Genomic DNA, 64,077 nt, shown 5'->3' on the forward strand with positions numbered 1-64,077 from the left:
TTCACAACACACACATTCACATACACACATTCACACACATTCACACACTCACACACTCACACACACATTCAAACATATTCACACACACGAGCACACATGAACACAAACATACACACACATTCACACACTCACACACATTCACACACACACATTCACACACACACATTCACATTCACACACATTTGCACACTCACACACACTCACACACATTCACACACACACACATTCACATACACACACATTCACACACAAAAGATTCAGAGACAAAACAAACAACCCAAACCAAATAAACCCTTAGACTTTTCCTGTGCCAGAGAGTCTGGAGTAAGAATGTGAGCCCACACGCACATTTATTAGCCAAGTAATATCTGTGAAGCTGTCAAGAGAGCCACTTGCTAAGTTTAGCTGAGAGGTGAAATTCAAGAGTTTTGGAATTGTTTTTGATACATAACACCAGAAGTCACTTTTTTTTTTTTTGAGACAGGATTTCTCTGTATTGTTTTGGAGGTTGTCCTGGCACTCGCTCTGGAGACCAGGCTGGCCTGGAACTCACAGAGATCTTCCTGCGTCTGCCTCCCGAGTGCTGGAATTAAAGGCGAGCACCACCAACGCCGGCCAGAAGTCACCATTTTTTAAAATCTGTATTTGATTCACTATTAGTGCACATGGGAGGTGTGCTGGGCTGGCTGGTGCCCTTGTGCGCGGCACCATGTGGCACTCAGAGAATAACTTGCAGCAGCTGCTTCTCTCCTTTCACCAAGCAGATCCTGGGGATTGAACTCAGGTTATCAGACTTAGCTACGAGTGCCTTTAGTGGCTGAGCCAACTTGCTGGCCAAAATATCAGCATTCTTATGCTCAAAACATCTAATTCTGCCAGGCTGTGGGTTACACCTTTAATCCCAGCACTCAGGAGGCAGATACAGGCAAATCTCAGAGTTCCAGGTCAGCCTTGTCTACAGAGTGAGTTCTGGGACAGTCAGGACTACATAAGAAACCCTGCCTCAAAAAACAGCAAAACAGAACAAAACATCTGATTCTACTTGGTCTTACCTTTCCTTATTCAGAGTCAAAATTTTGGAAAATAAAAAGCAGACATAGTGCTGGGGAAGGAACCCAGAGTTGTACATCCAGATCAGCAGGCATCAGGAAGAGAGAGTGTCACTGGCCCTGCGTACATAAATAGAGTGAGGCAGCACAGGGTGGTGAGGTGGCTGACATTGACCCTCAGGTTGACAGAGTCTACAATGGCCTGCTTTGCCAGGGTGTGTGCAGTGGTTTCAGTGGCATTGACTGAAGTGGGAAGACCCGCCCTCTGTGGGTGGCACCACTTCCTGGCTGGGATCCTGGACTCAACAGTGGATGTTAAGTGTTGAGGGACCTGGGTGGCAGCATCTGCTCATCACTATGTCCTGACTGTGGCTGAGGTGCGGCCAGCTGCTTCAGGCTCTTGTTGTCTTGACCGCCATGATGGACCGCACTCTTGAACTGTAAGCCAGAACGAACCCTCCCTCCCTTTAGCTGTTTCTGTTGGGGCATTTTTATCACAGCAACAGAAACAGAATCTAAAACATCCAGGGCTCCAGATTTCTGGGAAAATACCCTCTTCTAGCAATGTACAGAGTATGTTGTCTAGAACTCTACAGGAGTTTGGAAGATTTATATCCATGGTTGTCAACCCTCCTCATGCTGTGACCCTTTTAATACAGTTCCTCCTGCTGTGGTGACCTCCTCAAGTATAAAATTTCATTATTGTTGCTTATGGTGATATGTCATTTGGCAAGCTTTAGCAAAACATAATATATCACCACAGTTGCTACTTCATAACTGTAATTTTGATACTATTATGAATCGTAGTGTAAATATCTGATGCAGAGTATCTGGAAAGCAACCCCTGTGAAAAGGTTGTTCAAACACAGGGGTCTGGACCCACAGGTTCAGAACCACTGATTTACATGATTGCAAGAAACTTAAATGTGTAGGAGTGTGTGTTTGTGTGTGTGCATATCTGTGTGTATGTGTGTGTGTATGTGTATGTGTGTGTATGTGTGTGTTTGTGTATGTGAGTGTGTGTATATGTATGTGTGTCTGTGTTTGTGTTTGTGTGTGTGTATGTGTGTGTTTGTGTGTGTATGTATGTGTGTAAGTGTATGTGTCTGTATGTGTGTGTTTGTGTGTGTGAGTGTGTGTGTTTGTGTGTGTCTGTGTATGTCTGTGTGTGTTTGTGTGTGTCTGTGTGTGTGTCTGTGTGTTTGTGTGTGTATGTATGTGTTTGTGTGAGTCTGTGTGTGTCTGTGTGTTTGTGTGTGTATGTGTGTCTGTGTGTGTGTGTGTGAGTGTGTATGTGTGTCTGTGTGTGTGAGTGTGTGTATGTGTGTGTGTGTGTTTGTGTGTGCGTGTTTGTGTGTGTGTCTGTGTATGTGTGTGTGAGTGTGTGTATGTGTGTGTGTGTATGTGTGTCTGTGTGTGTGTGTGTGTATGTGTGCATTTGTGTGTGTCTGTGTATGTATGTGTATGTGTGTGTCTGTGTGTGTCTGTGTGTTTGTGTGTATGTATGTGTTTGTGTGTGTCTGTGTGTATGTGAGTGTGTGTATGTGTGTGTCTGTGTATGTGTGTGTTTGTTGTGTGTGTGTTTGTGTGTGTGTATGTGTGTCTGTGTGTGTATGTGAGTGTGTGTATGTGTGTGTCTATGTATGTGTGTGTTTGTTGTGTGTGTGTGTATGTGTGTGTCTGTGTGTGTCTGTGTGTATGTGTGTGTGTCTGTGTGTGTGAGTGTGTGTATGTGTATGTGTGTGTGAGTGTGTGTGAGTGTGTGTGAATGTGTTATGTGTGTGAGTGTGTTATGTGTGTGAGTGTGTGTGTAATTGTGTGTGTTTGTGTGTGTATGTGAGTGTGTGTATGTGTGTGTCTGTGTATGTGTGTGTTTGTTGTGTGTGTGTGTGTATGTGTGTCTGTGTGTGTGTCTGTGTGTATGTGTGTGTTTCTGTGTGTGTGTGAGTGTGTATGTGTATGTGTGTGTGAGTGTGTGTATGTGTGTGTGAGTGTGTGTGTGTCTGTGTGTGTGTCTGTGTGTATATGTGAGTGTGTGTATGTGTGTGTCTGTGTATGTGTGTGTGTGTGATTGTGTGTATGTGAGTGTGTGTATGTGTGTGTCTGTGTATGTGTTTGTTGTGTGTGTGTTTGTGTGTGTGTATGTGTGTCTGTGTGTGTATGTGAGTGTGTGTATGTGTGTGTCTATGTATGTGTGTGTTTGTTGTGTGTGTGTGTGTATGTGTGTGTCTGTGTGTATGTGTGTGTGTCTGTGTGTGTGAGTGTGTGTATGTGTGTGTGTGCACGAGTGTGTTATGTGTGTGAGTGTGTGTGAGTGTGTGTAAGTGTGTGAGTGTTTGTGTGTGTGCGTGTGCAAGTGCGAGTGTGTGTGAGTGTGTGTGAGTGTGTAAAGGTCAGAGGTCACCTTGCAGGAGTTGCTTCTCCCCTTCCATCATGTGCATCTGGCTGATGGTCATCTTGAATGTTTGTTGCTGTTGAGGGTCTTTCTATGTAGCTTTGGCTGGCCTGGAACTCTCTCTGGAGCCCAGCCTGGCTTCTACCGCAGAGAGATCCACTTGTTCTGCCTCCCCAGTGCTGAGATTAAAGGTTTGCATCACCATACTAGGCCATCACCTTCATTTTTGACACAGATAAATTAGATGTGCCTAAGCACTCACACTCCAAGCATGCTATTCTAACAGCTTAAAGGAGCAAACATTGAACACCAAGAAATGCTAATGGAGCCCTCAAGCCCTTCTTCTGTTGTTTTGGTGCCCCCCCTTTTTTTTTTGAAACTTTGTATCTTTTGAAACTTTGGCGACAGTCAGGAAACACAAACTTCCCTCAATTACATGGTGTGATGGCTACTGTGTCAATTTGATTCCCCTGGGAAGACTCAATGAGGGGTGTTTGGGTTAGCCTGTGGCTGTGTCATGAGAGATTGCCTTAGTTAACTGAGGTGGGAAGACCCAGGTACCATTCCCCAGGCAGGGGAATCCTGAACCATGTAAGAATGTGGTGTTGGTTTGAATGAGAAACTGGCCCCCATTAGCTTAGAGAGAGTGGCATTTTTTAAAAAAGTTTAGGACATATGGCCTTGTTGGAGTAGGTGTGGCCTTGTAGGAGACACTGTGTCACTGGAGTGGGCTTTGAGTTTTCAGAAGCTCAAGCCAGGTCCAGTGTCACTCTCTCTTCCTGCTGCCTGCTGATCTGGATGTAGAACTCTTGGTTCCTTCTCCAGCACCATGTCTGCCTGTGTGCTGCCATGCTTCCTGCCACAATCCCCACCATGATGACAATGAACTAAACCTCTTAACTGTAACCCAGCTCCAGTTAAATGTCTTCCTTTATAAAAGTTGCCATGGTCATGGCATCTCTTCACAGCAATAAAACCCTGGCTAAGACAAATGTAGAAACAGAGCTGAGCACAAACAAACAGGTGAGCATGCATGCATTTGCTTCTCTCTGCTCTTGACTGCGGATATGTTGTGACCATTTCCAAGTTCCTTCACCACTATAACGGACTGGACCTGGAACTGTAAAACTGTAAATGGAGCCCCCTTCTCCCCAAGTGAATCTTTCTTTTTCTTCCTTCCGTCCTTTATTCCTTTCCCTTCCTCCTCCTCCTCCTCCTCCTCCTCCTCCTCCTCCTCTTCTTCTTCTTTTCTTGTCCTCCTCCTCCTCCTCCTCCTCCTCCTCCTCCTCCTCCTCCTCCTCCTCCTCCTCCTCCTTCTTCTTCTGGGGGTCAGAGTATTTTACCCCTGTAGCAGAAATGAATCTAGATCAGAGTTTAGCCTGTCAACTTGCCACCACTGGAAATCCAATTTAAAGTTGACCTGAGAGAGAAAAACAGGGAGAAGCTTCTATTGGACTTGTTAAAGAAGGGGCCTATGTGGGTCTTGAGACAGAGCTCTGGCCTGGTGCAGAATGCAGAAATAGAAAGGGATTCTTTTCATCCAAGACTTGGTGTTCTTAAAATGTAAGAATTTAGGCTGGCTCAGGGGTTAGGAGAGCATACTGCTCTTGAGAGGACCCAAGTTCAGTTCCCAGCATCCATGTAAGGTGTCTCACAATCACCTGTAACTCCAGCTCCTACAGATCTGACGCCCTCTTCTGGCCTCCACAGGCACTGCACTCATGTGTACATACCCATACACAGAAACATACAATACATATACACACTTTTTAAAAGTAAGAATAGATTCCAGGTAAACAGCCCAAGATCTACAAGGTCTTCTAAACTCCTCAGATGCTTAATTTTGGTCTAGAAAGTAGGCTTCAGGCACAGGCCTATGCCTGTCACTGTGTCCTCCTTGTAGTATCAGATTAGACCCTACAGTGAGGGACAATTACGCAGCACTGTGTTCAGAAACTTCACCAAGACAAAGGAGGAAACTAAAACCCAAAATGATACAGGGTGAGAGGCCAAACCAGTTTGGATCACAGAGAAATCAGCAAAGAGCAGGCTGGCTTGTGCCAGCCCTTCCCAACATAGCTGTAGCTTCGAACTTAGGCAGAAACAAGCCCTCTTCCCACTTGCTGGACTGGCTGTTTCTCAAAATATTCAGCTCCTGGCAGTTGTTTCCGACAGGGACATAGCTCTGAAATGTTTGCACTGGTCCAATAGATGACATGGCATCTCACATCCATCAAGACTAAGGAATAAACAAAGTGTTTGTGGGTGCTGTCAGCTTAACTTGTGAACATACAACAGACCCCCATGCTGAGAGCCCAGGTAATGGAGTCAACCTGTGGTCCTAGTTACCATCCTGAAAAGTACTCCAGGGGAGGACTCACAAAACTCCCACGGCTGAATCTACCCCCTCTCCTTACCTGCTGGCCTCCATCTCATGGGTGTCTATAAATTTTAAGACTGCCAAAGCCGTGGTGAGAGAGACCAAGTTTTACCCTGGTTTGGCCAAGCCATACGTAGGCTCATTTTCCTTTGTCAATTTCTTTCTCCTGATTTCTCCTGGAATACAGAGAAACCAAGGTAGTAGGCTTTGGATCTGAGTGTCAGGTAACAAGCTTGGCTCTCTGGGACAGGGACAAGGATACCAGTGTGTCCAGAGCAGAGGACAAAGTCTAGTAGGGAGGGTGGGCTCAGCAGTTATGCTTGCTCCTGGGGGACCATGTAGGGATGTGGCTGTGCTCTGAGTGACAAGGAGCCAGAGTGGGCTCTGGGCATGTACAAGGAAGGTTCTGCAGACGGCTCTGGTAGGGTGTGTGTGTGTGTTCACACACACGACTGTATATGTGTGACTGGGTGTTGTGAAGCTCAGGCTGGTTTCCCACTCACTATGTAGCCAGAGCCGGCCTTGAACTCCTGATCCTTGGGCCTCCACCTTCCAAGTGCTAGGAGATCACAGGCCTGGTAGCGGGCTCAGCTCTGGTAGGATCCTTCTAATACTGGGGGGAAGACTGACAACAGAAAATGAGCTTGGAAGCCAGAGGACCAGTTGGGGAACAACTTGGGGAATGATAGGAGGAAATGAGGAGGTATTGGGGGACAAGTGCCAGGCCTGGGGTGTGTGTGTGTGTGTGTGTGTGTGTGTGTGTGTGTCCAGCTCCACCTGGGTCCCCTTTTCATGACACCTGGGAGAAAGTGTGCAATCTTCCTTCTTGACAGACACACCAGCTGCTCTCAGGTAAAGCAGAGCCCTGACCATTGGTCTTCGAAAGAAACTGCCCTCTAGGCTAAGCCTGTAACCGAGCCCTCCCAGAATGTGGTGTGGTGTAGTGTGTGTGTGTGTGTGTGTGTGTGTGTGTGTGTGTGTGTGTGTGTGTTTGTGTGTGTGCAGGCGCAGGGCTGACTCCCTCGTGTAATGTGACCACAGACCGGATCCTGAGGCCCTACAGTGATCCCTACCACAGTCGGGACTGTGAGTTTGGGGGCAGTCCTGGGTGGCCCTAGTTCCCGGTGAGGTGGACAGTTCCACAGCTCACACTATAGGAACGGAAATACAGGTCAGGGGGGTGGGGGATGGTCTGGGAAGTGTGGTTTGCAGGAATGTGTTGAAAGGCTCCCCTGGTCGCTCTGGTTCAGTCTCCTCCTCTTTGCCCCCTCCCATCACCACCGGGAGCCCGCCTCCCCAATCCCCTCTCCTCCCCTCGCTGCAGCCCTGGCAACCCCTCCCTTCCCGCTCCTCCCTCTCCATCCCACGTTTTCCAGCCGGGCCCTTAGAGTGGGAGCCTTCGGGGCTGGCTGGACTGGGGCTCCTGTGGTCCAGTGTTGGTGGCGGTGACCTGTTGCCACTCCGTAGCCGCACACCCTCGAGCCATGTCCTGGGCCGCTCTGCTCGGCCTCCTGGCCGCGCTACTGCTGTTGCTGCTGCTGCTGAGCCGCCGGCGCGCACGGTGAGTGTCCCCGGGACGCGTGTGCGTCAGGGTGGAGAAGAGACACCAGGTGAAGCTGAGGGTTGGAGGTATGCAACCAGGACAGAGCAGCTATTACCCACCCCGCAGCCTCCGTGGTGTCTGGTGCACACTTACCTCTGGACTTATAGTGGCTCAGTCCCGGGTGGGAATGCTGAGGCCCGGCTAGGGACACCCTGGTCCTGAGGGATTCCCGCTCACGGATGATGGTCCCATGATCCACGACATATCCACCAAAGAAAAAACTGAGGCCCACCAGTCCCGCTAACTGGGTAGGGTCGAACCAGATTTTTGGTCCTTTAAGTGTAGTGGGTGCCCTTGGAGACTCTGCCATTTTGGAGAAAAAACTTAAAAACTTCTCTTCATGCCTGGGAGTTCAGCTGGCAGTAGTTCTTTGTGTAAGGTACTTTAAAGTAAATTTGAATCGCACAAGACCAGCAAACATTTGACTTAAACCAAGTGCCCGCTCATTCTGACTCTTCTCCCTTCTCCAGGCCTTTCCTGTTGCTCAGTTTGGGAGGAACTTGCCATATTTAAAAAAAAAAAAAAGAAAGAAAAAAAAAGAAAAGAAAAGAAACAAACAAAACCCAGCCGCATACACACTCTTTCAGACTAGTCTGAAAGATACAGAGAAGTGGCGCTATCGCGCTTCCCTTCGGCTACTGCTCCAGACAGACGCTCACAGCTCACATCCGACATTCTTGTGGCATGTTTGTCCCATTTAAAAACCAGCCCTGGTCCATGGCTGGTAGCTGAGTTTCAGACTGTGAAGTTCATCAGTCTTCTGGGTTACCTTCCAGGGTCTGTCTGTACCGTCAGTCGTCTAGAGTTGCCTGCCTGACATCCCCAGATGCTTCAACAGTTGCTCCCTTCCACAGACTCCAGCTCTGGTGTTACAGGGCAGCTCTGGTGTGTGTTTACATTACAGCGCCTTAAAATCCCAGAAAGACTGAGAACCTTAAATTTTAAACAATGCCTGAGTTGAGTTTTCCAACAGTCAGCTCCCTCCAGGCACTTTTCCAGGTGAAAGTTAAAACTATGTGTTTGCATATCTGCCCCAAAAGCAGGGAAGGAACATTCAAGGCCGTTCCTGTAAGGGATAGCTGGGTGTCCTTATCTGTCGGCTCTCTCGGCACCAGGTCTGTGTTTTCAGCTTCTTTTCTCACACCAGATGTTAGATGTGACATCTGTCCATGCTTCTGTCCAGGTCACTTGTGCGCGTCTTTAGCCTTTCTGTCCATGTTTCTGTCCATGGACTCTTTGGTTGTTATGAGAGCTTTCTTTTTAAACAAATTACATTTATTTATTTGTGTGTGTGTGTGTGTGAGAGAGAGAGAGAGAGAGAGAGAGAGAGAGAGAGAGAGAGAGCGCACGCGTGTGCAGTGCACACACAGCACACACGTGGAGGTCAGAGGACAAGTTACAGGCATTGGTTCTCTCACCATGTGGGTCCCGAGGATCCAGCTCAGGCCATTAGACTTGGTGGCAAACACCTTTACCCACTGAGTCATCTTGCCGGCCCTATTTCTATAGCTCTCTGTGTCTCACATATTGTGGTGCTCTGATTTGCCTGCAGGGACCTGTGACCTGTGTTATGCCCTGGGGCAGGTAGGACAGCTAAGAAGGGGATGGATTTTATGAGGATGGACATCTGGGCTCTGGCCATTCTCCCAGCAGGAAGGTCCCAGCCTGTGGAGGAAGTTAGTGTCCTCTGCCTCAGCTGTCAGTATTTAAAGTGATGATGATGATGATGACGACGACAGTGTCCTGAGGTGGTCGGGGAGGACGCACACCTTCCAACAGTGCAGTTTGGCCTGACTCTTGTCTGAGTATCTGAGAACTCCTTTATCTTGGGATGAAACTGTGGTTCTTACACCTCCAGGTGTTAAAAAGGATAATTAGTGTTGTATAACGAAACATGGGGACAAAGCAGAAGTAACCCAGCAGGGCAATTTCTTTACAAAAAGGGTGGCACCATGACTCAAGCCAGGCTAGCAACAGCTTGTCTAGCATCTGACCAACTATCTTTTGGTTCCAAGACACAGCCCTGGCATGCTGTAAATTCACACAAGTCTCCCAGGTCTGGCCACCTCAATCATTTCCCAATGATGTTTGGCTAGTGCTGGAAGCACACGACTGGGAAAACTCTAGGTCCTCTCTAAAAACCAGTAAAAAATGTCACACAAAACAATATGTCGGGGCTGGAGAGATGGCTCAGAGGTTAAGAGCACTGACTGCTCTTCCAGAGGTCCTGAGTTCAATTCCCAGCAACCACATGGTGGCTCACAACCATCTGTTATGAGATCTGGTGCCCTCTTCTGGTGTGCAAATATACATGGAAACAGAATGTTGTATACATAATAAATAAATAAAATTTTTTTAAAAAACAAACAAAAAAGACCCAATATGTCAAACATTAAAAAAAAAAAAAAATCCACCATGGTGAACTGGCATTACTTCCTTGGTTTTACGTAAAAATGTGTTGACCTTCTCACTGGCAATAGAGCCAGAGTTGGCATTTCCTCTGGAGCTCCCATTTCTGTGACCACATTAGACATCCAGCAAGGGGAAGAACCAAAGCCAGAGAGGGACTGGGACCTGGGACCGATGCCTGCCGTATGGGAAGGTTCTAGGAGTGCAGTGACCCTCTGAGGACTCAGTGGTACCAGGAAGTTTAAGGGTGCTGCCATGTTGGCTCATGCCATGTGGCTGGTTCATGGCCGTCACTATCTTGATGTTGTCACCAGTCAAGATGGCAACAAGCCTCGGGATTACTTTTTGTTTACTATGGGCTCAGCTCTATAATGAAATGGGCCACCCACATCGAGACTCAAGTTCTTGTGGGATCCATGCAGTTCATAGGCTCAGCGTGGACTGTCACCCCCCTTTTTTTTCAGATGAGCATCTGAGTCAGATTAGCATTAGGACAGAGCCGCAGGTGTTACCCTCAGGTGTGTGGGCAAACTGAAGAAACAGAGGAAGGAGTTCCGTGGTCCCGACCCAAGGCAGGACTGTGTCTTACCACAAATTATACTGGAGTAAAACAATAGCATCTAGATGGTTAGATGTCCCCTGGATTCCTAGGTACAGGCTGTTGCTGGGCTGGGTGTCCATGAAGGAAATAGAACAAAAGGGATGTGTGCCCAGTGCCTGTAGTGGCCCCGTTTCTCTGGAAGCCCATAAGGAAACTGGGCTGGAAAAGGTGACCTTGGTGTCAGTCTATCACATTTGAGCATGGTATGGCCCGGGACTGCTCTGTGACCTTCTTTACACTGGTAGGGATTCTTTTTTCTTTTTAATTTTTATTTTATGTGTATGTGTGTTTTCCCCAAATGCATATCTATATACCATGTATGTGCCTGGTGCCTACAGACGCCAGAAGAGAGCATCAGAGCCCCTGGAGCTAGAGTTACAGGTGGTTGGGAGCCACCATGTGGGTGCTGGGAACTAAACCTGGGTCCTTTGAAAAAAGCAACAAGTGTTCTAACCACTGAACCGTCTCTCCAGCCAGCACTGGTAGGGATTTAAGTCCTTGAGGAACCAACTTGTTAAAATAGTTAATTCTGCTTTAAAACACTGGGAGCCACAGGTGGTGCAGCTGCCTGGGACCTAACCACACGGAAGTAGATGGGTGTCGCTTCTCCATCCCCCAAACCTGATCCAAAGTCTCCCGGGTTCTCTGAGGGAACTGCTTGGAAAGGGAAAGACGAGAGAATCCCATATCCAGAAAGGGGAGATAGGAAGTTGCACCTAAGAATTTTGAGGTCCTTGCATTGTTCAGGCTCCCCTTTACTGGGAGCAAGGAAGAGAATGTTGAATGGGAACCTCTGGGCTGGCCAGAGGACTTGGTTCCCCATCTGGGGAAATCTATTTCCTTTCTTTTTCTTTTGTCTTGGCCTGCTTATTTTACATTCCAATCCTTAAAGATCAAGCCCCCATTCTTGTACCAAAATACAGAGTCCATTCGCTGTAATATTTTTCCTGGGCCCTTCCCTGAATTGCTGAGAAACTTTCTACTCTGATATTGTTACTGATCTGAAAGAGTGTCATTTGCCCGAGACCCTGTGAGTCCCAGCAATGGGCCACGATATGTGTCTCCCCCAAGGGAAAATAATCAAACTTCCCAGGCAGATTTGAAATCTGGGATGATGAACCTTAAAATTGTTGGAAGAAAATACTCTTGATGTCAAACAAAGAAACACACCAAGAGTGTGACAGTAACTAGGCAAGGGAATTTCTTTTTTGTAAAAAGTGTGAGCCATGACCTAAACCGGGGCTACCGAGCATGCCAGGGCCAGGCTCTTAGTGGCTCTTTTAGTGTGAGTCGTGACTGGGGTCCAGCCTTTTAGTCTTTCACAGTTGTGTGCTTTTCAAAGAATCCATGCAAAGGAGAGGAGGGAATGGTGGGATGGGCTCAGCTGGTCCAGGTCTTTGAGTTCTGGGAATGACGTAGTCTCACCCAGGGGAGATGAAAAGATTTCCGTAGAAGTTTTACAAGGTGGGGGAGATTAATGGAATATTGGTACTCGGTGGGCTAGCCAACTTTTTATAGAAAAACAAAACCAAAAACATTCCTCAACTGGGCACCTGGGGAAGTAATTGAGAAGGTTTGGGGACACGTGGGTATGGGCGATCCTGGCCTCTTGGGGTGACAGTAGGACCCTTCTCACTTGCCTAAAAACACTCTGGTTATTCCCATTAAAATATTTTTTTAATTTTATGCATGTGAGTTTTTTATACATTGAACTCAAAGTATGTTTGCAAACCATATGTATGCCGTGCTCAGAAGATGACATCAGATCCCCTGGAACTAGAGTTACAGATGATGTGAGCCATTAAATGTGGGTGCCGGGAATGGATTCCGGGTCTTCTGGAAGAGTAGCCAGTGCTCTGGACTGCTGAGCCATCTCTCCAGCCTTGGTTACCTTCTTCGCAGAGGAGGAAACATAACTTGCTCAATCTCTGCGCTGGCTAAGACTCCGGGCTACAGGCATTTTCCATTCCCTGGAACGATGAGTCCTTTCCTTTTCCTTACGCTGCTTCGCTGATCTGACCACTCAAAAATCCCAGATGATAAGATCCACGGCTGTGAACCAAACAATCCCATGGAAGGAAAAGATAGGCAAATGTTGGAAGACAAGTTTGTGGGCCGGCCCCAACGTTTGGGTGGAAATACGAGAGGCTCTCCTCCACCCTGCTCCATTCCTTTCTCCTGACCAAACCTGGGGGTGACTTCTACCACCCCATCGCACCACTGAGGTTTGTCTGGCTGCACAGAAAGTACGTGCCATATCTGTCCTGCAATTCCCCAGGTTCCTACTTGTCCCAGCAAAACTAGACTATGCCAGTGGGTGACTGACTCTGTCTGCCCTCCAGCATTTACAAAAAAAAAAAAAAAACAAAAAACAAAAAACAAAAAAACACAAACCTTCAATTTTGTTTTTAAATAAGAACATTGTTTTCAGAAAAAGAGGCTTACTACACAGCGTTAAGGAAGCAGGTCACAATTACAATAATTAGGTAGGGTGTGATTCCGTGCCAGTTACCTAAGACTGTCCTTGGTCTGAGAGTCCCAATTAGTATTGAGGACAAAGACAATTCAAAACCACCTATTTCCTGGGACTCTTATGTTTTCACATCTTTTGTGATGTTCCTTCAAGTATAGATAAGCAAAGCTCTGTCATTGGAAAGACAACAGAAGTGAACTGGGGTTCTCTCAGGCCCCGTGTGAGTCCCCGGATCTCCACACCATGTTAAATGTCATAAACCTTGTACGCATAGAAGATTCAACTATGCCTAAGATGAATGACCCAAGAACCCCTTCCACCCCATATTTGTTTAAAATATTACAGATGTTATGTTTTTCTCTCAAATGTTCCAGAACATGTATCAGAAAGGGAGGATCTTAATTCCAGGATCCTGTCCGAGTGAAAAACAATCTCACTAGTTTACGCTTCCGTCCAGATGCAGATTTCTGTAACTGTAAGACTTTAACGCCTTGTTTAATGTCTGTGACTATTCTCTCTGGGGGCAGTGTAGACAGCTGGGGCAGAGCACTGGGAAGGTGGAGTTAGGAATCTCCTACGTGGGCCCATTTAGTCAGATCACTTGCCAAGCAGTTACCAGCAATATTCTTTCTGCTTTCCGGGCCTCAGTTTCCCCGTTGTTACTCAGAAGTAGCTTGCGGAGGCACTTGAGTGCTCCATCCCTAGTTGCTTACTAGAGGGCTATGGGCTGGCTGTTGTGAGGAGCCTTGAAAGATGGCTCATGGGTGGGTTCCTTGGCTGAGGGATTAGAGGGGTCCTAACTGAGGAAGGTGTGGCCTGGGCAGGGCAGGAGGCAGGATTACTATGCAGAAATGGATGTCGTTTTAACAGGTATAAAACAGAGGTTACTAAGTGGTCCAACTGTAAGGTTAGTTCCTCCCGGTACCCAGTGGGGGTGGGATGGGGGTGGGATGGGGGTGCCTGAAGGGCTTCACGTACAAAAATCCAGGCTTCCATCTTCTTGTAGAAATGGGAAAACACAGCCACACTTTCCTGGATTTGGTGGTCTAGCTCTCTCTAAATCTCACCACAGCCCCTGCCTCCTGCTGTTGCCACTCCAGTTCCCAGCTGGTCTGCTCACCACAGGGTCCTCTGCTGTGTTGCGGGGAGCCATGTGTAACAAGTAATTTGACTCCCTGTCTACTTCAAAAGCAGAGTCCAAACTAAGAACCTGCCTTGAGGAGGCTGTGCGCTTGGTAGCAAGGCTTTCTCTGAGGGTTTGTTTGCATGTATTTATTTATGCTTGTGCGTGCATGTGTGTGGGAACTCGTGCTATGGCCCATGTGTGGAGGTCAGAGGGCAACTTGAGGGAGTTGGTTCTCACCTCCCCCTTACAGGTTCTGGACAGTGAATTCGGGTTGCCAGGCTTGGCAAGCGACTTTACCCACTGGCCATCTCACCGGCCCCTTCTTGTGTGTACATGTTTGTGTGTGTGCTGTGCTCCCGTGTGTGAAGGAGGCCAGAGGTAGACGCGTGGTATTGTCCTCAATTGCTCTCTACCTTATTTTTTGAGTCAGTCTTTCACTGAGCCTGGAGCTCCAAAAGCAGCTATGTTTGGCTTTTTGGGGGGATGTTGATGACCTGACAACCCTCTTTCTCTTTTATTTTTCGACACAGAGTCTCATGTATCTCAGGCTGGCTTTGAGTATGACCTTGAACTCCTGATCCTCCCGTCCCACCTCCTGTGTGCTGGGGTGCCCAGGGTTTACAACCACACCCAGTTTATTCATGCTGAGGGTGATTCCAGGGCTTCACGCATGCTTGGCAAGCATTCTACCTACGGAGCCACAGCCCGTTCAGCTGCCGCCTGCTTCTTCTAACAGGCAGTGAAGCAACATGGAATAGTTTTAGAAGAACCCGTGTTAGTGGCATATAAGAATCTCTGGAGGCCTGTGGGTGCACTCTGGAGGAAGGCTGGGCTAAGCAGGTTAAAGAGAAAGTTTCCCCAACCAGCAGAGACAAACTGAGCCCTGTTCCATGTCCCAGAAAATTCTCCCAGGGTTCCTGCTCTGCTTGCACAGAGAGGTTGGGCAGCCTACCAGCATTGCACGGCCAATCCAGCCAGCCTCTTAGCTGGGCATCCCAGACCCCAGACCCCATGCCAGGCACTTTACCTGCCTTGATTTCTTGACCCTCTTGGTAACTGTGTTCCAGGTACGGTTTCCAGGGTTTGAGTGAACGCTAGGTGTCCTACTCTCTTGGAATATTCCACCCAGTGAAGACACCATCCTCAAGCTGGGGTCAACCTAGTGGGAGTGACAGCCACCACAGGCTCTCTTCCCTGGTTCACAAAGGCTGTGGCAGAGCTGCCTCTGGGGTCTATGAGTGAGGACCCATCAGAGTCTAGAGGTCCCTACCTGGTGGGATCAACAATCTTGGAGAGACCAAAGGGACATCTTGGTATCTGAACGTGGAATCCAGGAGGGGAGGGCCAAGCCTCAAGTACTTCCCTCCCCCAACTTCTGGCCTGGCAGCGCCTCAAAAGAGTGAGAGTGTCAATTAGCCTTGGGAGACCAGACCACAAGCTCTGAAATAGAACCTCCTTAGCCCCAGCTGTCCACAGGCTGAGTCACTCTGGAATGTGGCCTGGGCTTGGATTGGCTTGGGGTCCAGTGCAGGGGAGCAGCTGGCTGCCTGAGGGGCTGGGAGCCCAGGCTCCAGCTTCCTGCCTTTGTCTGTGCCTTCTTGGGTTTCTCTGTGGGAAGAAGGGCATGGCCAGAAATAATACCTGGTCATTGCACCATCGCCACTGTAGGGTACAGCCTGCACAAAGAAGCCCCTCTGGCCCCAAAGATGGCCCAGGGACAATCATAGGTAGCAATTTCCTCATCTGTAAAGTGGGGGTACCACATGGAAACCCAGTGCTCCCATGGGGTTTCTCCATGTTGTGGGAGGAGCCACCAAGTGTCAGGGGAGGAACCACTAAGGTCTGGGCTCTGAACACCAGCTGCTACTTCCCAGCAAGGCAACACTGACCAGTGTTGTGGGCGGTAGCTCAAGTGGAGCCATTGCTCAGTAAAGGACACTCAGGCAGCTTCTGGGTCCTTCTCCCAGTTGCTCCTGGCTGCCAGGTGTCAGGTGATCTCCTAGACACCCCGTCCACCCTCATCAGATGGACAGTTATTCACAAGGCAGCTCTTCCCATTTTATAGACCAGGAAAATGAGGCAGAGAACAGCTAAGTCATAAGCTGGCAGGAAGTACAGCTGGGATTTGAAGTCAGAAGCACGGTGTCCAAGTCTGGGTGGTGGCCACTGGCCCTTCCGGTCTCCCTTGCACAACCTACTTCTCTGGGTCTTGATTCCAGGCTTGGGCCTGGGCTGGTAGGGGCAGGTGCACACTGGCTACTGACCTGTTCCTTTGCGTGACGGGAGAGTCTCCTAACCTGGGGCTTCAAAGCGACTGGGAAGGAAGACGGCCCCTGGCAGCTCTTAGAGACCCTTGGCAGCGGAGACATGCTGGCTGGTCTCCTCTGAGCCCAGAGAGGCCAGGCTTGCCAGTGACTCAGAAGTAGTGTAGTGCGGGAAGGCTGAGGGGCTGGAGAGAAAGCCACTTCCTGTGCCCCCTAGTCACCTCTGGGTCTGCTTCAGTCTTGTCCAGCGTTGACCATCCTGTCCTGCACACCTCTGGCCCCCACTCTTTAGGGACAGCTTGATGGAAATGCGGAGGGCAGAGGGAGAAGGGTGGGGGAGGCCTGTGCTCTCCTGAATTGCCGGATGTGAACCAAAGGCCCTCACTCTGGGTGTGGGGGAGCTGATGCCAGGCCTTCCCTCTTGGACAGTCACCGGAATCTCCTGGCCCCACCCTCCCTCCTCGCCCCTCTCTACTGCTGCCCTACATAAAAAACAGATCACCGAGAGACTCCTGCTTCAACCCCTCCACGGGATCCTCAATATGTTTGGCGTAGAAGCCGGACTCTCCTTGACCTTCAGGCTCTCAAGGTCTTCAAGGTCATCTCTAACGTCCTCACTTACACAGGATCTCTACATTCTCCATGTGGGCCTCGTAGCTCTTGAAAACCCCACCCAGCATGCTGCCATCCCAGGGCCCTTGCACTTGCCATTCCCTCCTTCCAGAGTCTTCTCACCCTTCAGACCCTTCCCTGGGGGCTTCCTCCCTCCCTCATCATCTTCCCACCATCTCCCACTGTCCTAGTCATTGCTCTATGCTTGTTATTTGATGGGATGTAATTCACATATCATAAAATCCACCACTTAAAACTGTAACTCAAGGGTTTTAGTAAACTCAGGGAACTGGACAGCCATCATCCCTAATTCCAGAACATTTCTCCCCAAACAGAACCCCTGTTGGCAGCCATTCTCCATCCTTGTTCCCCAGGCTACCTCTCATCTATGCTCACCCTAGTGGCTCTCCCGACTCTTGGGTCTGGCTTCTACTTAGCACTGTGTCTATAAGGTTCATCACTGCTTCGTTCTTTCTTCAAGGCTGAATAATATTCCGCAGCATGGGCATACTGCATTTGTTGTTTCTGCTCCGTGACTGTCATGAGCAATGCTGCTGTGAGCGGCAGTGTGCCTGCTTATGTGCGAACATGTTTCTATTTCTCAGGGATAAATCGCTTCATCGTGTAGTATGCTTAACCATTAAGGAACTTCCAGTTTCTAAAACAGCTGCAACCATGTACATCTCTGTGTTCCAATTTCTTATTACTTATTTATTTTTGTTTTTTTCAAGACAGGATTTCTCTGTATAGCTCTGACTGTCCTGGAACTCACTCTGTAGACCAGGCTGACCTCCAACTCACAGAGATCCACCTGCCTCTGCCTCCTGAGTGCTGGGATTAAAGGGGTGCACCAACACCACCTAGTGTGTTCCAGTTTCTACACATCCTTGCAAACCCTTGTTTTCCTTTAAACTTAAAAAAAAAAAAAAGCTGCACCCATTAGAGTGGGTACAGAATACTGCCCTATGATTGTGTTTGCCTAGTGCCCAGCTGGGTCATTTGGTGTCTTCTTTGGGGAAAACCCCATTCAAATCCTTTGCACATTTTAGTAGTTGTTAGTTTTTGAAACAGAGTCTTCATCAAAGCTGATCTCAAACTCATGATTCTCCTGCCTCAGTCTTTTGAACGCTGGGATTCCAGGCCTGGACACCATGTCTGTCTGGCTCTTTTTTTTCAAGACAGGGTTTCTCTGTGTAGTTTTGGATCCTGACCAGGCTGGTCTCAGAACTCACAGAGTCTGGCTCATTGATATATATATATATATATATATATATATATATATATATATATATGTAGTGTTGGGAATTAAATCTACAGCTTTGTGAATGACAGGCATACAATGCACCACTGCAGGCTGGCCTTGAACTCACAGAGGTCTGCCTGCCTCTGCCTCCTGAGTGCTGGGACTAAAGGTGTGTGCCACCACTGCCTCGGCTTCAGGTCACGCATTTTTAAACTAGGCTGTTCTCTGTGGCTGAACTGTGTCTCTCTTGTTCACTCCCTAATGGGCTTGGGGCCATCTGTCCTGTTCTCTGCTCTATCTCCAGTATCCAGGTTAATGTCTGCCTTGTAGTTATTGTTTGGTGAGTGAGTGAATGAACCGTGAGAGGAGAGTTATGACGATTCACTCATTCATTCATTCATTGGCTTTCATTCACTGGCTAAGTCACTGTCAGTTATTCATTCATACATTGGTCACTCACTCATTCATTCAGTCAGTCATTTATGTACTCAGTTAATCCTTTATTCATTCACTCATTTCTTCACTCACTCATTTTTCTATTCATACACTTGTCACTCACTTATTCACTCACTCAGCCACTCATTTCTTCACTTTCATTCACTGTCAGCTATTCAATCATACACTGGCCACTCACTTATTCATTCACTCACTCATTCACTGCACTCCTGTGGTTCTGATGACTCTCCGGCTGAGACAGGGAGCTCCCAGAGGCTTCCTCAGCTCACAGTTCCTCCCATTGGAGTTGGCAGATGAGATTTAACTTCCTATAGAAGCTGAGCACAGGCACTATGAGTCTATGTGGTAGTTAGTTATTGTAGTATTTCAAGACACTGTGCAGACAGGGACTCAGGAGTCTCTGTCCTCCACGTGGACTGTCTGCATAGTGTCTTTTGCTTTTTAAGGGAATCCATCCACAGAGACTGACCCTTATATTCCTTTCCTGATTTGGATCTCTTTGCCTGGAGAAGCCCCATTTCCCCATCAGGACTGACCCATTATAAAGAAAGCTTGTTTTGAAGTCTGTTCCTTGGGGCTGGAGAGATGGCTTACCTGTTACAGTGCTTGCTGTTCTTTCAGAAGGCCTGGTACAATTACCAGCATCCGTGCTGGACTGCTCAGACTCTATACACACACACACACACACACACACACACACCTGCCAAGGAGGGGTCAAACGCAGTGTGGCCACCATGGGTTGTGGTAGGATCCTGCAAATACCTTAGATTGTTCCTTTCCCAGGGAACCCTGACCTTGAATAGTACAGACATAACCTTGTGAGAAGGTGTGGCAGCCTGCATCTTTGCCTTCCCCCAGGCCATACATAGAGGGCTGCCAGGTTGGGATCCACAGAGGGGAGTAATGAAGCTTGTGTCCTTGTCAGCTTGTCACGGATACTGCTCTCTTCCTGTGGGCAGGAGGGGCAATGTGAGATGACCCAAGCCCAGACCGGCTCAGAGAACTCTGCCCTTCTGCTGGGTTCTGGAAGCTTCCTTCCACAGGGAGTCACCTATGCAGTAGACCCTGCCTGGCCCCCAGGCTCCACCCTTACCCTGTGTTTATTCTCTATTCAGAGGCTCATGGGTCTATAGAACTTGGCTGCACCAGCCATCCTCAGTGCAGACCCTCTCAGGACCCCACCCACTCAGAGACAAAGCCACAGTCCATAGGGTCTCATCCAGAACCTCTCTGGCTCTGGCTACATGCTTGTCCTTACTCTGTTGGCCCACCTACACCCACCCCCATATGGTTCTTTGTGCCCATAGCACCAATCCCAGGGCCTTTATTCTTGCTGTTCTTCTTGCTGGAAATCTTTTCTCTCAGGAGAAAGACCTCCAGTTGTCTGTTCAGTGCCTCCTCTGACTTCCCCATGGCCTCTACTCTCTGGCCCCTCTCTTGCTTTATCACATGGTGCTAAGTGCTGTTGTTTCTGCAGGCGACCTGGCGAGCCTCCCTTGGACCTGGGCAGCATCCCCTGGCTGGGCCATGCCTTGGAGTTTGGGAGAGATGCTGCCAGCTTCCTGACCAGGATGAAGGAGAAGCATGGTGACATATTTACTGTGAGTATCGTATCTCTAGGAGGGAAGGGTGAGTGACTGGCTCATCACTGGGGCCACCAACTCCTTCAACATCTACCCATGCACTGATCCAGCCATCTGTTACCCATCCAGGGAGGCTGACTGTCTGTCTGTCTGTCCAACTGTACATAGCATGTATCACTCACCAGCAGAGCACTGTGCTCTAAGGGTGTCTGGAAACAGGCACACCCAGGGCTTACATATTTAAGGTGATTCTCAATGCAATCAGATTGGGAATTAAGATTAAATATTACATTTCCACACTTCCACTTATCCACCTGTCTTTCTGTATACTCAGTATGTCTGTCTGTCATCTCTTATCTATCCATCTATCTATCCTATCTTTTTAAGATTAATTTTTATTTATATATACCTCTCTCTTTGTGTGTGTGTGTGTGTGTGTGTGTGTGTGTGTGTGTGTGTGTGTGTGTGTGTGTGTGTGTATGACATCTGTTCTAGTGACTGCAAAGGCCAGAGAGAAAACTGTCAGATCCCCTGGAGCTGGAGTTACACCATGTGGGTGCTGGGAGCTGAAAGCTCAGATCCTCTGGAAGGTTAACCAGTGCTCTTAGCCATTCTCCAGCCACTGTTTACCTATCAAAATTCATCCAGCATTCTTCCACTCATTCACCAGCATCCACCCAGTTTCCATCTCTAGATTCCATTTCCACTGATTTCCCTCCATTTATCTCCATCAACCACACCCTGCCCAGTGCTCACTGTCTATCCATTCAGCACCTGATTCTGCTCAACTCTCTGCAATGCACTTTGTATTTTATCCATCCATCCACTCACCTACCTATCCACCCACCCAACTATCCATCCACCTACCTGTTCACTCATCCACCTATCCATGCAGCCACCCACTTACCCACCCAGCATTCCACCCACCCACCCATCCACCCATCCATCCATCCATCCATCCACGCATCCATCCACCCATGCATCCATCCACCCATACATCCATGCATCCATCCATCCATCCATCCATCCATCTACCCACCACCCATCCACTCATTCATTATCTGTCTGTCTTTTCAGCTCCTTCAAGCACCCTCATTCTCGAATGTGTCCAGCTCTTGGCCCTCCAGCATTCATCTTTCAAGCCTTTGTTTGATCTACTTAGCATCTTGTCACCCATATCCCCAACATTCTAACATGCATCCATCCACCTAACAAATTAATTGATCTGTCCTGTCCTCCGCCTGACACTCTCAACATAACATCCTCTATCTTTCCTTCCTGTCTTCCTCTACCCATTCATTTTCTTCCGTTTATTTCTCCTTCCTCTATTTATGTACCCACCCAGTCACTAGCATTTTCCCGCCCACTTACCCACCTTTCCGTTCATCTACTCACTATCTATCCTCAGTTAGTCTGCTAGCATTTACCCAGTAATGTCCATCCATCCCCCCACCCCTCCCCGTTCTGTGGTACTGTGGCCTGAACTCAGGACCTCTTGCATGCTAGGCAGATACCATACCATTTTTCATTTCCATACCCCAGCCCCATCTCTGTCTTCATTTGGAGCAGGGTCTTACTATTGCCTGGGTTGGCCTTGAACTCACTCTAATCCAGACAGACCTTGAACTTGGGATCCTCCTGCCTCAGCTTCTTGAGTAGACGTGATTATGGGCCTGGATACAGCCTTTGATTTTAGAAGGCTTTGGGTGGTCTTAGCCCTGCTACTTTCCAACATGGAGACCTTGGGCGTGGTGTCCTTTCGCCCAGCCTAGATGGGTGAGTGGCAGTCCCTAGCTCACAGAATTGATGGGATAATCAACAATGCTGCTGTCCCGTGCCCGTTGGGCCAGTGCTTGCCTACAGATGGCTGAATGCAGGGCGCTGCCCTCCTTCCCATCCACCCACCCCTCCTACAGGTGCTGGTGGGTGGCAGATATGTCACTGTCCTCCTGGACCCTCACTCCTATGATACGGTGGTGTGGGAGCCACGTACACGGCTGGACTTCCACCCCTACGCCATCTTCCTCATGGAGAGGATTTTTGATCTGCAGCTTCCAAATTTTAACCCCAGCGAGGAGAAGGCCAAGATGAAGCCGTGAGTACAGAGACAGGCCTGTGGGTGGGCCTGGGCTGGGGCTGCAACCCCACATCCCAGGTGGGTTGTGTTTGGCCCTTGTCTTAGTCATGGTTTCTATTGGTGTGTTGAAACACCATGACCAAAGCAGCTTGGGAGAGGAAAGGGTTTATTTGGCTTACATTTCCATATCATAGTCTCCATATCATAGTTCATCACTGAGGGAAGTTAGGACAGGAACTCAAACCGGGCAAGAACCTGGAGACGGGTTGATGGAGAGGTGCTGCTTACTGGCTTGCTCTCCAAACCTGTTTTCTTATAGAACCCAGGACCACCAGCCCATGGATGGCCCCACCACAATGGGATGGGCCCTCCCCCATCAATCACTAATTAAGAAAATATCCTATAGACTTGCCTACAGCCAGATCTTATGGAGGCATTTTCTCAATTGAGATTCCCTCCTCTCAAATAACACTAGCCTGTGTCAAGTTGACATAAGACTAGCCAGTACATCCCTGAAGCCACTGTTCAGGAGAGTTGGTTAAAAAGCAAACGCATTGGAATCACTGGTCCTGTTGCCACCACTAGGTTCCACAGGTGGCACCGTCCTAGACACTCCTCGAGGCACTCACTGGCAATTGTGGCTTAGATGGAGCTTTAATGTAGACAGAGCACCTCTCACCCTTGGCTCTGAGCAGCAGCTCCCCAGACTGTGCTCGGCATGAAGGTGGCCCCCAATATACCCCTCATTCTTGCCACATGTTCCTCTAGACTGTGTCACTCAGGTCCACACGAGGAGACCAGGTCTTTCTTTTTCTCATCTGAAATTGTTGTAGCTGCAGCCCACAGAGAAGGAGCTGGCTAGGTCCTTCCTAGGCCCTCCTTGTCCAGAAGCCTGGGGGAAGCCCATGGGTCCCTTGTCCACGTTTGTGCACCAGGCAAGGACAGACTGCCCTGGCCAAGAGCTCATAACATGGAGTGGGGCCGACTAGGGTTCAGCCCCAGTTGTACCCCTCACTGGCTGTGTGGCCTTATCATGATGCTGCCCTTCAAGCCTGAGTTTCTCCACTGTAAGTGTCTTGGTAGCGACTGTCATACCTTTGACATGGTCTTTTTTTCTGAGTACATTAAGGGGCGAGTAGCTAACTTCTGTTTCTGGTCTCAGGATGCTGATGCACAGAGACCTGCAGGCGCTCACAGAAGCCATGTTCACCAACCTCCGGACAGTACTGCTGGGTGACTCTACAGAGGCAGCCGGTGGCTGGCAGGAGACAGGCCTCCTCGATTTTGCCTACAGCTCCCTACTGAGGTGAGCCCACAACCTTGTCATGGCCAAGGGAACTAGGGTACACTGTAGGTGAGGACACTGTAGGCGATGCTCGAAGCAGAGTGTAGGAGGGGGATGGTTCAGGTGAGACCCCAAACTCACCTCACATGACTTGAGCTGTAAAGCAGACACTAGCTGTGAAAGGGCCCCAGGTGTTCCCCGGAGCAGGCGTCCACAGAGCATCTGTGCTGGGGTTTAGACTCCAGCTTTCAGAGGCCAGCAGAGAGGATGCCTGGGGGACCAGAGAGCTTGTCCTGAGGCCAGACTTCATGACTGTGGTAAAAACAGTACAGCCAAGTGCAAATCCGTCAGCTGTGCTGGGTCCTCAATGGTGCCATGGGACACAGCAGGGGACATAGCAAATGGGTTCCTTATGCCTGAGAAGGCAAAAGATCCAGAGATAGGACATCAGGGGGGTGCTTTTAGTCTCAATGATGAGGTCTAACTGTGGGGCTGAGGGGTGCCTGCTGTACCAAGACCCTAGTGAGGAAACAGCAAGTGCAAAGATCCTGGGGTGGGAAGAAGGTGGGTGAAAGGTCCGTATGGCTAGAGCAAAGGGGCAAGTGGCAGAGGGGAGAACAGGTGGAGAAGTCTGCCGAAGCCGGTCTCACAGCCTGGAGGAAGACTTTGGAATGTAGGCTTAGCTGGGTGCCAGTGGTGATGCCTTAGGAGCTTACAAAGGGCCCCCGGTGCAATCTCATTTAAAGCTTTATGCTCCTCATGGACCCCAGACTGCTGTCTGGGAGGCAAGCACGGGACTGATCCAGACCCCTGAACATGGATGTCAATGAGGAGGCCTCCACACCCTAGGGGGTCCCTGGTAGTGGATCAGTATTTTTTCCCTGGTGTAAGAAGGGACTTTGAGAACCCATCCCACGTGAAGGGATGCTCTCTCGGCCTGGACACATGGGGGAGGGCCTAGGCCCAGCCCAGGATGATGTGGAGGACTTTGCGGAGCCCCTGTTGAGGGCCCCACCCTGCCTGTGGAGTGGAGGGTGGATGGGGTGGGGGGCAGGTGGGGGAGTTGGGAGGGAAGGTTGGGGGGAGGGGAGGAAAAGGGAGAAGGGATTGACATGTGAAGCAACCTTGTTCCTAATTTGAACTAATAAAAATAAATAAATAAATAAATAAATAAATAAATAAATAAGCCTTGTGCTCTTATGTAGGGGACATCCATAGGTAAGAACCAGGCAGAGGGACCCATTAGGACGTGTGTAGTCTCATAGGTGAGTTGCAGTGGTGCCTGTACTTGGGGGAGGGTAAGAATGCACAGTTACAGGGCATACTGAAGGCTTTTAACAGGTAGGGAAGGGCTGAGGGACTGGGTAACTCAATGGTTAGTAGCACCGTTAAAAAAAAAAAAAAAAAGATATTGTAACTATCCCCAGAAGTTCAGAGCCACGCATGTGCATTTCTGAAAAAAGGCAACTGTTGTTGACACGTACACATGTGTACACACAGGTGACATCAGGTCTGTGTCGACTGGATGGGTAAACTCACTTCATGTTCCATACGGTGGTAATTTACAGACCCTACTTGTTAGATGGGGAAACTGAGACCTGGGGACTCACCTAGAGTCCCCATCCCGGTCATGGGTGGCTGCTCTCAGCCACACCTTCACCGGGACACTCTACTGGCCTATCTGTGTGCTGTTGGCTTCCCTGTCCTTCGAGATGAAGACCTGATCTAGAGACAGCTGAATCGTGTCCCTGACTGTTTATGGTGCCGAGTGCCACCTAGTGGCCTTCTGGAACCACTTACGTTTATAGGGAAGCTGACTTAAGTTCTGGGTTTTGTCTCCCCACATCTACCCAGAGTATAGCACGGGGAGGAAGAGAAACTTCCAGGCTGAGGCTGAGGTAAGGAGAAGGTTGAGCTTGGTCTCTGACCTCTCGCTGTTCCTAGAAGGAAGTGGGTTTCTTGTTAGCCTAGAGGAAAGAGAAGGTATGAGTCTCCTGCCCTGAGGGCTTGTCTCCAGGAACACAGACTCTAACCTGGCCTGGAAAGGAACGGTGTGTGCACAGAGGATGTGGTGGTGGCTTGGATAGCTCTTGTCAGACAGACTTGTGATAGACTTTCACCAGAGTTCTCAGGAGTGTGTTCTGTTTATCTACCCATCTTTCTATCATCCTGCCACCCACAGCCATCCATTCGCTCACCCATTCAACTATCCTGTCCATCCATCTATTCACCACCCGTCCATCCACTCATCCCTCTATATCCACCCACCCACCCTCTCACATCCATCAACCTACCCCCCCCCCAACCCAACATTCATTGCAGGCCTACTGCAGGGTGGGGACTAGGCATGGTTCTCTCTATTTCACCCTCCCTCATTCTGGTTTCCCTCATCTTCCTGCTTGGAAAATCCTCTTCTGGAGACCCATGACTGGGGGAGTTCAAGAAGGAGGCGTGGTATTCTGTTTTATTCAGTTGTGGTGGTAAAACACTCTGACTCGAAGCAACTTGGGGAAGAAAGGATTTATTTCATCTTACATTTCCAGGTCACAGCTCAACACTGAGGGAAATCAGGGCAGGGGTTAAAGACAGACAGGAACCTGAGGCAGGGCCGGGACTAAAGACGGGAACCTGACTTGTTGCTGTCACCCCCAGAGCCGGCTACCTGACCCTCTATGGAGTGGAGGCCTTGCCACGCACCCATGAAAGCCAAGCCCAGGACCGTGTCCACTCGGCTGACGTCTTCACCACCTTCCGCCAGCTGGATCTGTTGCTCCCCAAACTGGCTCGAGGCTCCTTGTCAACGGGTAGGCACCATGACCACAGCAACTCTGATGAAGGAAAAACACTGGGGTAGCTGACATTTTCAGAGGGTTAGTCCATTGTCATCATGGTGCGACATGGCAGCATGCAGGCAGACATGGTGCTGGAGAAGTAGCTCAGAGTCCTACATCTTGACTCGCAGGCAACAGGAAGCGGCCTAGCTCACTGGGTGTGGCTTGAGCATATGTGAGATCTTTAACCTGTCTCCAATAAGACCACACCTACTCCAACAAGGCCGCACCTCCACATAGGGCCACTCCCTTTGAGAGCCATTTTCTTTCAAATCACTACAGGCCCCATGCACAGACCAGATGGTATTTCCCTCAAGAAGCAGCAAGAGCCAGGCTTGGTGGCGCATTGCTTTAATCCCAGCACTTGGGAGGCAGAGGCAAGCAGTTGTCTATGAGTTCGAGGCCAGCCTGGTCTACATTATGTAGCTGAGGCTACATAATGAGATCCTGTCTCAAATAACCAAAAATTAAAATAATTAATTAACATAAAAGAATCAGTAAAATCCCTTCTGTGATAAATTATCCAGGGAAAACACTTTAAAAATAGGAGATAGATAGATAGATAGATAGATAGATAGATAGATAGATGCTCTTGGTTTCAAAGGTTTCAATCCACAGCCACATGGCTCTATTGCTGCTGGCCTGTGGTGTGACTGAACATGACCAGGTCAGGAGCACAGGAGAAGGCCGCTTGCTTCATGGTAGCCAGGAAGTGGAGGAAGCTGCTCTTGGGGAAAAGGCACACTCTTCAAAGACACATCCCCATGACCTGCTGTCTCGTGGTCCCCACTCGCACTAGCCCTTTGTAGCAGTAAACTGCTGGGCATTAACCCATCCATGAGCCCTGGAGTGTCCTCACACTCCAGCTCCTTCTCCATAATGGCGCCAGAAGGGGACCAAACCTTCAGGACATGAGCCTGTTGGGGACACATTTCATATCCAAACCATGGTGGTCCATTTGGATTCAGAGCTCTTGAGGAGACCAGGCCAAGTGCACATTTGATGGGAGCCATGGGGAGGCCGGGAGGAGCCACATGTTCTGGAATCTCTGGCGGCTTTGGGATAGCTGCTTCTCTCTGTCCCTGCTCCGGAGGCACAGCACAGCAGAAGAGAGGGGAGAAGACAGACTCTGGGCCCCACCTCCCCATGTCTGTGGGATCTCACTGTGTCAGATGGGAAGGACGGAGCCATCTTAGAAGGTGGCAGTTAGGGCTGGCTGAGGTGGTAGCAGCATTGCTCACCGAGGACTTTGTTCTGAGTGTCAACCAGGCTCAGTGGGCTCACATCTTAGCTACAGCTTAGTTTTCTTGTTTTTTGTTTGTTTGTTGTTTTTGCGAGACAGGGTTTCTCTGCATAGCCCTGGCTGTCCTGGAACTTGTTCTGTAGATCCACCTGCCTCTGCCTCTCAGATGCTGGGATTAAAGGCGTGTGCCACCACCTGGCACATCTTAGTATTTTTTTACATATGTTTTCTTTCTGCTTCATTTTGCTTTTTTGAAACAGGGTCTCTCAGTAGACCAGGCTGGTCTTAAATTAGTATCATTCTACCTCAGCCTCCCAAGTGCTAGGATTACAGGTGTGCACAGCCATGGAGCAATTCACATGGCTACCCAGAGGATGAGATATCTGCCAAGCCTTAGGGCCACCCCCTGTCTTTCTGTTGGTTTCTGGGTAGATGGTGGTAGCTTTCTGTTGTCACTCGCCTCTTGTCACAGCTTTGTCAGAATGCAGTCATTGGTCTTCAAATTATTGTCAACCTGGAGGGCAGAAAAGGGCATCGGTGTCCTGCTCATCTCCCCGCCTACCATGCTGAGGCATGGTTTGGCCTCTCTGGCCTCTGCTTGCCATTTCTGGAAGCTGTCCACACAATCGTCTTTATAGAGATTATTCATTGTCTAACACAGTCCCTGCGGGCTGACGTCACAGAGCCCCCTTTGCAGACAATAAACCTGAGGCTCACACAGATGAAGTCACTAGTTATAGATCAGCAGGTGGGTGACAGAGGAGGCAACATGCATTGCAAAATCTGGCATGTTGAACATGTGTCCCACCGGGTGGTGGTGGCGCTCGCCTTTAATCCCAGCACTCTCGAGGCAGAGGCAGGCGGATTTCTGTGAGTTCAAGACCAACCTGGTCTACAAGAGCTGGTTCCAGGACAGCCTCCAAAGCCACAGAGAAACCCTGTCTCGAAACCACCCTCCTACCCCACCCCCACCCCCAAGAAACAAAAACAAACAAAAAAACATGTGTCCCATACCGGTACCAGCTGCTTGTTTCTTCATTGTCCCTCCCTGTACGGGAGCCCAGTGATGCACAGGACACATCCATGAAAGGTTACGTTTCTCAGTGTGAGCAGCAGGTGGCAGTGTTGGTCAGTTGCCCTCAGGTGGAATCAATCAGTTCACTGACCTTGTGAAGACCAACTGGGCAAAGCCCACCAAAATATCAAATGTAGATCTTTTTCTTCCATGCTCCCTCTCCCAGAAATACTCACACATGGTGGTGGTACTCAGGGCTACGCTGCCTGTGGCAGCAGGAGTTAGGACTCACCTGGGACAGAGTAGGGGCTGATTAAATAGCGAGGCGTCATATGAGAGCAGCCCCCACTCTGTGAAGCAGAAGGGGATGAAACCCATGGTGGCCGAGGTGCAGAACGTTGGCCTGAACCGCCCACCTCCATCTGGGTGTGGTGGTGGCGTGTTTGGACTTCGCCTTTGAGGAGTTAGATGAGGCAGGGAGAATGAAATTTACAGCACACCGACGTGAACTCTTAGGTCGCTGCCACTCCTCCCTTCCTCCTCCTAAAATAAAAGAGAATATGTACATATATATTGCCTTCTCTCAGTGTTCTCTGCATATATGTGAAGTTCTCCATCTTTTCAAGTATATGTGGGAACTCACTACGTAGCCCAGGCTAGTCTCAAACTGGCGATTGTCTTGCCTCTGCCTCCCAAGTGCTCCAGACGTGTGCCACCACACCCAAGAAGAGGCATTCACAGAGTCAGTGTGATGAAGACTTACTTGCCTGCGTTGACGTACCAGGCACTCATAGCCTACCTCCGCCAGCCCATCTCTGATTGGTGCTTCCCAGATCCCTAGGGTCCAGAGGGGTGTCCGGAGAAGATACTTGAGCAGACAAGGCTGAAGGCCCTGCTCTGTGGATAAGGAGGTGACTGAGTCCTAGAGATGACCCAGGCCTCAGTCAGACCCACACAACACAGGCTTCTGCGTCTCCCATCTCTGGGCCACCTCCTCTGCTCTCAGAACTGTCCTAGGCACAGGGACGGACAAGGCCAAGCATCCTGAGCTGCTTTTCAGGTGTTATAAACACCGGGGCTGGGAAGGTGGCTCAGTGGGTGAAGTGTATGATGTCAGAGGATGAGGACCCAGCGCCTAAGTAAGGTTCAGTGTGGTGGCATGTGCTCTAACCCTGGCCCCAAAAATAAGGTGGAAAGCAATAGAGAAGTGGTTTTTGTTTTTTGGGTTTTTTTTTTTGGTTTTTTTAGACAGGGTTTCTCTGTGGCTTTGGAGGCTGTCCTGGAACTAGCTCTTGTAGACCAGGCTGGTCTTGAACTCACAGAGATCTGCCTGCCTCTGCCTCCCAAGTGCTGGGATTAAAGGCGTGCGCCACCAACGCCCGGTGAGAAGTGGTTTTAAACCTGTGGGTCCTGACCCCTTTGTGTCAAATGACCTTTTCACAGGGGTTGCTTAAGACCACTGGGAAACATAGATGTTTACGTTACGATTCATAACAGTAGCAAAATTACAGTTATGAATTGGCAATGGGCAATTGTATGGCTGGGGTCACCACAGCATGAGGAAGTGTATTAAAGGGTCACAGCGGTAGGAAGGCTGAGAACCACTGCCCTAGAGGAAGACTCCCAACATCAATCTCTGGTCTCCACATGCACACAGGTGTGAGTGCGCCGCATACCATGTGCACATGTACACACACACACACACACACACACACACACGCATACACGTGCACACACACATGAACACACACACACACACACGCACATATGTGCACACGTGTGCACACACACATGAACACACACAGATACACACACACACACACACACACGCACACGCACACATGCACACACAGATACACACACATGCGCACACAGATATTCACACACGTGCACACACACAGATACACATGTGCACACACACTGCACATGCACATGCACACGCACACATGCACACACAGAGATACACACAGACACACAGACACACAGATATACACACACATGCATACACACACGCACACACATACACACACAGAGATACATACATGCACACATACAGATACACACACATGCATACACACACACACACACACGCATACACACACACACACATGCATACACACACACACACACACACACACACACACACACACACACACACCACTGCACACGAGAGACTGAAATTATAAGGTTGGGCCTCGGGGACTTTGGAGATATCAGGAGCATTGCTGGGAGTGATGTTGTCACCTCCCACGTCCCTTGGTAATTTTTTAAAAACTCCCCCCATGCTGGTCTCACCTGGGGATTTGCACAGTCAGCCTGGCTGGGCTCTCAGGATATTGGGAGCTCAGAATCCAACACAGTGGGAGACACAGGAAAGTTTTGTGCTTCAGCTGAGCCCAGGGGCTCCCTGCTTTAAATCTGGTTGAGCCCGTTGTCTGAAAATGTTGCCAACTGACTTCAAAAACAGCAAGGCCAGGCTGGGAGATGGCTCAGTCCACACAGTGCTGACCACACAGACATGGGGACTTTTCCGATCCCAGAGCCCACGTAAAAGCGGGATGTGGCAGCATGCCTATCGTCCCAGCACTGGGTTTACTGCTTTTGAAATCAGTTGGCACTTTTTTGGTGGGATCCCCTGGGGCTTACTGGCCAGTCAGTACACCAAACCCACAAGCTCCAGGTTCAGTGACACAGGCAGTGTCTCTGGAAGAAGGTGGAGCGTGACGGGTACTGAGCTTCAGCTTCCATGTAAGCATGACACATGTCCCCTCCACACGTGCACACTAGTAAGCCTATGCAAGCATGCCCCCCTAAACATGTTCACACTCATAAGCCTGTGTTTAGCCACGAATTCCACCCTCACAAGCTCCTGGGACTTGAGGCTGCCAGGTCTCAGTCTATTGGGCAGGTCACCTGACGTATAGTGAGAGAGCTTCTAGAAATCCCAGGTGGTGCCCAGTTCCCCAGGGATAACTCTGGAGACCAGTGAACCTCATGCCTGTGTGTATGTTATAAGGTGGGGTGCAGAGATGAGACTAGTTCCCTGAAAAGGATTGCCAGGCAATGGCACCCTGGTATAAATGGGCAACCACTGTGGTTGTATTAGATGGGACAGGTCACTGTACTGTTAGACCCCCCGGAAAACTCAGGTATCCGGGGTCCCAGGCCACAACCGCCCGGTCACCCCAATCACCAGGCGGAATCGAAAGCTTGATGCAAACTGCACGAGGCTTTATTATAATTGTTTAACGAGCTAACCCCATGTTAGCTCGGGTCTTTCATCTACCCGCCATGGCGGATGGCTAGAAAAGACAGCTCGAAGCATCTGCATAGAGATCTTATAGGGCAGCGTAAGGGGAGTGTCTAGGGGTATGCACAGGCTCAGGATTGGTGTGCCTCCAGGCTTGGAGGGCTTGCCCTGTGTTGATTGGTCAACTGGTTGTTATGGCCCAGAGGCCCTCCCAGGGTGGTTGCTATGCTCTGCCCATTATTGCTGTGTGCTTGTCTGTAAAGCACACCCAGAGCTGTAAAGCATAGCACCACCAGCTAACTTCTGATTGGTTCCTTGTCACAAGGCAGGCATCTGACCTCTTAGTGACCAAGGCAAGGTCAGACAAGCATGTGTTCGGCTGTTATGGCTGCCGAAATGGGGAGCTGGTCCCTTCACCTTCAGCTATTCTGGGGTGATTTTATGGCCTGTGCTAGCTTCAATGTCAATGTTATGAATGTGAGAAGGAGGCTAGGGTGCAACTCGGTGTGTGCAAGGGCCTGAGTTCCATCCCTGCAACGGGAACTACAAACAGATAGACAGACAGACAGACAGACACACACACACACACACACACACACACACACACACAGAGAGAGAGAGAGAGAGAGAGAGAGAGAGAGAGAGAGAGAGAGAGAGAGAGTTTCCACAAGAGCTCTGGGCCACTGGCTTCTTTAGAGTCTGCCTGGGTGGAGCCACTGGCTCTGCCATGCCAAAGGGTGGGTTGCAGTGACCTGGAGGTCTCCCCGTTCTTCAGGTCTACATGGTCTCCTTAGGGTCTTTTCCCTTGGTGACCTTACCTGTCTGCTCTAGAGGGAGTTGAGTGGAGACCCCAGATCTGTTTCCCTACCAATGGCCAATGAGGCTCTTTCTGGTATGCTGAGCCCTTGGTCTTGCATGCATGGTCTGGCCTTGCTCTGGGTTAGGTCCCAAGGAGGGAGGCTGTTGCCTGGAGTGTGTCCTCCTATGTGGCCCCATAGAGCCTCATGCATTTATCAAATCTCGATTGAGTTCTTGCTATGGAGAGTTCTTTCTTGCAGGGACAGGTCTTTATGCCTTTCTGCTAATCAACATGGGTTCTAGGCAAGGCAACTCCCACAGAGCTTCACCCAAGCTTTCCTTTCCCACCAGTGACACACAGAACACTTGGCAGCATTGTGAAAGGCTGAGGCTGGGTGGCCCTCTCCTGGAGGTGATTCTAAAGCCTTCCTCTTCTGTGCTCTGTCCATGCAGGGGATAAAGACCATGCATGCAGTGTCAAAGGCCGCCTGTGGAAGTTGCTGTCCCCAGCCCGGCTGGCCACCAGGGCTGACAGGAGCAGCTGGCTGGAGAGTTATTTGAAGCACCTGGAGGAGATGGGGTTGTCAGAGGAAATGCAAGCCCGGGCACTGGTGCTGCAGCTCTGGGCCACACAGGTGGGCATGGGTGCGTAGGTATGGGATTCACTTGTGTGCGCTGGTGTGAGCAGATGAGGGTGTGAGCACACAGCCTGCTGGCCACTCCCACCCTTCACTCTTTGTCTTGTCCAGCAGCTGTGGAACCAGACGGTCCATAAGATTGGCATTGCTTATTTAACATATGGAAAAATGGCAGACTGATAGGAAAATGGGTCTCAGGTAGCCCAGGCTAGGAAAATGGGTCTCAGATAGCCCAGGCTAGCTTCAAACTTGCTACATAACCAAGGATGACCTTGAACATATGACCCTCCTTCCATCACCTCCTGAATGCTGGAACTGTAGATTTGTGCCACCATGCCTGGTTTATACTGTGCTGGGGTGGATGGGAGCCTTGTGCATTCTGGAAAGACTTTACCTCCAGCCCCCTGGAAAGCTCACGATAGTTCAATAAACTCCTGTACACGTCGCCTCAGGTCTCCAACCCCTCTCACACACCTCAGTTCCTTTCCTTCCCTCTCGTGTGCCGTGATTTTGTCCCGTTTGTGGCTAAGTTGCAGGTAGCCTGGCTCTTTCCCTCTGCTTACGTCAGAACGTCTCGCAGGAGCAAGAATGTTCTCCCACATGGCCGCAGTCCGATGCCAAACTAGGAGGCCAGTCCCGGGATCAGGTCCAGTTGTGCCTCACGGTCATCCCAGCGGTGCCTCTGTCTTCCTTACTTTCCCACTTCTGTGATGAGACACTCCGACCAAAGCCATTTCAGGAAGGAAGGGTGTGTTTTAATCACAGTGTGGGAAAGCCACAGTGGCAGTCGCTTGACAACTAGTCACGGTGTACTTGTAGTCAAAAAGCCACAAACGGTGAACACCATCTACGCCTGGCTCCGCTGTCCCCTTACCCAGGGCAGGATCCAGCCTGGAAGTGCAGCCGCCCAAGGAGTGGGTCCAGCCTCAGTTAAGGCAGGGTTATCCTCACAGGCATGCCAGAGGCCTCTCCCATCTCAAGCTGACAATTGAGAAGAGTCATTGCAGCCTGTTAAGGCTCATCCTGGCCCGGGCCTCTGCGCCAGCATCCTAGTGGCACCAAGCCACTCTGCGCCTTCAGTTCCCATTCTCCTGGTGTTCTCTTCTTTTCACTGTTTTCCATGACCTTGGCGGGTTTTGTTTTTGAAGTGTGCAGAGAACTTGCAGAAGGACCTTCTGGGAATGCTTGCATTTCAGACGGGCTGGAGCAGGGAGCTGAGATCCAGGAACCCTGCTCAATGGCTGGGGAGGAGGCTGTGTGGTGGGAGGCAGGGCTGGGGCTGGAGCTGTTCTGGGAATCACAGCTAGAGGCTCAGGGAGACCTCGCCAGTAGAGACATTTGAGCTCTTTCTAGATGTCAAGAAAGCTAGGCAGGGATCTGGGAATTAGGAAATATTTCAAGCAGGGGAGACAGCAAGTGCAAAGTGTTGGAGCCCACCAAGGGCAACAGCAGGGAGCTGAGCGTGGCAGAAGCCAGGTGAGTTAGCACACCAAAGAGAGACGGTGTTGAACCTCCTTTTGGGGGAAGGGGGGGCTAGATTTTTTTTTAAAGAAACTTTATTTTGAAGATTTATTTAATGTGTGTGTTTGTGTCTGTGTCTGGTACCTAGGAGGCCAGTAGAGGGCGGCAGATCCCCTGGAACTGGAGTTATAGATGGTTGTGAGCTGCCACGTGGGTGCTGGGAATTGAACCCAGGTCCTCTGAAGGAGCAGCGAGTGCTCTTAACCTCTGAGCCATCTCTCTAGCCTTGATTCCTGAGATCTTAAGGTTCCTCCTACGGACAGGAACAGGTCACCAGTGAGGAGGCTGTGCTGGCCACTGAGATATTGGAGAATGAAGCATAAATCTAATTAATTGCCAGGCAGTGGTGGCGCACGCCTTTAATCCCAGCACTCAGGAGGCAGAGGCAGGTGGATCTCTGTAAGTTTGAGACCAGCCTGGTCTACAAGAGCTAGTTCCAGGACAGCCTCCAAAGCCACAGAGAAACCCTGTCTCGAAAAACAAAACAACAACAAAAAATCTAATTAATCTTATCAATAAAAACCAGGAGTCAGAAATCAGGGTAAAAACGTGAAAGATCAAAGAAGCAGAGGAACAGCCACAGTCCTTCCTACCTCTTCCGTTCCCCCATCCAAATGGCCAAGATCCTGTCTCCGCCTTACCACTTCCTGTCCACTCTCTCCAGTCCTCCAAACCTCTATGGTCAGCTAATGGCTGGCTCCGCTCTCTGACTCCAAGCAGGCTGTATTTGTCAGAACACAATGAAAATATCACACAACAGGAGAATTCAGAGAGATGCAGGGAACTAAGACGGCAATCAGTGAAGTTGTGTGTGGGGCAAGTGTTGACATGGGAGGAAGGAACAGCTGTTTGGATGCTGTGAGCCTGAGTTCTGCTCACTGCTCTCACCCAGCTCAGCCCCTGCCTTCTCTAGGCCCCACTTGGCAGCGACTGCCGGACAGGCTGATGTCCCTGGGTGATTCCTCTCCATCGACTGGCAACTTATTTTTAGTTGTCCTCAGAGCTATTAACTGTCCTGCAGGCAAAGGCTGGCAGAGGCAGGCCAGGGCTTAATCAGCAGTTGGCCCTATGCATGCCTGATAACATATTTATGGGCCAAAAGGACAGGGTGCTCCAAAGTGTCCTCAGAGCCCCCTGTGGAAATGACCTCTGTCCACAGAGTAGGAAGTTGGCCAGGCACTTGAAAGCCAGATCCCAGGGAATGGCCTCCGGCAGGGCTCAGGCTGGGATAGATCCTCCCAGCGGAGGGGTCTGGAGGATGCTGAGTTGTGACAGCAGAGCAGGAGGCTGTTAGCTCTGGACACCAGCTGTGGGGCCTGCCTGCCTGGGTATGAGGTGGCTTTTACTTTCTAGTGAGTCAGTCACCACACCCTGCAGTGCCTCAGTTTACCCACACATACAATAGCTATGCGGCTCCTTCTTCAGGGCATGGTGGAGCAGTGAGAGGAGCTTTTGACACCAGCAGGCGACAAAGGCCTGCCAGGTGATTCAACTTAGGACCAGGCCTGTAGTGCACACCCACCATCCTGGCACTTGGGAGGTAGAGGCGGAAGGATCAGAAGTTCAAGGTTACCCTCTTCTACACGGTGAATCTGAGGCTACCCCTGGGATACATGAGACTTTGTTTCCATCCCAGGAACTGGGTATAGAGTGGTGGGCAGGGCAGATGAAAGTTCTCATGTACAGAACAAGCCTCTGGCAGGGAAGAGCACGGTTAATGGATGGGGGCGTCTGTGAGGTCACTAGAGAGAGCAGTAGAAAGGCCTCAGTGGGCAGGTGACATCTGACCAGAGACTTTTTGTGAAGGGTGAGCCACCATGGGTGTCTCTGGGATGCGAGCTCCAGGCAGAGAGCATAGGCGCAAAGGCTGTGAGGTGGGCATGAGGATGGTGTATGGTGAGGTGGCAAGTGTCACAGAGCCCCTCCAGACCTTGTGGCTCTGAGGGAGCTTCCTTCACTCCAAGTGAAGTGGGCGCCGCTAAAGGCTCTGCGGAGAAGCAGGGTGTGGCTGAGTGTGCTTCAGAGGAGAAGGGGGAGCCAGGGGACCAGTCTCAAGGTCAGAGAGGGTGGGGTGGAGAGCGGGGAGAGGCGGCCGGCTCTGGGGTCCCCCATGGCAGTGCGAGGCCAGGAGCCAGTATCAGCAAGTATCCAGTCAGCTTTGGGTGTGAGCCCACCTGTGCGTGCGTGTGTGCGTGCGTGCGTGTGTGTGTGTGTGTGTGTGTGTGTTCGTGTGTGTTCGTGTGTGTTCGTGCGTGTGTGTGTGTGTTCGTGTGTGTGTGCGCGCGTGTGTGTGTGTGTTCGTGTGTGTGTGTGTGTGTGTTCGTGTGTGTGCGCGTGTGTGCGTGTGTGTGTGTGTGTTCGTGTGTGTGTGTGTTCGTGTGTGTGCGTGTGTGCGTGTGTGTGTGTGTGTCGTGTGTGTGTGTGTGTGTGTGTGTGTGTGTGTGTGTGTGTGTCGTGTGTGCGCGTGTGTGTGTGTGTGTGTGTTCGTGTGTGTGTGTGTTCGTGTGTGTGCGTGTGTGTGTGTGTGTGTGTTCGTGTGTGTGCGTGTGTGTCGTGTGTGTGTGCGTGTGTGTGCGTGTGTGCGTGTGTGTGTGTGTGTGTGGTGTGTGTGTTCGTGTGTGTGTGTGTGTTCGTGTGTGTGCGTGTGTGCGTGTGTGTGTGTGTGTGTGTGTTCGTGTATGTGTGTGTGTGTGTGTGTGTGTGTGTGTGTGTGTGTGTGTAATGGCTGGGGGAGTGGAGGGAGTGATCAAGGCAGAAGCTCAGGGTTCAGTCGCATGCGATGCGGATGTCTAAGAGCTCAGGGTGAGGATGTGAGCCAGAGACAGACCTGTGGGACCCAGTAGTGGACAGACGGCATTGCACTCGGGATGACGTGAGAGGAAGTAGGACGGGGTGAGGAGGGACATCCCTGTACAAATAGTGTTTGGGAGACAGGGTGAGGAGCCCAAAGGGGCTGCTGAGGTTGGGGAACCCGGGCTGTGGTGGCTGTTGCAGATCTGAGACTGCGAGTCGTGAGTAATAACTCCGGGTGACATGAGCTGTCCCGTGGGCCAACCATCCCATCGAACACTCGGCAAACATCATCAGGATCTCTTTCTCCCAAAGCTGGGTGAAATGGGACCCTGGGACCAGGAGGAGTGGGGTGGCACATGGCCCAGCATCCCAAGGCCTGGGAGGAGGCAGCTCTTGAAGGCTGAGACCAAAGGTCCGGCTGGGGTGCGTTGGCCGGAGAGGAAGGTGTCTGGAACTGGGACAGACTGGCTGCAGCCTTGGGCAGCCACTGCCCTGGGAACCGTGGTGACAGGGAGCTGACTGGCTTCACTCCCTCAGCCCAGTCATCTTCCCACATCCTCCTTCAGCCTGACCACAAGACAAGGTTAGACCAGAGAGTCCTTCATAAGCTCACTGGGGCTACAAACCCAGGAGAAACTCGGGGTGCACATGTGCGCACACACGGTGCAGTTGGCAGGGGGCTGCTAAGGCCATCCCCTTGTCTTTACACAGCTTCCTATTTGATTTCATAGCATAATGTGGACAATCCTCATGACACGGTAGGTCACCATGGAAACCACGTGGGACACTCCTGCAGTACATGCAATAAGAAACCCAACTGGAGCTGGGCAGTGGTGGCACACACCTTTAATCTCAGCACTCCGAAGGCAGAGGCAGGCGGATCTCTGTTAGTTCAAGGCCAGCTTGGTCTACTAGAGCAAGTTCCAGGACAGCTAGGGCTGTTACACAGAGAAACCTGGTCTTGGAAAAAGAAAGAGAGACAGAGGAAGGGAGGGAGGGAGGGAGGGAGAAAAAGAGGGATCTAATTGGGGCCAGATGTGATGGTACACACCTTTAGTGCCAGCACTCAGAGTAGAGACAGGTGCTTCTATGGGTTCAAGGCCAGCTTGGTCTGGTCTACATATCAAGTTCTAAGTTAGCCAGCGCTACTTAGAGAGGCCCTGTCTTGAATAAACAAAAGAAATGAGTGAGGTAAAAGCCATGAATTGAAAAGAGAGCAAGTAGTGTATGAGAAGGAAGGTTCTGAGGGAAGAAAGAGAAGGAAAGAAATGACATCATTATAGTATAAGCTCAAAAAACAAAAGAAAAAAAAACAACAAAAGAAATTCAAGCAGGTTGAATGGGTATGTGCATGCAAAGAAAGTCTGGCTGGCTGGCTGGGGACATGGCAGGGAGGTGACTCCGTTAACTGGCTTGCCCCACAAATGTGAAGATCTGAGTACCATTCCCAGAACCCTTGTTACAAAGCCAGATGTGAAGGAAAGCACCGTCTGTGATCACAGCACTGGGGTGACGAGACCGCCAGATCCCAGAGCTCACTCGCTAGCCTAGCCTACCTGTCAAGTTCCAGGCCACGAGAGACCCTGCCTCAGCAAGGTGGGCAGTGCCTGAGGAACTTGCATGTGCACCGCCCCACAAACAGAAAGTCAGTCCTGCTACTTCAACCTCCCAGCCCCCAGTCTCTCCCACAAGTGACCTCGGGGCTGGGTCCCCCCCCCCCCAGACAGGGTTTCTCCCTCTCGGAGGGACCTCCTGTCCGCCTGCCTCTGCCTCCCGAGTGCTGGGATTAAAGGCGTGCGCCACCAACACCCGGGGGTCCTGTGTCTCTTAAAGACAGTCTTACTCCTTCACATGACCCCTCTTCGAACACACAGCGGCTCCCACAAGCCCAGCCTCACACCTTGTAGCCTGTCTGCTTCCACGTGTCTTTCAGATCCAGAGGAACCTGGATTTTTTTATTTTATTTTTTTTTTAAAAACAACTTGCCACATGGTAGGCCGTGAGGAGCTTGTTTCCCGTTTTGGGTTCTGTATTAGGGCTGCGATTCATGTCGTCTGCCCAGTGCAATTGTGTCTCCAAGACCTCATTGGGAAAGATGATGTCTAAGGATGCTGCTTGAGTCTGTGACTACAGTCACATGTCAGGATAGAGAAAACCTCCCTGCAGGTTGAGGTTGCTGGGGATCCATCGTCGGCATCACTGGAAGGTGCCGGGGAGTTGGGTGGAGATGTTAGGCAGGTCTTCCCTGGTCTTGGAGCACACCATGTCATTGATTTTCCTAGTTTATCTTTTGGGAAGTTTCAAAGAACTTTTGTTTAAAAAAAAAAAAAAAGAACAGCCTTTTAACTGCTCCTCTGTTCATCCTTCAAGAGAATTAACTGTCACACAAGAATCATGTAAGGAAACTGCTTTCTAAACTATGAATAGCTATTGTTATCAGCTAGTTGCAGCCTGTGTTGATAGACATGAGCTCATAGGTGGATCCGGCTGGTCTAAAATGGCCCAGCCGGGACAGTTTAGCTGGGCCCTACGTGTCTCTCACCCTGGAGCCAAAGGCTCAGTCAAAAACCAGGGCTTAGATCTATTATTCTCAAATTCCACGTCAAGCTATTTGTTGGTCAAAGCAAGTCCATGGCTGAGCTCAAGGTGTACTGAGCAGGGAGGTGTACCCTGCCTCTTCCGTGGAAACTGCAGAGGGACATGGGAAGGCCAGGCGCAGCCACCCTCAGACAGTCTCAGTGTTCTTGCCTTGTGGACTTGTACACTTGTTCTGGTAAAGTTACAGAGGCTTCCCTGGGTGACCCCAGACCAGGGTCTTCACTCGAGGTCAGGATGGCAGGAGTGGCCTTCAAGTAGGTACCAGGCTCAACCAAACAAAGCTCCAAGCAGATTTTGGTCGCAGTCTGGGGCTGAAGTTACTGGTGATGCCTAGGTGCTTGACCAGCATGGGAACCAGGCATGCTGAGCGCGGCCCTGTGGCCCAGCCTGAGGAGCCCTCTTGGTCATTTGGTAAGTGACAGGCTTCTCCTCGTTGCAGGGGAATATGGGTCCCACGGCCTTCTGGCTCCTTCTCTTCCTCCTCAAGAATCCTGAGGCCCTTGAGGCTGTCCATGAAGAGCTGAAGCGCACTGTCTGGAAAGCAGAGCAGCCTGTTTCACAGATGATCACCCTCCCACAGAAGACTCTCGACAACATGCCTGTGCTAGGTAGGATGGCCAAACCTGCTCACCTGGGTCCCCCCCAGGTTCCCTCAGTGTCCTCCACGCTGGTCTCAGTATCCTCCTCCTGGTCTCAGGAGATCTTTGGTGTTAAGTGGCAGAGCACCTGAAGCAGCTATAATGGAAGACGCTCAATCCGAGTCATGCAACGGGAAGTCTTGAGGTTTCTAGCATCAGGCTCAGGTGGACCCAGGTGCTTGGACAGTGTTGCCAGGGATAGCTCTCTGTGTGTGTGGATCTGGCCTCATTTTCTCCTGGGGTGCCTCTGGTCTGTGGAGACTGGACAACTGTCAGCAGCTGGAGGTGGGGCCTCTCATCCAACATTCCCATCTAAAGTCCCAGGAAAGTGTTCATTGGCTTTTTGGGTTTTATGTCTACTCAGAAGCAAACACAGGGCTCAGAGGGGTGGGCTGATTGGGTAATGGAAGCTCAAATCCACCAGTTAGCAGTGGATCAACTGTCCAACTTCTGGGTACAGGGATGTGGTCTCTAGGGGAAGGTCAGGGGGCTATCTCCAGAAAGGAATGCACACTGCAGGTAGACACTGAGGCCCTAAACTCCTCCCTCAGCTGTCTGATATCCCTGTGGCTCCCACTTTCCATGTCCTCTCATGTCCAAGGGCTTCTCAGGGACCATGTAGTGCACACTTTGTCATCTGGCTTTTCCCACCTTGTGTGATTATGTGCAAGGTATACACCCTCTGGCCATTTTTCTGTTTGTCCAGCAGGTGAGAGGGCAGCTTATTAACCCTTCCTGCTTGCCCTTGCAGACAGCGTGCTAAATGAGACCCTCCGGCTCACAGCTGCCCCCTTCATCACTCGTGAAGTCATGGCAGACCTGGCCTTGCCCATGGCAGATGGGAGGGAATTCTCTCTTCGACGCGGTGACCGCCTCCTCCTCTTTCCTTTCCTGAGTCCCCAGAAGGACCCAGAAATCTACACAGAGCCTGAGGTCAGTATCAGGGCAGGACTGGACATCTCAGGGACTGTGGGTGTGGGCAGACTGTGCGACTGAAGGATCAGGCAGTCCTGAGTGGCAGCCTGCTGTGATCCTCACTTCCTCTGCAGCCTGGGAATTGTCCTCTCCACAGTCCTTAACCCCAGGCCCTGCCCAGTCCTTCCCGTTATGCTCAGTTATGACAAGTCTGCATGAGGTCCCCAGTCCTGCATCCTGGCTCAGGCTTGTGTGGGGTGACGTCACACATCCCCTTCTTGTTTCAGGTTTTTAAATACAACCGATTCTTGAACCCAGATGGGTCAGAGAAGAAAGATTTTTACAAAGATGGGAAGCGGCTGAAGAATTACACCCTGCCGTGGGGAGCAGGGCACAATCAGTGCTTGGGGAAGAACTATGCCATCAACAGCATCAAACAGTGAGTTGGGGGGGCGGGGCATCAGGGCTGGCAGGGCGTGGGGGCAGCGATGCATGGCCCAGCAAGGAAGGGGCCCATTGGTGGGGTGTGGCCAGGGCAGGGCTTGGATGTGGTCCAGACTGTAGCCAAGGTGGGGTGACACCTGATGCCTCTACTGCTCTGACTGATGGCCTCAGGCTAGTGGCTACAGGATTAGATTTCAAACTGGCAGAGCGTCAACTCCTGTCCGCAAATCTGTTTATTTGTGTTTTTAAGATGTGGGCTCTTTTACAAGTCAGAAGAGTTCTTGAAAAAAGAAAAAGCCACATCTCTGATTTCTTACACAATGATCAGATGTGGCAGCAGGGTTCTCCCTCTGAGGGTGGCGTGGGAATACCAAACGCTGGCTGCTGAGTCCAGCTGGCCATGGCTGCCCTTCTGAGGCTGCTGCAGCAGGTTCTGACCTTTGTGGCAGAAACTGGCTGAACTTCCGGGTCTCCCCTTGGCTGTGTAACTCCAGAGTGAGCTGAGAAGCTCCTATGTTCTCCTCCTGGGATTCCGCCGAGTCTCGGTTTCCAGGATGCAGACAGCCTGGACCAGGGACTGTGCTGTCTGCCCATTGTTCCTCCTGTAACCTGAGCCTGTCTCCTCAGCTACAAGATACGGGTGCTGATTACAGCTCCAAAACGGATCAGAATGGAGCTTTCTATATGCCTCCCTACCCCACCTGACTCGTTACAGGCTTTGAGAATGGGTAGCTGGTGTCTGTATTATTCATGTCATTACCATGCAGGTGCTATGCCAAGGGACAGTAAGTCACGTTAACCTTTTGATGTCACTTTTCTCAACAGTGAAGTGGAGATAATGATGGAGTCAGTTCTGCCCTGATGCTTAATATGCCTTCCCCAAAACCACCTTGTCATGCATAATCAGGCAGTGAGAACAGCAGGTATCAGGCTTGGGAGCACAGGCCTATAATGCCAGCTATGGGGCAGGGCAAGCTGAAACAGGAGGATGATGAGTTCAAAGCCTGCTTCGGCCACTTAGTGAGCTCTTATCTCAAAATTAAGAATAACAAGATGATTGAGGCTGGATCTCAAACTGAGGTGCTTGCCTAGCACACACAAGGCATGAGGCTCCATCCTCGGCATCACAAAACAAACCTAAAAAAATAAAACATAGATTATAGGCAAAGGGAGACTGAAGCCTAGCGTCTGAAAATGCCACCGGTGACGCATGGGGACGATTAGAGCCAAATGGAAGGTGGTCGTGCAGTTTATGCTTGCTTAAGGGATGGACAAGGGTGGGGACCTGGCTCAGCAATTAAGAGTGATTAAGTTGTTGTAGAAGACCTGAGTTTGGTTCCCAATACCCTAGTTGGGCAGCTTACAACTGCCTGTAACTCTTGCTCCTGGGGGGATCTGATGCCCTCTTCTGGCCTCTTTGAGTACTGTACTCATGTGCACATACCCCCCCACACACACACAGTAAACACACACACACACACACACACACACACACACACACACACATATATATATAAAATTTAACTTTATCTTATGTGCATTGGTGTAAGGGTGTCAGATCCCTGACAGTTGTGAGCTGCCATGTGGGTGCTGAGAATTGAACCTGGATCCTCTGGAAGAACAGCCAGTCTCTTAACCACTGAGCCGTCTCTCCAGCCCCCAAATAAAACTTTCCTTAAAGGTACAAAGTGTGATGGGCAGGGAGGGCGGTCAGTTGGTGCTCATGTGTGTACATGTATGCGTGACAGGCTAGTGCAGGCTCTGCTTCACCCCTGTGTCTGGAACATGAAGCAGCACGTGAGCAAAGGGGAGGTTTGCCCTCGGCTCGTGTTTGCGCCTTAACGTCTTGATCACATCAGGACAGACTCTCTCACTCAAATCAGTAACCGTGACAGAACTTTGACTGTAGTTCCTGCTTCATCCGGTTTAGGGACAGACAAAAGAAGTGCTGGGCTCTGTGTGTTGCACACGGTGCCTAACTCATGGCATCTCAACAACAGAGTGAATTTGTTGTGACCTCAGTCAGTGTGATCTCCCTGATAGGAAGCTCTCAGCCAACGGCAGCTGCGATAGCTCCGACCATCGGGACACGGGTAAAAAGACCTGTCTCAGAGAAACTCTCCCTCCAGAGCTGGAAGAGCCAGCTAACCTTTGCTCCCTTGACCTCACAGGAGAACCCAGCCCCCAATTGGGAACAGACCCTGGCGAGGGTCTCACTTCCCCTTAAGTCTGGTGGCCCAGTTTCCCCCAGCTCATCCACTTGTCTGCTCCTCTTTCAGTGAGAGGAGAAAGTCCTTGCTGTGTGCTCAGCGTGGCTTCAGGCCCCTGAATGAGGTGGGGGACAGTGATGAGGCACGGGGCAGTTAGGATCACATGGACAGTAGTGAGTGAGTCAAGGCAGAGAGAGACTGTCACTGTGTCATTGAGGCACTGGTGGGCATCCTAGATGTGACAGCTTTATGGGTCTCCAGAAGGTGGCGGTAGAGAGTGTTGCCTTGCAAAGGTGGCCCTTGGTGACAGTTGCATCCCTTGTAAGAAGTCTTGAGGGGTGGTGCAGGTTTCCATTTCACAGGCATTCCTGGTGAGTGTGGCCCCGGCCAGGCTGCCTGTAAGAGTTGTAAGCTTAGGGAAAGGGGGCAAGGACTTGTGGAGAGGCAGGAGAAAACAGTCCTCTCACCATGAGCACTGTGATGCACTGGGGACTCAGGACTACCCAGGCACGGTGGGTGTGGGGCTGGAGGCACATGGCTGGGCCCCTCCCTCTGGCCGCTCTGTCATCTGTACTTGATGCTGCAGGCAGGAGAGCTGGAGGACCACACTCTGGCTTTTAGGGCTATGCTGTAGAAATGACTGCTACAGACAGTCATTAGCCTCACTCAGCTCTGAGCTGTCCCCACCTTACCAAGCTCTGCCAAGCCCGGAGAAGCACACAGTCTGAAGCACCCTCTCTCCCTGCAGATTTGTGGTCCTCCTACTGACTCACTTCGACCTGGAGCTGGGCAGCAAGGACACAGAGGTCCCCGAGTTTGACCTCAGCAGATACGGCTTCGGCCTGATGCAGCCAGAGGAGGACGTTCCCATCAGGTACCGTAGCAGGCTGTGACCCGTGGAGCAGACACGATACTCACCTGGGGCCTCTGACTTCCGGTGCCTTCATCGCTGCCTCCCTGTTGCTCTCCTAGAATGCTGTGTCCACAGGAGGGGACCTAGAGGACACAGAGAGCAGGAAAAGCCAATAAAAGCTCTATATCCCACTGTGAAGACACTTCCAAATCAGGCTGTCTGGGCTCCGGGTTCACCTGTGCCTCCTGTCCTGTGTACCCACAGTCCCCACCACCATGCCCCTGACTCCCAGAGCAGCCACTGTCCCCATCTTTAGCAGCCAGTGTAGTTCAGGCCTTGGTCAGCATGGCAGATATGGGTCATGAGGATTCGTCAGTGCGTTTTAAGTTCTGTTCCCAGATTATTAAAGAGACATGGCCCTCCCTCTCTTCACGTGCATACCTGGGACGATGCAGGCTGCATTCTGAGGGATAAAGTCCTCTGTCCTTGATTCACAGACAGTAAGTAACAGGACTTTCCTTATGCTAACACCAAAGTGGAGTGTGCATCAATTTTAGGAGAAAGGGCTGACTTCACGGGGGCTGTGGCTTGCAAACCTTCCTATAACTGCAAACATGCATGTTTCCTAAGCATGTGTGTAACAGCCCTGGCTGTCCTGGAACTCACTATAGACCAGGCTGGCCTTGGACTCACAGAGATCCGCCTGCCTCTGCTTCCTGGGTACTGGGATAAAAGTGTGCACCACCACCGTCCAGCATCCCAAAGTGCCTTTAATTGCTGAGACAGGCACAGCAGACCTATACTTCCATTCCTCACAGCATCTTGGAGAAGATATGGTGTTATGCCAGCTTTCCAAATCAGAAAGCCAGCTCAGAGAGGTTAAGTGGCTTGCCTAGGGTCACACAGCTCTTGCCAGTAGAGATTCCTCAGCCTACACACCTCTCCTAGAAGCAGATATTGGGTGGGCAGTTTGTTCTTCATTCCCAGGGCTCCAGGGGTGGCAGTGGGACACTTCTGTTTGGCATTGGAGAGCTGACAGCCAGGAACACCCAAACTTATGAGACACAGGCACATCTGTGATGAGGTCCTTTTAGCTTTAGCTGGAAAGACAGAAGAGGCCCTGCACCTGTGTGTTCCAGGGGCTCACTTCTTGGAGCAAAGCTAGGGCTTGGAGGCTTCCCTGGCCCTGGGTCTCCAGGCACCCTTGGGATTCCCGGATAGACAGTGTGATTGGCAGGAGTCTGGGCATCCCCAGGGAAACCCATCTTCATGCTTGGGTGACCCCCCACTGCTGCCTGCTTCTTATCTTTGCAGGAAATCAGAGCTGGCAAGCCTCCTGTGGGAGGATGAGCCAGTTTCCATGGCAACCCCCAGTTGCCTCCTCACGGCTGGAAGGGGAGGAAGAAAGTGGCAGAAATAGCTGCTGAATGTCTTACAGGCGCCAGTCCTGGTGGTGCTAGAGGGAAGCCCTTCAGAGCCCCGGCCTAATTGAATCAGGCTGGACTGTCCCCAAGACAGGTCACCTGTGCTCAGCAAAGGGCTAGTTCCCTTTAAAGGTGGCACCTCCTTAGCCACAATCGAGGGAATCAAGTCTGGGGAAGATGGTTAAGGTCAGGCAGCTCCGGCGGGGACCTGAGGTGCTGAAGCAGCGCTGGGCTCGGAGGACAGTGTTCATGCGTGCCCTCATTTAAATTCCTTCCTCTTTCCATTTCTTCCCTTCTTTATAATAGGCTGGGGATTTAGCTCCGTTGGTAGAGTGGCTGACTAGCAAGCACGAAGTTCCGAGTTCATCTCTAGTTTTGTATAAATTGGGTTATGGTGTTGCACGCCTGTAATCCCAGCAAGGTGGAGGCAGGAGGATCAGGGGTTCAAAAATCATACTTGGCTACATAGTGAGTTTGAAGCCAGCTTGGGATACACAAGGCTATCTGAAGAAAGAGGAAGGGCCAGAGGAGTTGGCAGCTTAGAGAGGAGAATTAGCCGCCTGCAGGGGCAGGATCTCAGCTCTCCATTCCTGGCTGTAGTCAGGGTGGCAGGATGTGGGCTAGTGTCTTCAGTCTGATCTGATGAAATGTTCCCTGGCCATCTCACTATGCTTCTGTTGTTATTTGCTGTTCATCAAATGCTCTTTAAGCCGATCGGCTTGTTTTTCCAGCGCGGGCGGACTTGGGCCTATATCGTCCACATCCCATAGAACTGTAAAGAATAAATCGGCCCTGGACAGTGGAAGTTGAAACTCTGGCCCCCAGAGCCTGTGTTCTTGGGTTAGATGAGCAGGGTGCTGGCTGACTGAGGCCTTACCCATGTCTCTGTTCAAGTTTCTCATTGGTGGACCCACTGTGGGTGAGGGGTCCAAAAGAGGGGGTGAAGTGCTCGTGGCAGGGGCTGGTAGCCCAGTCTCCGGGTAGAGAAGACTACTCTGGGCATCTATCGCAGGCTTTGGTTTTGATTCTTTTGTTATTTTAAATAAACACAGCATCACAGTGTGTTTCATGAGTGGCCTGGTGGTTACACTTTGGCATTTAACACAGCGCTCAAGCTTCATGTCATACAGTCAGATGGACACGAGCCTATTAAAGTGGCCTTGCTCACTAACTGCCTCCGTGTGGTTCTGAAGAGGGCGCTCTGGGTCTGGAGGTGAGGTGGTCAGGTACCCGGAGGTGAGCAGGAGGTCTGGGGGAGGGGCTGGGTGAAGGGGAAGTACTACCCCACCAGGTCTCGTCCTGGGAGTGTGTTCCTCATTGTAAACAGAGAGAGGGGAGGACGATAAATAGGGGAGCTGGGAGGGTGGGTTAAGAAGAGAGATGGGAAGGGAGGAGGACAGCAGGGAGCACTCGTCAAGGGCAGTAGAGAGGAGAGGAGGTGGGAGAAGCAGCAGGCCTAAAGGGCAGGAAGCTGAGCTCTCAGGAATATATTATATCAGGAGCATCCTCTTGCTAGCCCTTGATCTCTGCGGCTTTGGTTTCTTCTTTTGCTGACTCCTCTGTGTGTCTTAGAGTTCCCTGGCTCCCTTGGAAGGGAGGAGAGATTAGCTTACCTTTAATTGCTCTGCTGGAAGCCTGCGCCTTGGTTTCTCCTGCATTTCATCATCTTTTGGCCCCACACCCTGGTAGTCAATGGCTTTCAAAGTCCTGGCTACAAAGAGGCTCCCCCTGTGGGGACTTTCTGGTGGCACCCATATTTCTTCCCTGGAAGAGAACCCAGGAGACCACGCTGGGGTCTCACAGGACACCGTGCACATAAAGCATCATAATCCACAAGGCCCTAGGCCACTGTCAGGTGGTAGTGGGAAGGTGGAGGGGTGGGTGGGTGACTAGATGGATGAACCGAGTGATACATGAATATCTGGAGTGGATGAGTGGATTTGTAGGTAGCTAAATACATTGGGGGCATGGGTGGCTGGGTGGTGGATGAGTGACGTTTGTGGGTAGATGGAAGGACAGATGGACATCTTAAAGGTGAGTGGCTCATTGGCAGAAAGACAAACGGGCAAGAGGTTGAGTGGATGGGTGGGAAGGCGGGCAGTGTGGGATGTTTGACTGAATGGAGAGACAGGAGTGAGTGAGCATATGGTGGGGTAAGGTGAGCGGATAGATGGCTGGGAGGGACTTAGCGACGGAGAACACGGATGAGGGGATGGCGAGGCTAGTGGCTGGGTGGTAGACTAAAGATGAGATGCAGGAATAAAAAATATTGGGTTGGCCAGAAAATAAGCTTTGTTCATTTGCAGGAACTGAGCCAGGAACACCGGGGCTTGATAAAGACAAGTGGTCTCAGAAAGAAAGAAAGAAAAAAAAAAAAAAAAAAAAACAGGCATTGAAGCCAAGTCTGGTGGTGCAGGTCCAGGATCCCAGCTGCTCACACAGCTGAGGCAGAAGGATGCCAAGTGTGAGGCCAGCCTGGGCTATGTAGAGGGGCTAGACTCAGACAGTTCATCACTCAGGGTCATCCAACAGCTTAATGGTCTCATTTATACCGTTGCCCTCAGTGCCTGGCGCAGGGGGAGATAACACACACAGAGCCCCGCCCCTGCCCTGTATAGCATCTACTGTGTAGTACACGGTCAACCGGTCCTGGCCTTACTATTGTGCTTGTTGAGTGAGTGCTTCCCAGTGTCAGGTGGGAACGTCATGTGTCACCTCATTCACTCTCCCAGCACCCTGCCAGGTGGGCCCTGTGATATCAGGACAAGCCCAGCTGATGGGATGATCCCCGGGGCCCCAGGGGCCCCATGCAACATGCACTCTGATCTGGAATGATGTCCCCATGCTCCCTCTGTCCACTCTCTTCAAACCACTTTTCTCTGCCATGGAGTTCAAGCACACAAGCATGTGCACCTATGTGTGTGTATGTATATGTACATGCATGTGTATGTGTTCATGTGTGTATGTGTTTGAGGGGGTATCTTAGGGTTTCTATTGCTGCAATAAAACACCATGACCAAAAAGCAAGTTGGGGAGGAAAGGATTTATTTGGCTTACACTTCCACATTGCTGTTCATCACTGAAGGAAGTCAGGACAGGAATCCAGGCAGGGCAGGAACCTCCAGGCAGGAGCTGATTGAGAAAATGCCTTACAGCTGGAACTCATGGAGACATTTCCTCAACTGATGACTCTAGCTTTCGTCAAGTTGACACACAAAACGAGCCAGTACGGGGTGGGGCATGGGAGTATTAATTAGCCTTACTCTCCCCAGAAACTCCAAGAAACCTGAGCAGGCTACCCAGTGGGACATAAATGATGGATGGTGTCATGGAATCCAGAGAAGCGGGACCTGGAACAGAGGAGTCAGAGGGAGCCACATGGGTGGATGCCGGGATGAGGCCCCAGCAGACATGTCTTGAGAGAGCAGTGGTCAGAATCAGCTGATCTGATTTTGGAACTTGACTGCACTGGGATGCTGTCCCCTCCATGAATGTTGTGGCTTGTTCTTAAGTAGGAGGGCTAGGCAGCATCCCTTCTTTATAGAATATCCCTCCCTTGCTCCCTTTCTCCATCACTTCCTTCCTGTTTGTTTATTGGGTTTGTTTGAGACAGGATCTCCCATAGCCCGGTTGGCCTTGAACTATTTAAGCAAAGATGACTTTGAACTTTTGATTTAGTTAATTAATTAAATGTGTATGGGTCATTTCCCTGCATGTATGTCTGTGCACCACATGTGTGCCTGGTGCCCTCAGGGTCAGAAAGAGGGCAACAGATCCCCTGGGACTGGAGTTACAGTGAGTTGAGGCTTTGATACTTCTGCCTCTGCCTCCTGAGTGGTGAGAATACAGGTGTGAACCATCGTGCCAGGCTTCCTTTATGTTTTCATGATTTGTTTTATTTTTAATTATATGTGTGCATGCGTGCACGTGTGTGTGTGTGTGTGTGTGTGTGTGTGTGTGTGTGTGTGTGTGTGTGTGCACATGAGTGCAGGTGCCCAAGGATGATGAAGATGTCAAATCCCTAGAGCTGGATTTAACAGGAGGTTGTAAAGCTGTCTGATTTAGGTGCTGAGCATGGAACTTGGGTCACCTGCAAGAGCAACCACTAAGCCACCTCTCCAGCTCCCTTCCTGATTCTTATATATCTAATTTCTCCCCCAGCTAAGAAAATGTCCAGTCTATGGAAAAAGAACTGTCACTGGTTAAGATCTTTTGCATAGAGGTGGCAGACTGACAGCTGGCAGGACAAAGGGAGTTATTTCACAGCACACATAACTGGGACTCCAGGGGCTTCAGAAGTGGCTGGATCCAGGAGCCCTAGTGACAGACTCAGTTCAGTTTCACCTTACCTTGTGATGACATCATCATTTCCAGGTAGACCTGGGTGAGGAGGACAAGAGCTGGTCACCTTACTCTGATGCCTGGTACGGCAGCGGCCCCTGTGTAATGATCAAGCAGCATGCCCGGGGACAAAGAGCCTCTATGAAAGGAAGGCAAAAGAAAATGTTGGGAGCAACTCCCTCCTAAGCTCCCCAAACTTCTACATGGGTTAGCTAAGAATTTTAAAAGTTACTTACTTATCCTGTTATCTGTGTGTGTGTGTGTGTGTGTGTGTGTGTGTGTGTGTGTGTGTGTGTGTGGCATGTTTGGTGCATGTTCATATATACTCACAGGTATGTGCACGTGGATGTCAGAGATTGGCACCAGGTGTCATCCTCAGTCACACTCCACACAGAGTCAAACAGTGTCTCTCAGTGAACCTGGAGCTCACTGATTCTGCTAGGCCAGCTGGCCAGTGAGCTCCAGGAATCCCCGTCTCCCCTTCCCCGGCACTGGAATTACAGGTGTGCACTGACACCCCTGGCTCTTTTATGTGAGTCCTGGGGATCTGAACTCAGGTCCTCGTGCTTATGAACAAGCACTTTACCATCTCCTCACCCGTCAGCTAAGCATTCTGGTTACTTAGATTGAGCTGGACACACAAGCCCCTCCCTTAGCAACCCCCAGTTGCCTTAGCAACCTGCAGTTGACCAGACAGAGTCATTGGTAGTAAAGGGCTTTAAAAAGGTCCTCACATGGGCTGGATGGATGGCTCAGCAGTTAAGAGCCCTGACTGCACTTCCAGAGGACCTGGGTTCTATTCCCGCCACCTACATGGTGGCTCACAACTGTCTATACCTCCAGCTCAAGGGATCTGATATTCTCTGCTGGCATGTGTGTGGTGCACAGACATTTGTGCAGGAAAAGCACCCATACACGTAAAAGTAAATTAAATTAAATTTTTCTCAGGGACGGAGAGATGGATCAGTGGTTAACAGCACTGGCTGCTCTTCTAGAGGTCCTGAGTTCAATTCCCAGCACCCACATGGTGATTCACAGCCATCTATAGTAGGATCTCATGCCCTCTTCTGGCCTGCAGGTGTACATGCAGACAGAACAGTAGCATATATAAAATAAATAAATCTTAAAAAAAAAGAGAGAGAATTTTAAAAAAATCCCCTCATAACCCAATAAAGCAGATGCCATCTCTATGGCTACTCATTTTAGAGATGGGAATGCTGCAGTTCAGAGAGGCTAGATCACCTGTCCCAAGTCATTCTGTACCAGCCATTCTGCCCCAGAGCCCTCTCTCTTTGCCACTAGGCCATACTGTCACCCTAAGGAACTTTTCAGGGCTCCTTGTTGAGTAAACATTCGGACACATAGCCACAGGGCTGGATGGAGCCTCATGGCGCCAGCCCCTCTGCCTTCACTTTTGGGTGCAAGGGGATCTGCATGCTTCTCTCCTAAGCTCACAGCTACTTTGTGGGTGTGGCAGGATGACCCAATCACACAAGGGTTTTGGCGATGTCCATGGACTTGAAGAAGAACCTCTGCAGAGGCCTGTGGCTGGTGAATTGCCCACCACCTGGTCCAGGGCTCATTACATTTGGTATGAACAATTGTAGGAGCCTTCTTCTGGGTCTCCTGGTACCACCTTGCATTGCTCGCTCTCCCTGGTGCCCTCTTTGATGGAGGGGTCGCTTGGAAACAATCCTGAATGCCTTGGAGTCCCCTGAGAAAAACTGCTTCCCAACATGAGGTAACTCAGACTCCTTCCTTCTTGAAAATAAAAGGCTCTGAATCCAGACATTCCTGAACATTCCATACACAGGGCCTGGGCTCTTGGGACTCCTCCTTCCTCAGCATGCACAAGGCCGATGTCTCCCCGATACTCAGTTTCCTTGTAACCACCTCCCCAGGAAGCCTCGCTGGACCTCCCCACCCAACACTGCTGACGCCTCCTTCAGTCATGCGCCTCACTCCCTCCCTCCTGGTTGCTTTTCATTACTGTACTTATTACAGCTGACTGCTCTGACTGGTTGGCTTGGATGTTTATTAACTATATAGGTATTGAGAGGCATCTGTTTTCCTGCCCTGTATCTTCAGTGTGTCACAAAGGAGCTGTCACTGTTGACTGAGAGCAGTTCTAGGTTGGGAAACACCTTTGCCTTCTGAGAGGTTTCTCGGGCTTAGCACGATTGACTCTCAGGGCACCAGACACCTTGTATTGCCAAGGTGCAGAACATCTTGCGTCGTGCGTGTGCACGGCATGTTTAGCAGCATCCCCTTGCCTTCACCAACGAGACACCGGGAAGGCATCCCCTCCCCCAGAGTTGTGATAACCAAACCTCTGTGCGGATGTTGTCACATGTCCTCTGGGATAAACAATGAAACATCTGCCTCCTTTTGGGGGAGAAGCGCTTTCCTGGGCTTTCAAGGCAGGTTTTTTCCTAGAGACTGTGGTTTTGAAGAGTCCCCTGGGCAGATGGGAGCTCTGGATCGGAGCTGACGGCAGGCTGGTGCTAGAGAATATGAAATGACAGCCTGGGTCACATGACTGTCACCCCAGGACTCACCAAAAGAGGAGAGTAGATAAACTCACCCTAAAACAAGAGCAGAGAGGCCTCACGAACTCAGCATGCAGAACCCCATGCTACTCAGGCCAGGGTCATGTAAGCAGGGGGACACAAAGACCAGACGGGCAGGCAGTGAGCCTGAGGGGCTGCAGATGGCAAAGGCAACCCCTCAGACAAGTGTGGGAAAGTGGCTTGCCCCAAGGATAGTTTCCAGAAAACCACACACAACTAAGCCTGGTGGCTCAGGTCTGTCATCCCAGCTAATCAGGAGTCTGAGGCAGAAGGAGGGTTGTCAGGTTTAGGAACAAGCATTGCTAAGCCATCTCACAGGCCCCTCAAATAATGTTCTGGAAACAAGATACCACAAGCAAAAAACTAATGTGCAGGTGACAGAACAGAAGATGTTTATAACATCCAAAATCAACAAGGGACTTAGCAACCAGGCGTCCAGATCATATAAAGGAATCCTGTAATTCAACAACTACAATAACAAGCATGACAATAGCTACTAAACAGGCACAATCATAACAAGAGCCACAGCAACAACACAACCCATAATAACAGGCACAACCATAACAACAGCCACATCAACAATTACCAGCCACTGGGCATTGGTGGTGCATGCCTTTAATCCCAGCACTTGGGAGGCAGAGGCAGGCGGATCTCTGTGAGTTCGAGGCCAGCCTGGTCTCCAGAGCGACTGCCAGGATAGGCTCCAAAGCTACACAGAGAAACCCTGTCTTAAAAAACAAAAACAAAAACAAAAAAACAATTACCAGCCATAATAACACCCACAAACATAACAACAACCACATCAACAATTATCAGCCATAATAGCAACCACAACCATAACAACAACCAAAGCAACACTCACCACCCATGATAACAACCACAAACATAGTAACAAGTATGAACTATAATAACTGCAATCATTACAACCACATCAATAATCATCAGACATAATAACAACCACAAACATATCAACAATCACCAGTCACAATAAAAAGCAGAAACATAACAGCTACCATGGTAACAACCACAGCCATTGTAACAACCACCAACTATAATAACCATAATCATAACAACAAGCAATTATCGCAAACTATAATAACAACTATAACCATAACAGCAACCATGGCAAAAACTACAATTACACAACAATCAAATAGAACCTCTCAAACAGAACAGCTACAACCACAAATGAAACAACATAACCATGACAGTCACTACAACAACCACAAACAACCACAATCATAATAACCATAGCAACAGCTCCCAACCATAACAGCTACAACAATAGCTACCACCACCACAACTATAACAACAGCACTACTCAACAACCATAAATAACTGTACCCATAACAATAGCCATAACAATAAAAACTACAACAGTCACCATCACCATGACAATAGTTCAAAAGCGTGCGCGCGCACCCACAGACACACACACACACACACAGACACACACAGACACACACAAGAAAAAAAAACTCCAAAGCATATGAAGCACCTAGGATTCATCAATAGTCAATGAAAGGGACATTTGAATGCACTGAGCTGTCTCTTGGCACACACTAGACATTCACCGCTCCACATTCTGGATAAAAGCTAATGGAGACCCAAGGACTCCCAGCACTTTAGAGGAGATGCCACCAGAGGCAGTGGAGTCTGGGTGCACTTAGTCAAGAGTATACACACCCTGGGACATACTGTTCCAAAGCCTCGGTAAGCATGTTTACAAAGTCACTGCATCAGGGCTGGGGGTGAGGCTCAGTTGACAGAGCACTGGCCTAGAATGCACTGAGCACTGGGCTCATCTCTGGTGCTGTGTCAATCAGGTGTGGTGGTGCACGCCTGGAAGCTCAGCACTCAGGAGGTGAAGGCAGGAGGATCAGAAATCCAAACTCATCTTGGCTATGTAACCGAGTTCAAGGCCAACCTGGTCTGTGAGTAGGTGTGAGAGGGTGCTCTTATGAGTCCATGGAGCATAGGACTACAAGTGACTTTGAGGGAGTCGACAGTGAAGAAGGGACACACATTGGGAGGACCGGCGGAGTCAAAGTGAGTAGATCTCCGGAAGATAAGAACATTAGAGTCACAGCATGGAGTGTATGGGTAAGCTGAAGCAAGCCTGATGGCACAGACAGATAAATCTGTAATCCCAAACCACTCACGAGGATAAGACAGACCATCGTGAGTTCAAATCCAGACTGGGGTACATATTGAAATATTTTCTGGGGGGAAAAAGGCAAAACAAAAGAAATATGAACAAAAAAGTATGAGTTGAGGCATACACACAAAACACCATTTTTTCACGGTCTCACACCGAAAAAAACAACAACATAAGCTCCACAAAACAGGTAGCAAGTGCTGCCTATGAAGTGGGGTGCAGCCTCAGGGGAAGAGGGAGGGTTAGGAGTGAAGAAGTGAGGGGGCCTGGGGTGAGTACTCGCCTCACAAGTACCGGGACCTGAGTTCAATCTCCAGCACCCATGCAAACGAACGAACAAACAGGTATTGACGTGTATGTTTACAATCCCAAGGCTGGGGCAGCAAAGACAGGCCAGCCTAGTCTATTTGGTGAGTTCCCAGACAATGAGAGAAGCCACCTCTTAACAAACGAATAAAAATAAAAATGGTGGATGGCACTCACGGAAGATACCCAAGGTTGACCTCTGGCCTCCAAACGCACACACACTCTCACATGTGCACACGCATACACACACACCTATGTGCACACACACCTGTGCTATTCTAGAGAAACAGAACCAATAGGATGCACATTTTATATATTAAAATAGAAAACATTTTATATATCAAGTATGTTAAAGAATGTATTTAATCAGCTTACTCTGAAATAGTCCCAACACCATGAAGCTGAGAATCTGGTAGTTTCTTGGTCCTTGATGTGCCTCAAGCAGTACCAAGCTGGCACTGAAAATGTAAATATTCCCGGAGCCTTGATGGCCCTTAGTCCGGGATAGAAGCCTGAAGTCACTGGTCCAATACCAGTGAGGACTTATCATCAGCAACAGCAGCAGCAGTAATCAGCTCTGCAGCAAGAGGCAAGGCCAAGCCAACCAAAGTCGAGCGATCTTCCTTCTTCCACGCCCTTTAATCTGGGCTCTTTACCAGTAGGTGCTGCCCACATTTGGGGAGGTGCCCCCAATTAAGAAAATTAAGACAATTCCTCAAGTGAGGCTTCCTGCTCAGGTAATTTTAATTTGTAGCACACACAGATACACACACACACACACACACACACACACACACACACACACAGCACAGCAAGGAAGGAAAGCAAGTCTTGTATTTTCTATGCTGATTTTGTTGTGTCCAGGGAGGCTTGTGGCTAGTCCTCATTTGCCCTTGCCCTCTAACCAGGATACACTACCTGGAACTCCTCTTACCTCCCCATTGCTGACTCCTTTCTTACCTGTGGAGTCTTCTTCCACCTCTGAGAGGCCCTCCCTGACCCCCCTTCAAAAAAACAGCTCTCAGAACAGCCCACCCCTCCCTATCACACTCATGATTTCCTGTTTGCACTCATGATTAGCTGAAACCCTCTCATTAAAAAAAAAAAAGTGTTTATTTGCTTGTCTTGCTTCAACGGTGGGCAGGCTGAGAAGAGGGAGGGGACTGAACCAGATCTATCAGGCCAGAGCAAGGAAAAGCCCTGGGAAGGCTTTACTCCAGTGACAACCACATTGAGTTCAGGGAATGGAAGATTCATTCTGACAGCCGTGGCTATCATCGTGACCTGTGGGAGGCTCAGGAGGGATGGGGGAGCTCAGAGCAGAGGTCACAGGGATAGAAGGCAGTGGCAGCTTGGGCTGCGTCATGGTGCTGGAACTGACGAGAGTAGATGGGTTTTTACAAACAGTTCTGCGTGATGCAATGGGAATGAAGCCCAGAGTGGAGAGGAGAAGGGCCTGATCTCAGAGCACCAAGTCTCATTAAGTTTCCCCCTCGGGGCAAGGCTCTCTTCTGCATCTCCGCCACCTTAATACCATGCAACAGATATATGTATGTGAGAAAGCAAACCAGCAAAGACCGGTCAGGGCCCAAGGGTGGCCGACTGGAGGAAAGCCTGGCCCCTTCTGCATGCAAGCCTTCCCACCCCACAGTCACTCCGAGACGGGCTGATACAGTCTGCCCGCCCCCCTGCACAGAGTGAGGCAGGGGCAGCGGATCCCTTGGTTGAGCCTGACACTTAGCTCTCCAGAAGCAGCTGTCCAGGCTAGCATGAATGGGTGAGTGACTGAACAGGCCATGCAAGCTCTGAGTCTTCACTGCGCCTCACCTGGCCTCAGCAGCAGCCACCCACCTGCCCACTCGTTCTGCATGTTTGTTTGCTGATAGGTGTACTGTCCACCTTCCTCTAGGACCTAGAACTTGATTTTAGAATCTGGAATGGAATCGAAGCCGGAGCTATTTAAAATCGCCACCTGCCTTCTCCAGCTCTCCCATCCTCCCAGCATCCAGCCTGTCTGACATAGTCCCCTACTTCTGTTTACAGTCGCTCTCCCGGCAGTCGCGCGGCCCAGAGGCTTGTTGTCTTCGCGGCTGTAGCTACGCGCAGAGCCTGCATGCAGTAGGCACTCAGCCTCGTGGTGGCGGAGACGCAGACGGCCCTCCCGGGCGGGCCCCGCGGCCTGGGCCAGGGCCGGGCCGGGCCGGGCACGGAGGGGTTAAGCCGCGCGCGCTTCCGACCCGCAGGTGGCGCCGTCCCGCCTCGGTGCCACTCGCCGCGCTCCGAAGTGCGGGACAGAATCGCGGCGAGCGCGGAGCCGAAGCTCAGCCCGACTTGTTGATCTCGCGCAGGCAGCCGCGGGCCGCCGCCAAGCCGAGCCGGAGCCCGAGGTGGAGCGGAGGCGCCGCGGATCGCCGGCCGCGCGCAGTCCCCGCGCCCGCAGAGCGCCCCGCCCGCCCCCGCAGCCCCGGTGCCGCCCGCCTGCCGCCCGCCCGCCCGCCCGGCCCGGCCGGCCGGGTAGGCCCAGCCCGGCCCCGGGACCGCCGCTGCCGCGGGCGGGGGCGCGGCCGCCGGCGAGATGCGCGCGGCGCGGCCCCGGGAGGCGGCCGCCCTGGGGGTGAGTGCGGCGGGGGGCGGCGCGGGCCCCCCGCGGGGCGGGGCGGGCGGGCTCCCGGCGTGCCGTGGGCCGCGGAAACCCCCCGAAATCACCGGTGCGTGGCGGGAGGAGGGCATGCTCCGAAAGGCCAGAAGATTCCGCTGGTTTCCCCGCCTCCCACCTCCCCCACCCCTTCCCTCCCGAGCCCGGGCAAAGGCGCAGAACCCGGAGTTATAAAAAGCCATCGCCGGAGGAGCGAGGAGGAGGAGGAGGAGGAGGAGGAGGAGGAGGAGGGAGCGGGAGGAGGGGGGAGGAGAGGAAGGAGGGGGAGGGGGCGGGAGGGGAGCCTCAAGCGGGCGGATCCGGAGGACTCCGCGCCCCTCCTGCGCTAGGGTGGGGGGCGCACAGCGAGGTGTAGACCCCGCTGGCTTGGTTCCCTCGACCCTCACCTGGTCTCGGGAGTGACCTCAGGTCCTGGTGTCGCGAGGAGTGGGGTCGCCCCAGGACAGGGTGGCCTGGTGACCTCCGACAGGTGGGCATCTGGCAGCCTCCACAATCCCCACTCGACCCAAAATCCTTTAAGATTTAGGAAAAGCAAGCCCCATGCCGTCGCTCTGCTCCCACCCCAGATCCTGACTGTCTTGAGGTGGGAGGAGATGAGAACTCACTAAAAAGAGAAAGAAAGAAAAGTTCTCCCTGCCTCCCGGTTGCGGAGCCAGGTTGGGCATTCCATCCCGAGACCCGCAGAGCAGGGAGTTTCAGCACTCGACGGGGCGGACAGCGCCCCGGGCGGCCGGATTGCGCCAGGGCGGGGGTGGGGCTTGCTGGGCGCCTCCTGGGGGCCTCTCCGGCCGGCCGGGCGGGACACCCCTCCCTCCCTCCCTCCCTCCGTCCCTCCGTCCCTCCGTCCGCCGTCCGCCCCGGGTGGGGCTGACTTCAGCACTGGCGGGAGGGACAGCGGCCGTCAGTCCCCCCCAGCCCCACCCCCAGTCCCCTTTGAGCCGCTTAAGCCTCGGGAAGGTCAAGGCCGGCGGGGACCCTGGGGGAGGAACCTCGCCGCGCGCGCGGTTCGCTGACCGTGTCCGCTTTCGCTTTCTGCCTCGCAGCCGTCGGGATGGAGGTGAGACGGCAGCGGTGACGCCCGCCCTCGCGCACCTCTGCACCGCAGCGGCGGCCCGCAGCGCTCCCCGCCCCCCGCCCCCGCGGCAGCGGGCCTTGCCGTCGAGTGACAGCGGCCTGGGGGGGCAGGGGGGGCGGGGGCGGCCGGACCAGCGATGCCGGCGGGCATGACGAAGCATGGCTCGCGCTCCACCAGCTCGCTGCCACCGGAGCCCATGGAGATCGTGCGCAGCAAGGCTTGCTCACGCAGGGTGCGCCTCAACGTCGGGGGCCTGGCGCACGAGGTGCTGTGGCGCACTCTGGACCGCCTGCCCCGCACGCGGCTGGGCAAGCTTCGGGACTGCAACACGCATGACTCTCTGCTCCAGGTGTGCGACGACTACAGCCTTGAGGACAACGAGTACTTCTTTGACCGCCACCCGGGCGCCTTTACCTCGATTCTCAATTTCTACCGCACGGGCCGGCTGCACATGATGGAGGAGATGTGCGCGCTGAGCTTCAGCCAGGAGCTGGACTACTGGGGCATCGATGAGATCTACCTGGAGTCCTGCTGTCAGGCCCGCTACCACCAGAAGAAGGAGCAGATGAACGAGGAGCTGAAGCGTGAGGCCGAGACGCTGCGGGAGCGTGAGGGCGAGGAGTTCGACAACACGTGTTGCGCCGAGAAGAGGAAGAAACTCTGGGACCTTCTGGAGAAGCCCAACTCATCGGTGGCCGCCAAGGTGAGTTTGGGGTCTGCTCCCCCCATGGAGGCCTTCGCTGCGGCTCCAGACTCCTCATGATGAGTTCTCCAAGGACCACCATTCTTGCACCCTTCCCGTGTGTCATAAGACCCTCCCCTCTTTGGATGATTCGCTGCTGTGTGCCCCCACTTTGTTGCGGGGGCATGGTGTTTAGGACTCTAAAATGCTACAGCCGCGATGAGAGCAGAGGTGTGCTTTGCTGGGTAGAGTCTGGTGTCCTGCCCTCCAGGCCCTAAGTCCAGGCCGGAGTTGCTAGCCCTGCAGTTGTGGTATCTAGCCCCGTATTGTTACCCCACTTTGCCACCAAGGAAGGGGATAAATGCAACCTACAGGCACGTTTGGTGGAGGCTGAGGTGTGCACGGGTATTATAAGAGATGACAAAAGACAGGGAAGCCTAGTGGCAAGGACTGGCCTGCCCAAACCTTTGCTAAGGGACTGTGGGTGAGGGCCCGGCTGGCTCTTGTTTATGTACTTGCAGTGTGGTGCAGTTTCAATTGGCTGTTGGAGGAGGATGTGAATTTCCAAATGAAAGTAGAAAAGAAGCCTAGAGAAAGAGGCAGGAATGATGCAATCACACAGGGTGGGCTGTTGTGGCCTTGGGGGCCAGGAGGGCCTTGGGGTGAGGACCGGAGCAGGTGTAATTCCTCTGAGTCAGGCTGGCACCAGGGAGTGTCTGAAGGGTGAGGGCTGTCTCACGTGGCCTGCATGTTGGGTGCCAGGAGTAAATGACAGCGCAGTGTGTTCAGGCTGCATGGGAGGTTGGGAAGGGGCCCAGAAAAAGAGATGTGTGGGAATCCAGAGAGATCAAGTTCGGAAAGAGAGAAGAATGTCTCTGGGAGCAGAGACCAGGAGAGAGGACTAGAGGCGAATGACTGTTCAGACAGCCACAGTTTAGTAGTAGGGCCTGGCTCTTGGCCAGCCTGGCCTCTCAGTGTGGAGTCTTGGTGGCTCAGCTGGCCCCTCACTGGTTCCTTCTTGGAGGGGACTCTGGGGTTATTTCCAGAGAATTGACTTGCTCAAGAAGACTGCAGTAGACACAGGAAGGGCTGTCTAGTGGGATGGTATGAAGAACCCACATTCATTTTCTCTTGCCTCTGGGCTCTGAGGACGTAGAAGCCCCTGGGCTTGGTCCTCCTCCTGGCAGACTCTGACCATAATCCGTCCCCAGTTTCCGTGTCCAGAAAGCCACCCTCTAAGATGAGAGGTGCTCACCCTTAGCCGGCTTAGGATCAACAGACTTATTTTGCTATTTCTAGGCCTGACATAGGTTCCCCCACTGCTCAGCCCATTGAGTCCCAGGCAGGCCCCTCCTTCCTCACCTGCCCGTCCTTAAGACACTAGATCCAGGGGCAGGAAGTGGGGATTTGCCCTCCCCAAGAAGAAGCAGGCAAAGGACTGTGTTTGAGTTGGCATCTGGCTGCAGGGCACAGGCAGTGTGTGGGAATGAGCAGTCTCTCCTCCTTCTCCACTTAATCGGCTCACCCGGACAGCATCGTGACCTCGCTGTGATCCCAGGCTGGGCTGTTAGCTCACACTCTGGCAGTTTCTGCAGCCAGAGTTGAGATGGGAAGGCTCGCTGACTGCCTGTATAGAAACTTGACAGCCACTAAACAAATACCTAACAAATGCAAAGCTCGAAGAGGTGAAGTAATTTGCCTAAGGTCACAAAGTGCACCTCTAGAAGTGGCCACTCAAGTTTGGAACACCCTGGTTTTTTGTGGTGACTGGGGGCCACAGATGCCTTCCTAAGCTCCTTCTCTCAATTTGCTTCCCACAGCCTTTCCCCAGCAGCCCAAGGTGCAAGTCAGATTACATTATTCACCTGTTTGAAACCCACAGAGGTTTCTGTCTCATGCAGCATGAAATCCACATGCCACCATGCGTCCGAGGTCTAGACTGGTCCTCAGAGCTCTTTAGGCTCATCTTTCCTGTTCTCTTCTGGCTCATGTGGCCCTAGTCCCACAGGCTTCCTTACTGTTCCCAAAGAGACTGTGGTTTGTTCTACAGTCCTGGTTCTACCCCAGGACCTTTGCACTTACTTTCTGGCTGCTGACAATTGCTTTCCCCAGATCATTTCATAAGCCCCTTCTCTCCATGTCCCCGTTTGCTACTGTCCCAACCCAACTGTTTCCCACACTCTGTTACCTCATGCAGTATCATTCCTGCATGAGCTTTAAACACTATTTGAAATCATATTTGGTCCACATGTTTCTGTTCTACACCCACAAGGATGTATCATACACACTGCTGTGTTGCCAGCATGCATCATGGTACCTGGTTCAGAGAGCTCCGAATAACTCTATGTAGGATGGAGGGGTTTGTGGGGTATAGATGGATGTTGCAATGGATGGACAGATGGATGGATGGATGGATGGATGGATGGGTGGATGGGTGGATAATGGATAGATGTACAGATTGATGGATTGGTGGATGGATGGATGAGAAGATGGATGAGTAGACAATAGATGGTTAGGCCGATGGATGGATGGATTGGTGATGGGTTAATGGTTGCTGGATGGATGGTGTGTGCGTGGGTGGGCAGATGATGGTGGGTGTTGGTGGATGAATTTATGGATTGGTGGGGTGTATAGATTGGAGAGTGGATACATGGATGGGTCAATTGGTGGATGGATGGGTGGGTATACCAAGCAAGCAATCAGGCACTGACACCTCAGGGTCCAGCCACCAGTCAGCCACTTCTTTCTCACAACCCTCCTGTGGCTCAACTTCCTAAATCTCTGCTCTGTCACCTGCACCTGGCCCACACTATCTGACAAGCTCCAAAGCCAAGCCTGTCAGCACAATGAGGCTTGAGGTGGGGGTGGGATCCTCAGAGAACACACAGGCTGGAGGCCAAGTTTGGGATCATTTCAAGGTGCCTGTGAGGTGCAGAAACGGCCACCTCTCACATAGTATGGAGAAAGGACTGACCACAGTTGTAGGATCAGCCAGCTTCTCCCTACTCCCTGGCCTGAGGCCGTTTTTTCACCTCTCCCTTTCCCTGCCTCCCATCTGTAAAATGAAGATTGAAGGCCACTTTGCAGTGAAGTTGTGTTTGTGGCAGCTTAGTGCTCAGGGTGCTGTCGGTATCAATGCTGAGTCGCTGTGTCCTTTCTCTGGGCAGGGAGGGCCGAAATCACTTTCCTCCTGATAGCATCCTGGGGAGACTGAGCCGATGTGCTGAATAATTGATGGGCTGTTCTGCCAAGTGAGGGGCAAACCAACGCTGGGGCCCCGGATGCTCCCTCAGGGAGCGGAGAGCAAAACCCATTAGGCTGTTTGGGAGGTGGGGTCAGCTCTGTCAGGGAGCTGGCACTGGCATGGCCTCCTCTGAGGTTCTGCTCTCTGGGAGTACTCTCAGGCTTCTCTCAGTGTTGTGAGGAGAGCTAATGTGTGAGGCCAGAGTCTGCAGATTAAAGCTCCAAGACAGCTTCCAAACTGCCGGAGTGTTTATTGTGCTGGGCACAGATCAGTGGTCTCTGTAGCTGGTGTGATCCAGAAATTCCTTCTGCAGCCTTC

At 51.2% G+C, this 64,077-nt stretch overlaps 2 protein-coding genes across 2 annotated transcripts in view; both read left to right on the plus strand.

Moving 5' to 3' along the window:
* Nucleotides 1–16,293: 16,293 nt before the first annotated feature.
* On the plus strand, nucleotides 16,294–45,513 carry Ptgis (prostaglandin I2 synthase). The gene is made up of 10 exons (XM_027423361.2): nucleotides 16,294–16,898; nucleotides 20,089–20,212; nucleotides 22,111–22,289; nucleotides 23,434–23,577; nucleotides 26,209–26,360; nucleotides 33,147–33,328; nucleotides 40,683–40,851; nucleotides 41,633–41,814; nucleotides 42,084–42,235; nucleotides 45,199–45,513. Exons 1-10 carry the CDS (start codon nucleotides 16,705–16,707, stop codon nucleotides 45,341–45,343), a joined length of 1,623 nt encoding a protein of 540 aa, XP_027279162.1. The 5' UTR covers nucleotides 16,294–16,704; the 3' UTR covers nucleotides 45,344–45,513.
* A 14,344-nt stretch (nucleotides 45,514–59,857) lies between these two features.
* Nucleotides 59,858–64,077, plus strand: part of Kcnb1 (potassium voltage-gated channel subfamily B member 1) — a 90,298-nt gene continuing 86,078 nt past the window's right edge. The window contains exon 1 of the mRNA XM_027423363.2: nucleotides 59,858–60,536. Coding sequence (XP_027279164.1) covers nucleotides 59,970–60,536 — 567 coding nt within the window. The 5' untranslated portion in view covers nucleotides 59,858–59,969. The remainder of the gene's footprint in view (nucleotides 60,537–64,077) is intronic.

Source organism: Cricetulus griseus, chromosome 6 (genome assembly GCF_003668045.3).
Source record: "Cricetulus griseus strain 17A/GY chromosome 6, alternate assembly CriGri-PICRH-1.0, whole genome shotgun sequence".
In the NCBI taxonomy this organism is placed as follows: Eukaryota; Metazoa; Chordata; class Mammalia; order Rodentia; family Cricetidae; genus Cricetulus; species Cricetulus griseus.

What these genes read in the sequence shown, in the direction of transcription:
- Ptgis (XM_027423361.2), top strand. Translation starts at nt 16,705, where the DNA reads ATGCCAGGCCTTCCCTCTTGGACAGTCACCGGAATCTCCTGGCCCCAC. An exon ending in CGACAACATGCCTGTGCTAG is followed by an intron (nt 40,852 to 41,632) that starts GTAGGATGGCCA and finishes TTGCCCTTGCAG; the next exon opens with ACAGCGTGCTAAATGAGACC. An exon ending in AAATCTACACAGAGCCTGAG is followed by an intron (nt 41,815 to 42,083) that starts GTCAGTATCAGG and finishes TTCTTGTTTCAG; the next exon opens with GTTTTTAAATACAACCGATT.